The sequence below is a fragment of the Botrytis sinoallii genome (assembly GCF_014898435.1).
Source record: "Botrytis sinoallii strain Bc 23 chromosome Unknown BSIN_036, whole genome shotgun sequence".
Taxonomy (NCBI): Eukaryota; Fungi; Ascomycota; class Leotiomycetes; order Helotiales; family Sclerotiniaceae; genus Botrytis; species Botrytis sinoallii.
The window spans coordinates 373363-445451 of NW_024066063.1; the positions used below are offsets into that span (position 1 = coordinate 373363).

General features: G+C 33.2%; 4 protein-coding genes across 4 annotated transcripts; 2 read left to right on the forward strand and 2 right to left on the reverse strand.

The window, feature by feature from the left end:
• Window positions 1-11267: 11267 nt before the first annotated feature.
• EAF02_011847 (uncharacterized protein) lies at window positions 11268-11892 on the forward strand (the record flags this gene model as incomplete). The annotated part of the gene is made up of 2 exons (XM_038907895.1): window positions 11268-11484; window positions 11540-11892. 2 exons carry the CDS (start codon window positions 11268-11270, stop codon window positions 11890-11892), a joined length of 570 nt encoding a protein of 189 aa, XP_038752404.1.
• Window positions 11893-12444: 552 nt separating this feature from the next.
• Window positions 12445-14229, reverse strand: EAF02_011848 (uncharacterized protein; the record flags this gene model as incomplete). Its single annotated transcript, XM_038907896.1, has 4 exons — window positions 12445-12921; window positions 12975-13186; window positions 13239-13960; window positions 14011-14229. The coding sequence occupies 4 exons, from the start codon at window positions 14227-14229 to the stop codon at window positions 12590-12592; spliced, it is 1485 nt and encodes a 494-aa protein (XP_038752405.1). The 3' UTR covers window positions 12445-12589.
• A 581-nt stretch (window positions 14230-14810) lies between these two features.
• Window positions 14811-17073, forward strand: EAF02_011849 (uncharacterized protein; the record flags this gene model as incomplete). The annotated part of the gene is made up of 4 exons (XM_038907897.1): window positions 14811-14869; window positions 14938-14959; window positions 15021-15104; window positions 15163-17073. 4 exons carry the CDS (start codon window positions 14811-14813, stop codon window positions 17071-17073), a joined length of 2076 nt encoding a protein of 691 aa, XP_038752406.1.
• Window positions 17074-17854: 781 nt separating this feature from the next.
• On the reverse strand, window positions 17855-18775 carry EAF02_011850 (uncharacterized protein; the record flags this gene model as incomplete). Its single annotated transcript, XM_038907898.1, has 1 exon — window positions 17855-18775. One exon carries the CDS (start codon window positions 18773-18775, stop codon window positions 17855-17857), a length of 921 nt encoding a protein of 306 aa, XP_038752407.1.
• Between the last annotated feature and the right edge of the window lie 53314 nt (window positions 18776-72089).

Here is a 72089-nt window from a genome sequence, read left to right on the forward strand (position 1 = left end):
AGCTTTACATTTTCTTTCGAAGGAGGTTTCTATTGTAATATTAGGGATTCTCTGATTTTGATAATCCTTTGTATAGACTATTGCTTTGAAAATTAATTAAATATTCTTTTTTTCTAAAAAGTTATTCCAATAATCTTTTTTTGCTGTTTTTATTACTTGAAAATAGATATTTCTAATTCTTTTGAAAACCTCTTTTAAAATATTATTTTCGAAATCGAAATCAGCTTTTTGTTTAGCTTTACTAAATTCTTTTCGAAGAGATTTTAGCTCAAATGATTATTATAATTTAATTCTTTTATTGATTATAACTTTCAGAATTAAGCTTTCTATTATTTTTCTGATAATTCTAATAAGTTTATTAACTGTTTGATCTAACTTCGATTAATATATATTGTTTTCTATTAGGAAATCAAAGGAGGTTTCTTTAGTAATTAAAAATATCTTTAATTCAGCTAAAATGGGAAAGCGATTAGCTTTGAATTATAATATTATCACGCTAAAAGTGATATCACCGATAGCATTAAGCTAATTGGGTTTATATAGGCTAATTCTCTCGTGACAAATATCGATTTGAAGATTTCCCAATTGATAAGTTTTGTATAATATCTGAATATTGATATCTCAAAAGAAGGATTTGAATGACTTTTTCCTTTCAATTCGAAAAGAATCCTTAAGTAATCGAAGCCTATATTGTCGAGTATTTGCTAGTCTTGTATTCTTGAAGCAATATTATCAGAGGCTAATATAAGATCTAATATACTTGGATTTAGGAGATTCGTTCAAAAGAAAGTACTCGTTTCGAGCTCGTTTAGAAGATTGAGATTTTGATCTTTGAACCATTCAGCCAATTAATCAGCATTTCCACTTTTATTAGTATATAAATCCTACCAGGAATGATAGATATTGAAGTCATCTAAAACAATAGTATATTGACTTAAAGAGATATTATATAAAGATCTCTCAATAATAAATCCTTATACTTTTTCTTGATCTGCTTCATTATATATATTGATAATCTAAAAGAATTTACTTTCGTTTTAATAATCTATTATTTGTATATCCAAATCTATTAATAAACTTAAAAAAAGATTGAATATAATACAAAAGTCTTTGATTATATAAAAAAAGATTTGTAGGTAGAGTTTAAAATTGAATTTAAATAGGATTTGAATAAAATTGAAGTGTAAAATGAATTTGCAATAAATGAAATCGATTCCACTCTTTGTAATCCATAGTTTTTGAATAAAGATTATATCGATATTGAGTTTGAAAGTTAATTGAAGAATATTCTTTATAGCTTGAAAGTTTCTATTGAGGTTTATTTGAAGAAATCGTAGATTGATATAACTTATAGATTGATTTTGTATAATTTTTGTTAAATCGATTTGAAAATTTCATAGCTTTTAAAACTAGCAATATAGTTTCCTTAACAATTAGAGTATTTAATGAATAGATGAAAGTAAAGTTTGCCTCTCAGATTGTATATTATACAAAAGTATATTGAAATAATATATTTATCTTCATATAATCTATAAAAAGGATCTTTCTTACAATAAGAATCTTGATATTTAAAGCCTTGACATTTTTGATATTGTATTGTAAATTTAGATTCATAGAATCTTTCTATTCTTATACTATTTTCTGTAATATAAATATACTTTTGTATTACTAGATTAACTTTAGCTTTAAAAAAAAGAGTAATAATTACTACTCCTTCTCTCTGATTTGATCGCTTAGCGAAAAGGATTAGCCAAAAGGGAGTTTCTATTGATTTGAATTCCGAATTGAAGGTTTTAATCTTATTCAAGACTAATTCCATTTCCTTATTCTTTAAGAACTCTTTAATAAGAATATTGTAAAGAATAACTTTATGCCATTCTTGATCTCTTTGGATTCTTTCAGCTTTGATAATTTGATTCCAGATAGTTTTCTTTTCTATAAAAAACTGAATTATATATGGATTGTTGATAATAAGGATTAGATTATTGTTGAAAAAAAGTATTGCTATAGTAATAACTGAACCTTTAATTTTCATTTTCTGAAAAGCTTTATTAATACTATCCCTTATAGTTAATAAGAAAAAGGTTTCCAGATTAAGGATATTGAATTTGATTAGAATTAATCGTTTTTGAGTAATATTGAGTTTCTTTTCTTCGGGAATAGTTTTAGTACTTTTCCCTTTGGAGATTAGATTCCATGCTCCTTTTTTAATGATATTAGTATAGAAGGGTTTAATTATAGGAATAGTATTATTTGGAATAGATTTTTCTAAAGCTTTTGCTTGCATTTCGATTTTTCTAGTAACTGATTCGAGATAGGTTATTTGTGATATAATGATTTTGAAGGCTAAGGTTAAGTTTCCTTTTTCGATATATTCACAGAAGATTTCAAGGAGATCCAATAGTTTGGATTATTCCTTGTGCAATTGGGTTAGGGTTAAGGCTAATAGGATTAGATCTCTGGCTTTCAATATAGCTTCTTTTGGTATAATAGAAGTGCTTTGAGTTCGGAATAGTTTGTTATAATTGGAGAGAGGGTTTGATAGGCCTCTTTTCTTATTAAAAAATAAATAATTGGGGTTGGATTTGGCTTTGAATAATAAAGGGATTATCTGATTGATTGAATCTTCAATTCTGAATATAGAATCGAAGGATTTGAGAGAACTAGATGATATATTGATTAGGTTTTTTGAGGATAAAATGGAATTAGATTGGATTGAAATATTTAAACAGATTATAGGAATAATAGGTAATAATGGATCTACTATAATAATATCCTTTATTATATCCATATCACTGGATTCAATTGAGCTAGCGATATAGCTTATATTGAAGATATGATTGTTATTCTGAAATATTTCGAGCAGAGTTTTTCCTGCGTTTTTTCGCATGCATTTCGTATTTCGAAGTGCTAACAATAATATCATAACAATTACTGGTCAGAGTTATTTGGGGGTAATTGTAATTAAATTTTATTGATAACTATGATCTAAAGCGATCGTGAAAAGGTCGTATTTCGAAGAAAAAGTTTCCTTCGAAATTTGTTGTGTGGTCAAAAGGGGGTTTTTATAGGCTTGAAGTCTGAATTGAAGGTTTTGATTTTGTTGAGTATAAAATCCATTCCTTTTGTATCTGAGAATTCTTTAATTGGGATTTTGTGAATAATGACTTTGTGCTATTTTTGATCCTTTTGGATTTTTTCGAATTTGATAATATTATTCCAAATCGTTTTCTTTTTTAATAAGAATTGTGATGTAAAGGGATTATTTGTTGTAATAATGATATTATTATTGAAGGATATAATAGTCGGCTCTTCTAAGCGGCCTCCTAGTTCCTAGTCGGGGAAAGCGGTTGTCCCCGGAAAGCGCTTGTCCCCGAAAAACTTCGAAAATACCATAATAATTGAATTATATTAACCACAACCTTTATAAATTATATAATTATTGATAAAATATTGATTATTATCATTTATTCATTATGCCTACAATGACAGATAAAGTTAAAACTAAATATGATGAAGCTATTCAATATTGTTTGAATTATCCATAAGAACCTCTTCATATTGCTGTACGAATTTGGAAGCTCGATGATCACTACGAACGATTGAAAAAGGCTGTACAATGTGGGCGCAATAGGCTAGCTAAAGGGATTCCTAGTCCTGCTAATGGAGGTCAAAATAGAGTATTGACTGAAGTTCAAGGAGTGTATATCAAGACTTTGATTCACAATCTATTGAACTACGATATTGTGTCTACTCACGAACTTATTTTCAATACAATCGTATATCTCAAACGCGCTGAGAATCCAAAGGCAAAAGGTTCTACAAAACAATGGTTTAGAAACTATTGGAAGAAAATGAAACTATATACTATTATTACAAATTCTTTTGCAAAACAATATACTCAAATACAAAAGGAAGAAGATGTTTTAGAATGATTTAAAAACTATCAAGAATACCTCAAATTGCTCAATATTATAAAGAAAACCCAGATCATAAACTTCGACGAAACGGGATTTAGAGCTGGATATATGCGCGGGCAGAAAATATTAGTTCCAAATGATGTTCTTGAGGTAAGTGTGTTTTGAATGTATATTTATATGAATAAATACTAATTATATAGTTCTATTCTATTAGTCCTAAAGATCGATACTTTATTACTGTATTCGAAGTTATCGATACTGCTGGCAGCCCTCCTTTACCTCCCCTAATTACAATAGAAGGAAAGGATTTAATACAGAATTGGTTTCAAGCTACTCTACCAAAAGGAATACGAATCATCCCCTCTGCGTCAGGATTTACTACGAATAAAATAGCTATTACCTTCCTAGAGTATTATATTGAAAATTCCGATTCTGGATCTGAAGCGAAATGGAAAATCCTTATTATGGATAATTATGGTTCACATCTGTAACCAGAATTTATATGACTAGCAAATGAAAACCATATTCGATCATTCTGCCTTTTCCTGTATCTCATGTATTGTATACAACCTCTTGATATAGGCATATTCAGGGTATATAAATACTATCATCAACTAGCTATTCAGGAGGTATTAATAGAGTTCATTATTGAATATAATGCAATCTGTTTCTTACAAGATCTAGCAAGTATTCGATATAAAATATTTATTCTAAGCAATATAAAATCGGTATGGAAAAACTCAGGATTATGTTTTATTAAATCAGAACTCTGTATTGCTAATATTAGAAAATTCAACCGCCCTCGTGGATTTCTACCAATCATCGAAGATAAGCCTGAACTCCCTCCTCATATTACACCAGCTCGATTAATAGAAGTAGCTCATGATTTAGATTACTAATATCAAAAGATTTATAAAGCCAATCCAATATGAAGTGATTTTATTCGAGCAGACGAATTTGATACTTTTATTAGTAATACACAAAATATATAAGTCGATGCTATATTGGTTGAGGTAGAGGTAGCCTCTCATTGCAAAAGAAGGCAACAGGACTTCGAAACTAGTTTGATATTCAAGCGACGGTTTGTAGTCCCTGCTACTGAGACTTCAAAGAGATTGATCTTAGAGGATACAGATAGAATTCAAAAGCAATGAGATAATAAATTAGATGATACTACTAAGAGAAAGGATCGTACTGTTTTCCTAATCATATAGAGAATTGAATGCGATAAAGTATTAGTAAGGGGTAAATAAGCTAGAAAGGAGGAACGATTAAGAGTAAAGGAGCTAAAAGACTATTAAAAACAGAATACCCCAATACCTTTTCATCTGGTTATTCCAATAGTAGATCCAGAAGTTGAGTAGAAATATACAAATACTATATAGATAGAATTAGAAGAGGAAAAGAAATGAATAAAGGATTTGAAGGAATTAGAGAGATTGAGAGCTTCTGGGATGATAGGGAATATTAATAGCGATGATGATAATAATAACGATGAGATTGCTTTTATAATTGATACCCAGAGTGATATGGAATTAGAACTATAACAGGATTATATTCTTTTTATGTTTATAGAGGACTTTCAGGAAAGAGAGGGTGAAAATAATGAATTTATGTATTTAGTGATAATAATGATAATGGAGTCGATCTTCACTCTTTATAATAAAATATTATTGAAAAGATATATGCATTATCTATTATAATCCTCAAATGATATTAATAATGATATTTAACTAGAGTTGTATTAATAAACTAATTTCTAAAAAGCATATATATCAGATTTTCGAAGTTTTTCAGGGACAAGCGCTTTCCGGGGACAACCGCTTTCCCCGACTAGGAACTAGGAGGCCGCTTAGAAGAGCCGACTATTAGTTGCTGTTATAATAACTGGTCCTTTGATTCTGATCTTTTGAAAGGCTTTATTTATTTTGTTTCGGATAATTAGAGGGGAAAAGGAGGTAGGGTTTGGAAAAATCTGGCTTGATTAAGATAATTCGTTTTTGGATAAGGTTAGATGTCACGGGATCACCTCTGGGAGTATTCAGAAGCTTTACCGCTGAGCTAAACGCCCAAAAGACTAGGAGGTAGAACTGGAAGTTCTACCTTACTCTCACATATATAGCAGGACAGGACAGGACAGGACAGAAGGGCTTAGTGTCACCCCGTGACATTAGATTTCTTTTCTATATTAATAGATATAATGTTTTTCCCTTTGGGGACTAAATTCTATTCTCCTTTTTTTGAAATATTAGTGTATGTTGGTTTTAATATAGTGGTAGTAGTAGTAGTGGGCGAAAGAGATTTAGCTAATGCTTTTGCTTGTGATTCGATTTTGCGTGTAGCGGTTTCCAAATGGGTGATTTGAGAGGTAATGATATTAGAAGCTGTAGTAAGCTTCCTCTTTTTAGTATATTCTCTAAAGATCTTTAGGAGATCTAAAAGCTTGGATTGTTTTTTGCGTGATTGGGAGAGAGAGGAAGCTAGCACTATAAGGTCTCTAGCTTTCAAAATAGCTTCCTTGGGTGTATTTGGATTGTTTTGGATTCTAGATTATTTATTCTGATTGCTAAAAGGTATTATAAAGCCCCGTTTCTTATTCTGATTAAAAAAATAAATAATATTGATTATATCTTGAATAATAAAGGGGTCACTAAGTAGATTGAACTCTTCAAATCTTTTTTCAGAACTGGCTGGCTGATTGGTTGATAGAATAGAGCTAGAGATTTCGAATTGAGGGTTTTCAAAAGGCAGGGGAGGGCTTGAAGATATTGGGATATCTAGAACAATAGTAGGATAAGTATTTGGTATAATAGAGGCTTCAGAAAAAATCTTCATTATAGCCATATCCCTAAATATTAATAAATTATTAAGAAAGCTTATATTGAGGATCTTATTTTTATTCTAATAATTCAGAGTGAAAAAATTTTATGCGAATTTTTATATATGTTTTGTGTTTGGAGCGTTGATGATAGTAGTACAATAATTACTAATCAGAATCACTGGGGAGCAATTGTAATCAATTTGGTTTAATAATTATGATCTAAATCGATCGCGAACGGGTTGTATTTCGAAGAAAAAGTTTCCTTCGAAATTTGTTGTGTGTTTGAAACCTTTCACTCAGCGTTGGATTCGATACGAATGACAATCTTACACTCGATTTACCGATTCGTTTCTGTGTTTGATCGCTTGTGGCTTGCATACAAGGGTACCTAGACGTCACTCGAAAATAAGCATCAGCCGCATCGACGATCACACACTTTGAACCTACGAGGTGGGCTTTCTGGGTCTAAAATTCAAACTGTAACTAGCGTATTAATTGGCAAAATTTATTGAACGCTAGCAAGTATTGATTATCTAAGCTCATCTTGGAATAGGGTTGTGGTAAACGAATGTCTGGGATTTCTGTTAGATACTTCTACTCTCAAGCTTTTAACTTCATTTAGAGGGAAGCCAATTGGCTCTAAAATTATTCATCCTAATTAGCGTTCAGCCAATTTTGCGAATGAGTACGGTACTATTCATATCGATCGCAAAACACTCGAAGTCCTACCTCGATGTAAGATGGGAAAATACACAAAGATATCTTAAATGAGGAACAGATTGATTTTACTCATGCAAGAAGATGTGCTGCAATGACTGCCTTACCCTAACGAGACCACGAAAGAAGCGAATGAGCAGACAGAATTTCTCAGAGTTTTCCAGAATCTAACTCAAATGATTGGAAATCCGAGTTTGTTTGGAGTCAATCCATTGCCACTTGGTCCGCATTGTGTTTGATTGATTCTCACTTCTAGCATATCTTGTGGGTGAAACCGCAAACAAGCAAGCCACGGCGGCCAATTAATTAAGCTTACTTCCACTGTAACTTTCTGAATCTTTAAGTTTCAACATGCATGAAACCAAAATTGTCAGTTGACTAACATATGCGCAGGACCCAAATGCCAAAGGTGCATGCGCTGGCTTGTATCAACAAACATCAAATTCCATAGTCTCTGGATAATGTAGTGTTCGGATCTGCATTGCCAACCGCAACGTTAAATTCAATGCCAACATCAATTTCAATTGGACCAGGTACTGGTTGGGGAAGTGGTCCCAGCTCCACACTTTAACGATGCTACAACTGCTGGATTGACAGTTGGCAGTGTACTTCTGGTTTCAAGTTTTCTTTCTTCTATCATTGTCTTTTGGCATAAGTTCCACAAGCAACGAAGTTCGAAGCTTTCAGGTGTAAAGGGTTTTATACAATCTTTTCTAGGAGTGCTTACTTGTTGTGCCTCTAATTCCCCCGTCTGCTCTTCGAGCTGGGATTATCACCCGATACGAAATGCAGAAGACCGTTATTGATTGTGCACTAGGGTCTTTACTTTGTGTTTCATGTATATAAAGTACGAATGCCTTTGATTGGCGTTTGTCTTATACCCCGTTACAATATTGTCAGTATGCGGATAGATACATCAACATAGGTGAACCGAAGAGTAATAAGTTGAGTGAGAATGAACTGGATGGGGGTAGACTGAGTGAAAGAATCGAGTAATCCGATGTGATCGTTTTGCCTCGTATATCAAGAGTAAGCCAAAAAACAGCGGAAGGTATCGAATTCTTGGTGTTCTTTTACGTATCGAACTTTCATAATAGGGAGCAATGTATGAGATACTCAAAGTTGTCACCTAAGATTTCCACCGCAAAACCATGAAGTTGAGAGCGAAGCTTGACCGGTCAGTCAGATCATTCAAAACCACGGCATTCAAGCAGGATATAATGTATTTGACACTTGCTAAATTCTGAAAGGCAAAAAATGGAGGTGCAATCACATACAACAGTAGGGATTCGCTGGTGGTCACCCACGCAACTACTAATCCACCGATCTGAGGCTTGTGGCTGGCAGAGCGGACGGGATGCCCAATTCTCCTCAGTCTATGGTCGTATGTGAGGGTTGGGATTTGATATAGAGACCTATACAATAATCTGCTTCAAAGAGGACATGTAATGTCTATTAGAACTATCGAAAATTCTTTAATGATGCTTCGTTGTGAGTTTTTGAGCGGTATCGCAACCAATTAGTTGTCTCCTGCCGCATTGAAAATATCACCCTTCACTGCCCCTTAAAAGTTCAATTCAAGCTTCAATGCTTAAGAGAATTTCCACTCTTACTTTGACCTGGAAGAGCAGGTCTGCTGCCGCTTCGATGGAAGCATATTGTCATTCGAGCTGTATTGGTTCGTGACGAAATGGTCCGTATCGTTTAACTCTGCTGTTGCTAGTCAGCCTGGCCGTGGAATTTTGTATTAAGGATTCATAAGTTCCCGTCAACGGCGAGTAGCAGCAGTTTCCTATTCGTGGGAGTACTGCTTGTCTATCAGCTTTCGAGAGACAAGATCCATCATCGAAAAACAGGACACATACGAAGAAGTCGGTGTGAGCTGCTATTTAGAATCTTTTTGGAAAACTGGGTAGGTACTAGATGTAGACAATGTTGACGTGTCAAGCACAAGGAATATTGGGTGAAATTTCGGCAGAAGTAGCGAAAATAATTGAGCACGGGAGCTTTGGACAAGAGATGAATCGCCGATAATGAGTTATTGAAGTCGCTGGTTCAATGAAGATCACAATCTTTTGGAGAAAAAGCTGCTGGCATGATCAAAATTTATTTCCATGCCGAAATGATACCGTAAGATAACAGGAGTGAAGCCTTTCAAGATTCACGATCAACGAAAGCCCAATCTTTGAAGACTGTATGACCGCTGTTGCTCTTGTTTTAACTTCCTATGGCTATCTTCTCGACCCATCGTACAATATCGCGGCTTCTTCGTTTGCGTATCAGTCAAAGTGTTGTCCTCCAGATCCAATGGTTAACCCCCTTCCCCCCCTCCCTGGTGCCCGAGAGAAGTGAATACGGGATTTAGCCAACACAATCGTTCATTCTCAGTGGAAACGTCAGACTGTAGCTCTTTGATACAACTCAGAAGACGGATACGGGGAAAACTTCGTGTTACGATCCCAGATACAATTATCAAGTTCCCTCGATCACGAACAGTTTGTTATTTGAAATTCTGATCTCCTTACACCTGCGTCAGTGACTTTGCAGTTACACACACCGAGTCACCGACATAGATGATATCGAATTAGTACTAAAAACACAACACGAGAGACATTCTTTGTCAAATATTGGTTAGAATTGAGAATACGAGAATCTCCTGATTCTTCGCTGTCAAAATCCAAGTCGCAGTTCTGTTGTCTCATCCAATGTCCAAAGCGCTTGTTGAGCTCGCCTCTAACAAACATGAGAATGCGGCCATGATCGACAAACAAGCCACCTTGTCAGCTTTTCGGGAGTCGGGACCGTCGAAAAGTCAAAAAATTATGGACCCTCTGAATTGATTCTTCTAAAGTTCTATTAGTGCTTGCTGACACTTTCCCTTATTATCACCAGTACTCGTGCGTACCCTTGCACCCTTTGTGCATAGCTAGATCACGAATTACAAGTCATCAATTGAATTATGATTTTATGATGGAATAATACAACCCGAGATCTATTTTCGGAATACGAACAAATAGTGACGATCGTCGTCACTGATCGGCAGTCAATTAATGCTTTGGTCCCCCCGAAGCGCTGAGCACAAGCCATACTCAGGCTTTCGGCATCTGATAATTTGTGCTTGGCATTTGTCAACTTTCTTCAGCAGAGCTCGGAGCTTTAACCTTGTTCATGTAGAAGTGGCTGTGTGAAAAGAGTATGGGAATTATCATATCATCTTTTCTGGAGCTTATCCATTTTATATCTACCATATTTCTGGAAACATACTAACGATCAAACTTTATTAATAGGCCATGAAAATGCCGTCGGACCGAGATTGAAGGGTAAAGTTTAAACCTCTTTTTCGTCCATTCATTGCCTGCAATTTTATGGAGAAATCCACTTTAAACCAGGGTCGCAACTTAGTTTCTGATTTCGATGATGGATATCAACAGCCATGCCAAGTCTTCAATACGAACAATTTATGGAGTCATGTTGAAGTTGTTCAAGCCTCATTGCGGAATCGTGAGGCAAGGAGAAAGGAGAATTGTTGATGCAATCTTCCGCAGCAATCAAATTGGAGAAAGTGCAAGAAAGTATCCATACTTTCTCCAGATTTAATGGGCTGCGGGCAATCTTAGTGTGTGTTGGCGATTAAGGATGAAGTCATGGCTGAACGATGGATTCTCATGGAATGAAAGGAGAGAATCGGGAAAGATCTGAATATATAAATGTCGAAGAAGTTCTCGATAGGAATCCATCATCAACACATCACATCTTTACATCCAAACATCACTTTACAGTAATCCATACCAACTTAAACAATAATCAACATGTTCTCCAAGACTTTCATCGCTACCCTCCTCGCCAGCTCTGCTGCAGCAACCCCCATCGTTTCGGCACGTGCTGCAAGCGATGCTTTCGGCCTCATCGCCATCAGATCCGGTACTGATCTCCAAAACCAAGCCATCACCGCTAATGGAGGTCGTCTCTATATCGGAAAGGAAACTTCCTCATACTGCCCTGAATCCGTCGGCTCAGGCTGCCCTGGTAAGTTTGATTCCACGACATGATTTATGAATGGCCATGATTAACCATTTAACAGAAGGTACTTCTACAACCTTCGTCTCTGGTGGCAACACTCTCGGTTTGAACACTGAAGTTCCAGGAGGTCAACAAGTTTACATCGCAACTGATCATTCCGTATCCTACACCCCACCACACTCCGCCGACACCCACGGTGGAGTCGTCTCTGGATGGACTTACACCGCCGGAGAGAACGGTTCCCTCGGATCTTTGTCTTTCCCTGACTACGGATTTATTGCTTGCAGCGAGGGTGACGGTGTTTATGCTGTCCTCCTTACTCTTGGTGGATCTGGTACTGAAAACTGCACCGGCATCTCTGTTGCTACTGTCCCATACACCGGTGAAGGCCCCTCCGCTTGGGAGTACGCTTAGATCAAGAGTGGAGTGGAGGATTAAGGGGGAGAAAGGTGGAGGACGTGGAGCATGAAGATGTGAATATTTTGTTTTCTGATCAGTTCCTTGGCGACATTGCAACCTTATTGTATTTAAATATGTATATATCTGCTGATCATTCCTTACGGCATTGATATATCCAATTGAAAATTAGTTTTCGAAAAATTTCCATTTGCATTCATACCCGAATCCAAAATCGTATCAAGATTAATGATTCATTAGAGAAAGCATTTACTTACAATTATTTTGAGCCTAATTTCCAAAAACTCATCTCCTTTTGTCCAAAAACGTATGATGACAAGGTTTGGCGAGGTGTCGCTTATTTCAGCCCAACACCCATTCAACGGACCGCCAAGTAGATAGAACTTGTGCATGGTGTTCAAATCTATTGCGCCGGTTAAGAAGCCCTTTATCATTGATTTGCAACTCGGCCCATCTATCATTTTTGGTTTCCCGTCGAGTGATGAATGGGTGGGTAGGTAGTCTATCAGGTGAAACTTTACATACTCACTCTTGACATGCTTAGAGCTCTCGTCGTATATGCTAAACTCACATCACACACCGTTCCATTTTTAAGTACTCTCGATGTATACGGTTTTGACTCTTTAAGAGATTAATCTCAATTTATCCTCATCATCTATTGCTAAAACAATCACTTTCTCGATTGCTCTCGACTCTACAGAATGTACATGGAATCGAGGCTCATGTCACCTTCCAAGCCATTTGTTGTGGCACCCTCAGCGATAAGCTTCTCCTTCTTTGCATTTCTGCGTCGAAGCAAGAACCAACACGCACCATAAAGGAAGCCAGCGACAACTGTGAGACCAGCTGAAACTGAATTACCAACGATATATCGTGGACCTTGTTGAGTTGGGTATAGCTGAGACGACACTAGCGAAGATACATTTGCAATGGAATATGCTATGGGCATTCCAATCGAACGTTTATCATCTGGTGACAAATTTGTGGAAATCCAAGTTACAGCCAGCGTAGATATAGGATAAAGTCCTGTAAATCTGTTATTAGCTTCAATATGCAAAGAAAATATGATCATTGCTCACCTAGCACGAGAATGAACATTCCAGCGTAGCCAGCTCCATTACTGGGCGTCCCTACGCATATGAGATATCCAGCTGCAACTGGAACACAACATGCAATGATAAAAACTCCTCGCTTCTTGTATTTATCCGAAAAGTAGACCTGGATGATTAGGGAAATAAGACCAACAACATAAATTGGGATGGTCATATAGTTTGCCGCGAGCGAGTTGTATCTAAATTGTATTAGCTAAATTCTGGAAGGTTCTATTCATTATGAATACTCACCCAAGACCAGAAAGAATAGTAGGTAAGAAGACACCGAATCCATTGATAGCCACGGATGAAGTGAAAAAAGCTATACCAAGCAGATAGACAAAAGGGTCTGTGAGAGCAATTTTGATCCATTTGCGGTCGAACTTTTCTTCACCTCTGATTGCAAAGTCTCGAATCTTCTTCAATCGCATGGTTTCTTTCTCCTCTTCATTCAAGAACCAAGCTGTTTCAACCGAATTTGGAAGAAATATCCAACCGATGCCGCAAATAAGTATTGTGATACAAAACTCGACAATGAATAGCCACCTCCATGCTGCGAGGCCCCTCCGCGTCCCCATAGTCTGAACAGCATATGCAAATAGTCCCCCAAAAGCACCGGATATGCATTGCGCAACATTTGTCGTCATTATACGCTTTCCTGCCAATTCTCTGGGGTAGATAGTAGAGAATAAGAAAGCAAACCCTTGGGCAAGACCAGCTTCGGCAGCATTCAAAATCATACGAACTACGATGGCTTGAGCGTAGGTATGAATGAACGCAGTTCCAAGTGTACAAGCACTCCAGAGGACGAATGCAGTGCCGATTGCTTTATTAGCACCAAACCTCCTCACGGCCAAAACCCAAGGAAGTTCAAAGATTATGGTGCAGACACTCGACAGTGTAGTTATGTTACCAAATTGACCGCCCTTGAGTCCGACGTCCTCGTCAAACCCAAAAGTTCTAGCATTTCCAAGCTATTGAAATTTAGGAAGGATTGGTTTTGAGGATCAACAATACAACTCACATTGTTTCGATCTAGAGTGGACAAGACGAGAAATATCACTGAAACCGGGAGAACATATTTGTCGAATTTTCTGAGTGCGGCTGCTTCTTTTCTTGGGTCGATTTCTAGGATTGTGCCTGTCATCTCAGAGACACAGGTACCGTCGACTTCATGTTTGACGTCAGTGTCGATGTTTGCCTTGAGAGAATCTGTCTTCGCCATTGTTGGGCTGGACTCCATTGAAAAGGTTGTGTGAATACTCGGATAATTATTTCACAATCCAATTAAAAACTGCTGCAATGTTACGAGACGAGGAATGAACTTCGTCAACTTAGTCGTCTTTATATACATATATATTTCATGAAGTCCCATGAAGATCTTCCATCTCTCACATTTTGAAGTTTGATATCTCATTCATCGAACATCAACATTCAAATCAATCTCAAAATTCCATGATAACATTGATAAGAGGTTACTTATCGAGTATCTTATGATAAACCGATAAGGATGATGGTTTTATCCGGCCAATGAATGGTATTGCGGAGTAACCCAATCACTGCACTCCAGATAATACCATTTGCACTAGAACTGCTAGATTCGTTGTGCATTTTCAACAATGGGGGTTATTGGTCTCGATCAAGAACAGATCGGATTGCTCCGAAAATTTATCGCGACTTTAGTTTATCTACACAACCTCCGCACCGAATGTCTTTACATCCAACTTCTACATGACCCCCCTCAACTATCAAGATACAAATCATCGATCATCAAAATCTCCACCTTTGTCTCGAATCAAATCCCGAAAATAGGGTAGATACTCAATGCAAGCATCATCGCGCCCCACTCAGAGGCTCGCCAAAGGAGTGACCGCATGTCAGAGGTGAGTCGGAATGGTTACAAGTACAAAGATAGCATAGCAAAGCGAGAATTCAGTGCTGACCTGCATAGATGCCGTCGGAGAAAGCAGAAAGTAATTATCAAATTCGTTCCAGTCCGATCTTCTTCTCGCTGATATCGGATTAAATGTACAGTGTGATTTGAAGAGTCCGAATTGCTCCAATTGCGAAAGTGCACGCAGCCCATGCTTAACCTATCACTCAGGCAAACAAGCTGAGGTGAGCTAATAATGTCAATTCAAAATTCCTTCGTCGTTAATCTCCAAACTTTATCAAGATACCACGCAACTATGTGGCCAATTTAGAGGCGCAGTTGGAGAGCACAACTCGAGAAAATCGAGAGCTACGAAAGCAAAACGAAGAATTGCGCATGCAAATTGGAAACAGTGCTTCAGTTAATACCGAAAATCCCACTCCTGTCGAGCCATGTTCCCCGACAAGAATTGATCTTGGTATCCTTCCTACAGCAAGTTCAGTAACGTCGAACGCAAGCACAAATCATTTTCAGAATTTAGTCAAAAGTGTGAGAAGTGTCGTTGTTGAACCCTCAAGACAACCGCGGTTTCTAGGACAAAGCAGTGGGATAACGCTAGCCAGAATGGTGATGGCGGCAATTCGAATCGACTCCCTCCCTTCTTCTCTGTCCTCCAAGCAAAATTCTTATGATCCATTCTCATCTGTACCAACAGCCGAGGCTTCTCTTCCCCCACGCCACGCTGCCGATCATTTGGTCGGAGTCTATTTCCAATATCGTACTCCTCATCTGCCTATCGTAAATCGGGCACAAGTTGAGAAAGCTGTTGAGGGTGCATATCGCTCCAGGAATGATCCACAATCTTCCGGTCAAATAACTGAGAATGATACCTTTACGGCCTACATGATCTTCGCCATTGCCCTTTGTGATGTTCCCAATCCGTCCGGAGGTCGCCCATCTCAAAGCGAGGGTTGCTTCCGGTCAGCAATTGGGTCAATCGAAAAGATCATTGCTTATTCGAAGAATGATCTTGAGACACTTCGCGCCATATTATTGCTAGCTCAATTTGTTTCTCTTTGCCCTTCTCATGGAAGCTTATGGCATCTAACAGGTTTTGCACTACGATTATGTGTCGATATAGGCTTACATTGGGAGACCGAGGAACAGTCCTCAACAATGGATCCGGATTTGTTACACGAACGCCGGCGCCTTTGGTATTCTACTTACCAATTTGATCGCGTCCTATGTATAACGCTCGGTCGGCCCTTGGGCATCATTGATGAAAGTACGAATGTGCCCCTTCCGAATCCATGGAATGTTTCACGGGGCTCACTTACCCGTGAGCTCTACGATTTCGACATTCACACTCAACGAGCCCATAACCACATGTTCAATATGTCAAAACTTGAGTCCGAGATCAAGCATGTGCTTCACACCCAAGCCTGGACTCCTAAAATATCTTCTCCCAGAATTGACTATTCAACTTGGGTCCAGGACATTCAACCTCGGCTACAGCAATGGTATACTTCTATTCCACGACTTAGTCAAGCTCACCCAGCGTCCATATTCGCTCATCAGGCATACTGGGATGTGATTTATAATAATGCAATCCTTCTGTTGTATAGGCCTGCATCCATAGTTATACAGGTTTCAAGTGAAGAACTGGTAATGTCATTTGAAGCCTCCTGTAAACTGATCGCAAGTATCAAAATCTTGCAGCGAGATGGGAAAATTGATGTACTATGGAAATCAGTACATCATCTCTTCATGGCTGGTCTCGGAGTTATATATGGACTCTGGCACTCGAAAGAAATACGCAATCGAAATTCTGTAAGCAAGAACATTTCAACACTTCAGTCCTGTGCCTCTACACTCTCTGCCATGTCGGAAAACTTTCCTGGTGCAGCAGGCTGTCGTGATGTGTTTGATACCCTCTCTTCAACAACGGTCGACTTCTTAGTGGCCAACAACGCCGAAGATGTGTATCAAAATCGCATTGAATTTGAAAAACAAATGAGAAATTTGGTGCAACAACTACAACCGTCTTCTCGTGGTATCGCTACTACGAATGAAATCAGCGGTGACAATACATCCACGCTGTTATCGGCGGACAACTTTGCCTTTAGTGAGATGCTCAGCTTTGCTGCGCAGTGGCCTGATCTACAGGATATGGATTTTGGAGACATAGGACTTGACCCTATGATGGGGACGTGAATTAATATTGTAATTTCTTCTATTAATTTGGTACCAAGACCCAGGTCAAACAACGAATGAAAACTTTATATTCAAATAATTTTTTTTGCTAATAAGCTATTTATTTCGTGCCTTCTCGGCTTATTACTCTCAGCAAAATAATTGGTTACAAGTCAGTTTTGTTCACATCAACTCGACAGTAGTGTGATTTCCTTATGTTATGTATGTGGTCATATTGGTTGTTTATGTCCATCCTGAATTTAGAGCAACAAACGCTAAATGCGATACGTGTGCGCTAGTTTGAAATCGTGTGTGTACTCATTCGTGAAACAACCTATTTTGATTCGTGGTCATTGATCATTCCAATGTCATTATTGAGATCCAATTTCTTTGACGATATCTACTTCGAAGAGACATAGTGAATCAGTTTTGCGGTGTGATCATTGAGATGGATCAATTTAGTTGATACAAAAATAACATGATCTAGAGTATCGGGCTGAAGTACGAAGTTAGTGGTTGATTGAACCGAAACCAGAGATTTTCTCTTGTAATCCACACTACACTAAGGTACTTCACTGAACTTAGACGTTTGAACTTCTACAAGGAATCGGCGTGGTATATTAGATATGAACAATCAGAATACACCAATGACTGCTATAATCCCCCATTGCTCTCAGTCGCTCGGAAGCAAAGTTTAACAACTCAAATTCTTGTTTTGAAATATTTACAGTGAACAATGATCGGAGATCCAGCGCTTTTTACAGGCGAACATCCAAATTGTGATAATCACAAGAAAAAAACTCTATTTTTCAACCCGTAATTTTTGCGCCGCAGATGCTGGTCCATTGTCAACAACGACTTCATAAGGAAACGGTTCCTTAATCAGACGGTGACCAGCAAGTCCAATCTGCCACCTCTTATATCCTTCACGGGGTATCTCGGTGGAAGTCCACATTCCATTTTTCCGGAAAGAGTTCGTCACACTAACAACAGAATTGATAGGTGTCGAAGGAAAGAGCTCAGAGAGCTCATCTTTGAACGTCTCTGCATCATGCTCGAGTACCCAATCAATACCTTTAGCTAGACCAACACAAAAACGCTTTTGTGCATCCAGAACCTCCGGCGTGATTCCTTCAGTCTCCCGATAATACACGCTCCAAGGAACATCTTTCTGAGATACCATTTCCATCGCGATGGAGATATTTTTGTTTTGTTCAACCATAACCCGCGCCGAAAGATTGTCTGTTATGAAATAATCACCCATACCACCCTGAAATAAATTGCCCAGCATTATACCATCAAGATCTTGAATATAGTCAAGAGAATTATGATCGATATTGTTTTCGCGCAATAACATCTTGAAGAAAAGGCCAACGCTAGCTCCACCGCCGGATTTCATCAGAACCGTGCTCCCAACCATATCAGATAGTTTAAATCCTTCGTTATGGCCACGCCTGAGTATGGCTAAAGGACATCGATTTGCAATCTGTGCGAATACAGTGTAGTCCTTAACTCTGTCACGGTACATTGATGGTACCCAGATGCCACCAAGAGCCATGTCGGCTGTGCCATCAGCGAGAGCGTCAAGGACACCATCCCAAGGCGTAGGTATGTTTACAGTGACGTCAAGTCCTTGCTCTTTAAAGAAACCATGCCGTAAGGCGATATACTCAGGGAGATAATTGAGATTATAACCAGTGGCAGTAAGATGAAAAGGTTGCATGATTTGTTGCGTTGAGGTTCAAGGGAATTTTCGAATTTTTCGAAGTATTTTTATCCAGGAATGGAATTTGAAATTTTCGGCGTCGATAAGAAGTTGGAATGAAATGTAATCTTATAGAATCTTTATTCAAACTTTTAAATATCTTCATTTCATAGGCGACTTTATCAATTTCGTGAAATTGAATACATCTCCCTTTGCTAGCTTCCAGCATCGGAAGAATGCGATCTTAGGAGAGGCTATTCTTATCGCTTATCGAAGGATCGACGTCGGAGAATCGCGTTCGGAGAATCCCTACAACACCATTGTCACCCAAACGACTTGCTGAGCCTAGGAGCCGAAAACCTTCAAATTTGTATCTGATAATCCCGAAAAACTAATATCCATCATGTTATCGAGAAGATAAGCGAAAATTAAGGGGATTGAACTATCATGACCGAACGCCAAGATCAAGATCACACAACAAATTTCGAAGGAAACTTTTTCTTCGAAATACGATCTGTTCGCGATCGATTTAGATTATAATTATTAAACCAAATTGATTGTAATTGCTCCCCAATGATTCTGATTAATAGTTATTGTACTATTGTTGTTGGCATTTCGAATACGAAATATATACGAAAATTCGTGTAAAATTTCTTATTTTGAATTACCAGAATAAGAATAAGATTCTTAATATGAATTCTCTTAATAATCTATTAACACTTAAGAATACAGTTATAATAAAGACTCCTTCTAAAGCCTTCATTATACCAAACACTTATCCTATTGTTATTCTAAATACCCCAATACCTTCAAACCCTCCCTCGCCTTCTGAAAACTCTTAATTCAAAATCTCTAGCCCTATTCTATCAACCAATCAGCCAATTAATTCTGAAAGAAAAGTTAAAGAGTTTAATCTACTTAGTAACCCCTTTATTACTCAAAATACAACCAATACTACCTATATATTTAATCAGAATAAGAAACGATGCCCCACAATACCCCTTAGTAATTAGAATAAACAATCTAGAATACAAAATAAGATAATTATATTAAAGAAAGCGATTCTAAAAGTAAAAGATCTTATAATATTAGTTTCAATTCTTTTTTAATTATATAATAAGCAATTAAAGCTATTAGATCTTTTAAAGATCTTTAAAAAATATACCAAAAAAGGAAAGCTTATTATAGTCTCTAATATTATTATATCCCAAATCACTTATCTCGAATTAGCTATATAGAAAATCGAATTTCAAGTTAAAATACTAGTTAAAAATCCAATTCTAATTACTACAATATCAATTAAATCAACTTTTATAATTATAGCAAAAAAAGGAGAATGAAATCTAATTAATAAAGGAAAAGCTATTAAGCTTATTCCAATAAACAAAAAGATTGAAATTACTTAAAAACATTTAATCCTAATCAAACCAGAAATTCCAAACTCTACTTCCTTTTTCTTTTTAATTATTCGAAACAAAATAAATGAAGTCTTTTAAAAGAATAGAATTAAAGGATTAGTTATTATAATAATTATTTTATTCTTTAATAATAATATTATTATTATAGTAAACAATCCCTTTATATTATAATTCCTTTTAGAAAAAAAAACTATTTAGAATAATATTATTAAATTCGAGAGAATTCAAAAGGATTAAGAATGATATAAAGTTATTATTCACAAAATCCTAATAAAAGAATTCTCAGAATCAAAAAGAATAGATCTTATTTTAAAGGAAATCAAAACCTTTAATTCAGATTTCAAACCAATCGAAATTCTTTTTTGATTTATATCAATTTCTAAAAGAGTTTATCAATAAGAAAAAGCTATAATTATTGTTTTTACTACAAAATCAAAAGCAGAATTAGCTATTCGAAAGTGATTATATATTACTAGAAATAGTATAAAAATAGAAAACTTTTATAAATCAAAATCAACTATATAATATCAAAAGTATTAAGGATTTGGATATCAAGATATTTATTATAAAAAAACCCTTTTTGTGATTTATATGGAGGCAAGTATATTACATTAGTATATTTGTATATAATATATAATATCAAAGAAAAGTTCTATTAATACTTAATAGCAAAATACTTAAACTATTAAAGGAATTATATAGCAAATTCAAAAATATGCAAAACCTATTAGATTATTCAATAAAAATCGAATAATATTTATTAATGAATTATATTAATATTCGAATCATTCAAATAAATCTTAATTGAAGTTATAAGCTATAAAGAATGTTTTATAGCTTATAATAAAACTTAATATCGATTTTATTATTATTTAAGAATTTTGGATTATTAAAATGGAAATAATTATTTAAATATAAAATCAATTATATACTTTAATTTCATACAAACATTTTCGAGATTCGATTTCAAATACCAATTACGAATATTATTATACATTTCAAAAAACTCTTCAATTTATAATCAATCTTTCTTTCAATTCTTCAAAAGATTTTGATATTCAGATCTTTGATTATCGAAATGGAAATAAACCTTTCAAATAGTTAATATTTATAATAAAGTTGATTAAACTAAAGAAAAGAATTTATAATTAAAAAATGTTTATATAATTTAATGATTATACAAAAAACTATTCTTTTAAACAATTTCAATTCTTATTATTTATAATAGAATCCTTTTTTAAAGAAAAATAGAAATACTAATCAATTAATTGAATAATTTGAAAATCAGAATTTTATTCTTTTAATGAATCTGATTTCAATATCTTTTATTATATCAATCTTCTCAATTCAAATATTATTGATCTTATATTAACCTCAAAAGAAATCGCCTTTCAAATCCAAAACTGATAAACACTTTTAAATACAAAATCTGATTATATAGAAATATTATTTGAGTTAAAGAGAAAAAAAATAAGTCCCCTTAATACAATATTATTAGTTAGATATAATACAAAGTTAGTTAATTGGGATAAATTCGAATCAATATTGAAATCAGAATTATTATATTCTTTTATTTTCTTTACTTTAATATCAATAATTTTATTTGAAAAAGATTTATTAAACAATTTAAAAAAAGAAATAATTATTCTAATCTAGATCAAACAACAAGCAAACTTATAAGAATTATTCAAAAAGCTATTGAAAATTCTATATTTAAAATTTCATTAACTAGAAAAGCGAAGTTATGATGAATCCCCGAATTAATAGATTTTCGAAAAGAGTTAGAAAAAGTAAAACAATCAATTGAATTGGATCTAGAGAATTCAAGCCTCAAAGAAGAATATCGAATTACTAGAAACAAGTATTTTCAGGTTATTGATTGATTGATTGATTGATTGATTGAATTTACGTCCACCTTCAGTCTAAGACTATATAGGACGGCTGGGCCCAATGGGCCCAACAGGTAACTTTTTGATTTACAATATTAGTTATAATCTTATTAGGAAAATGAAAACAAATACTGGGGAACAATGCCTGCTCATTATACACATTACATATAATAAGAAAATTCTGACGATCAAGAAATTGTGAAGAGGTCAAGCCCCCCTCTTATTTCCTCAATTGCTTCTTCTTCATTCTCTTCTCCTTTCTCCTCTTCCACTACTACTCCTTTCTCTATTACTTCTTGTTCAAGAGTCCTTACTAGATGTTTATGCCCTTGTAGCGATTTGGTGATATTAATAAATTTAATAGCTAATTCGATATCTATTTTGATATATAATAGAAATTGTATAGTGATTTTCGATAATGATATATTCTGGAATATCTCTTTTCTTTCTATTTTATATATAGAACAGCTAATCAGGAGATATTGTAGTGTTTTAATATTATTGTATATATATTTATTATTAGAATAATTGAATTGATATAGATATGATTTGATATATCCGTAATCTAATTTCAATTGGAAGAGTGTATTAGTAGTATTTCGATTGGTTCTAATTGGTAGCTTAATTTTCGATCCGATTTTCTATGGAAATAGCTTTGAATAGGTTAATGCTGATTGATTGAATCTGAGTTTATATTGATTGAGAGTTGAATTCCATTGATCGAGAGAGGATTCTTTGATTATTATTCCTAGCAATCCAAAACTGGTTTCATTCGAGGTGGATTGTATTATAGTAGTCTTTTTTGCTAGCTTATTTGCTAGCTCGTTTTTTTAACTGATATATGCCCTGATATCCAATTCAAGAATATTTTAGATTCTTTAGCTATAATGACTTCGGCTGTCTTGATTGCTTGAATTTGGTATGCTTGTTTTGAGTAGTCTGAGAGTGTTTTCAATCGAAGAAGGTCTACTTGATTATCTAAATAGACCTTGAACTTCTTTTTATTATTAGTGATTGAGCTAGTATATTCGATGGTTTGGGTGACTTTATATAGCTCTTTATTATAGACTAGTTGATTGCTTTCAATATTGATTTGTTCTTAATATGAAATCTGATTATTCGATTATATTGATATTATCCTTATACCAATACCTATTCCCTTTTTAGTAGAAAAGATATTTATATAAATATAAATAGTATTTTGATCTCTGTATTTAAGAATAATATTGTAAAGTATTACTGCATTTCCTTTTAAAGCCTGACTAATATTAACTTTAAAAGGGATTTCCTTTTTCCATAAAGAGAAGTGAAAATGAATAATCTTTTCAAAAGAGAATGAATTAAATTTTTTATTAATTGATTCTCTAATTCTATTAAATTGAATTGACTTATATAGTTTTCTTTAAAAAGTATTGATTGTTTTTCGATTAATATATTAATATACTAAAATAGCTTTTTGATATTAATTGAATATTTGAATAAGAGTTTTTATTAATCAAAAAGTATATTACTTGATATTTAAATCTAATCGAATATTTGCTAGTTTTAATTCCGATTCGATTTCTATTGAAAGAATTGAAATAGTTTTGAAAACTCCTAATATCTTTCGAAAAACTAGATTTTGAAGAACTTGCATTTTATCCTTAAAAATAGACTTGTTTTTTTTATCAAATTACTAATCTATAATTAATTATACTAATCACACAAGCTATATATAATTGTTGAAAAGCTTTAGGACTTAAGCCTTTTCAATATTTGCTAACCAAATCATTCAATAAAGGTCATCATCTCATCACACAACAAATTTCGAAGGAAACTTTTTCTTCGAAATACGACCTTCTCACGATCGCTTTAGATCATAGTTATCAATACAATTCCATTGCAATTATCTCTAAGTGATTCTGGTCAGTAGTTGTTGTGATACTGCCGTCAACGCTTCGAAATACAAAACATATAAAAAAAACGCATGAAAAACTTTGTTCTAAGATTTTAGAATAGATAATCTAATTTTAATATCAATATGGAACACTCTGATTGTATAGTTGTAGAGGTTCTAAATATTAATCTGAATATTCTTTTAGATATAGATATGAGAGAAGCTATTCCAGATCAATTTATAATATCAAATATTTATCCAACAATCACTTTCAGTCTTTTATAATCCCAAATTTACCTACTTATTCCAAAAGAATCCTAATCGAATTATTAAGCCTTATTTTATCAATCAATCAAAAAACCAGTTCTGAAATTAGAATACAAGATTTCAGTATATCTAATAATCCTTTTATTATTCAAAAGCCAAATAATATTATTTAAATCTTTAATCAAAACAAAAGCGAAATTTTATTACATTATTCATTAATTCAAATAAGCAATTCAAAATCCAAAACGATTTAATTACTTTTAAAGAAATTATTCTAAAAGCTAGAGATCTTATAGTTTTAGCTTCCATTTTCTTTTAATTATATAATAAACAATTTAAGTTATTAGATCTTTTAGAAATCTTTAGAAAATATATTAAAAAAGGAAATCTCATTATAGTTTTCAAAATCATCATATCCTAAATCAATCATTTGGAAACAGCTATACAGAAAATCGAATCTCAAATCAAAGCTTTAATCAAATCGGCTCCCATTAGTATTACAATATCAATATCAAAACCTTTTTATGCTAATATTATAAAAGAAAAGAAATGAAATCTAGTTATTAAAGGAAAAAGTAACAAATCTATTCCAATAAAGAAAAAGACTAGTATTATTCAAAAACAATTACTTTTAATCAAACCAGAAATCCCTAATTCCAAAACCTTTTTGCTTTTAATAATTCGAAATAAGATTAATAAAGCCTTTTAGGAAATTGAAATCAAAGGATCAATAGTTACTATAGTAATACTCTTTCTCAATAATAATATTATTATTACTATTAATAATCTCTTTACAATACAATTCCTAATTGAAAAGAAAGCTATCTGAAAAAATATTATCAAATTCAAAAGGATTCAAAAAGATTAAGAATGGTATAGAATTATTATTCACAATATCCCTATAAAAGAGTTCTCTAGGCTTAAAGGAATAAATTTGATTATAACTGAAATCAAAATCTTCAATATAGATTTCAAGCTAATAGAAACTCCCTTTTGGCTTATTCTAATAGCCAAAAGAGCTCACCAAAAAGACAACGCTATCGTTATAGCTTTTATCTCAAAATCAGAAGCCGAACTAACTATTCGAAAGCAATTGTATATTGCAAGCACTAATATTAGAATAGAATAATTCTACAAATCCAAATCTACTATACAATACCAAAAATACTAGGGCTTTAGACATTAAAGCTCATATTGCAAAAAAAACCCTTCTTGCGGATTATATAAAGACAAACACATTACAGTAATACATCTCTATATAATCTACAACTTAAAAGGAAAACTCTACTCTTATATTATCACCAAATACTCTAATTGTCAAGAAAATTATATAGCTAGTTCTAAAAGTTATGAAATCTTCAAAGTTATTTAATAAAAAAGCTAATAGCATTAATTAATGTATTATAATAATATCAGATTTCTTCAAATAAATCTTAACAAAAGTCTTTAAACTATAGAAAACGTTTTACAGCTTACTTTTAAGCTCAATATTGATCTGATTTTAATTCAGGAATCTTGGATTTAAAAAAATAAAATCAATTTCTCTAATTGCAGATTGACTATATATTCCAATTTTATATAAATTCTTCTCAACTTCAATTCTAATCTCAAATCTCAAACTCTTCTATATATTTCCAAAGATCTTTGAGCTATAATTAATTTAATCCTTTATTCGCCAATAGACCCGGATATATAAATAATAAACTATTAAAATAAAAGCGAAACCTTTCAAATTATCAATATATATAATGAAGTAGATCAAGTATAGGAAAAAGGATATATAATTGATCAGTTTCTTTATAATCTATCGATTAATCAATAAACAATAGTATTAGATGATTTTAATTCCTATTATTTATTATGGAATTCCTTTCAAATAAAAGTATTAATACCGATCAACTAGTAGAATAGATTGAAGATCAAAATCTAAATCTATTGAATAAGCCTAATACTATTACTTTCTTTCAAACTAATCTGATAAATCCAAGTATATTTGATTTTATATTAGCTTTCAAAATATCTCTTTAAGAATACAAGATTGGTAAATACTTTTTAATATTGGATTCAATTATTCAGGGATTTTATTTAAATTAAAAGAAAAAGAGAATCTAAATATCCCTTATCAAAAGCTAATAATCAAATATTATACAAAACTAACTAATTGGGAGCTATTTGAATTTATTCTACAATTCAAAGTCAAATACTTATCTACTCTAATTGAACTAATATATTTACAACAACTATACAAGATTCGATTAATTTCCTTTAAGAAAACAATATATATCATTCCAAATTGGATTATGCTGCTAACAAACTTATAAGGATTATCCAAAAGGCAATGGAAAACTATATTCCGAAGGTTATAACAAACAAAAGAGCTAAGCTATAGTGATCTTCTGAATTGAAAGTCTTTTGAAAAGAATTAGGAAAAGTAAAACAATAAGTTGAATCCAATCTCGAAAATATTAATTCAAAAGAAGCTTATTGAATTATTAGAAACAAATACTTTCAAGCTATTAAAACAGTAAAGAAGAATTATTGGAACGATTTTCTAAAAAAAGAGAATACTCAAACTATTTTCAAAGTAATAGTTTATATAAAGGATTATCAAAATCAAAGAATCCCTGATATTGCTTCAGAAACCTCTTTTGAAGGAAAATACTCTACTTTTTGAATTATTCTATTCTCTTAATTTTCTATTATAGTCAAATCTGAATGGGAAGGATATCAACAATCCAATAAATGGAAATGGTTTGATTTCTTTAAAAACGAACTAAAAAATACCTGTTCGGCTAAAATTCAAGGGAAAACTCCTGGTTCAAATAGTATTACTCAAGAAATTATTATAAAAGTATATAAAGCTATTCTATAAACCTTCTTTATTTTATATATTGATTGATTGATTTAATTAACGTCCACCTTCAGTCTATGACTATATAGGACGGCTAGGCCAAATGGTCTAGCGGATAACTTTTAAAGTACAAAATTAGGAATTTTAACAATAGGGTAAGTGAAAACTAATACTGGGGACTCGTTCCCGCTTACTATACGAAGTGCGTATAGTAAGATATAGAGTAGAGAGGGTTAAACCCTTTCTTTTCTATCTTTTCTCTCATCCTCCTCCTTCTCTTTCCATTTCCAAAATGGCTCTCTCTCCTTCTCTTATTGTCTCTTCTTCTTCCACAATTTCGTTTTGTATCTCGGCTCTTGATAGGTGCCAAGTTCGAGTAGCGATTTTGGTAGTATTGATGAATTTGATTGCTAGTTCGATACCTATTTTCGTATGTAGCAGAAATTGTAGGTTGATTTTCGAGATTGGTATTTCTTTGAAGATTTCCTTTCTTTCTTTTCTATATATTGGGCAACCAATAAGGAGGTGTGCAGCTGTTTCGATATTGTTGCAGATACACTTATTGTTTGAAAGTTTGAATCGATGTAAATAAGACTTAATATAACCGTGGCCGATTTTGAGTTGAAAGAAGGCGCTAGCAGTATTTCGCTTAGTACCTTCTGGTAGCTTGATTTTGGAGCTGATTTCCATGGGAAGAGTTTCGAATAGGTTGTATCTGATTGATTTGATCTGGATTCGTATTGATTGAGAGTCTCTAGCCATTGATCGGAGTCGTGTTTCTTTACTATCATACCAAGTAGCCCTATACTGGTTTCGCTTGAAGTGGCCCGTATTGAAGTTGCTTCTTTCGCTAATTTATCAGCCATTTCATTTCCTTGTATCGAAGTGTGACCTGGAACCCAATTTAAAGAGACTTCAGCTCCTTTTGCTCTAATATCCTCTGCTGCCTTGATTGCTCGTATTTGGTAGGCTTGCCCGGGGTGATCGGAGGGGGTTTTTAGACGATAGAGTCCAGCTTGGTTGTCCGAATAGATCTTGAATTTCTGTCCTTCATATGCTACAGTGCTAGCATATTCGATAGCTTTTGTAACTCCAATAATTCTCCATTGTATACTAATTGATTGATACCAATATTCGAACGTTTTCGATAAGAGATTGATCCATTTGATTGTATTGCAACTATCCCTACTCCTATTCCAATTCCTTTTTTGGTAGAAGATGCATCAGTATATATATAAACTGTATTTTGATCTCTGTGTTTAAATATAATATTGTGAAGAGTAGCTGTATCTTCTTTCGAGGCTTTACTAATATTGACTTTGTAAGGTGTATCTCTTTTCCAGGGAGGGAAGTTGAAATGGGTAATCTTTTCGAGAGTAGATGGATTGAAATCTTGTTCTATGGATTCTCTTATTTTATCTAATTGAAGTGGCTTGTAACGTTTCCTTCGAGGGGTAGCCATTGCTTCTAGGTCCGATTTGTGTTGAGATAGCACTTCTTTTTCGATATTGATTGGGTGATTTGGTGATAGTTTCACTAATCGAAAGGCATATCGTTTTATGTTTGAGTCTAAACGGATTTTTGCTGGCTTTAGTCCTGCTTCGATTTCCATTGGAAGGATTGGGGCGGTTTTGAAGACTCCAAGTATCTTTCGAAGAGCTAGATTTTGAAGTGATTGAAGCGTGTCCTTGAATTTGATCTGGCCTTTCCACCAAACTTCCGATCCGTAGTCAGCAATACTAGTTATACAAGCTATGTATAGCTGTCTCATAGCCTTAGGACTAAGGCCTTTTTCTGTATTAGCTAAGCGAGCCATTCGTTGAAAGGCTCTTTTCGCTTGTGCTGCTCTGATATTGACGTGTTGATCGAATTTGAGATTCGGATCGAACCAGATACCAAGCCATCTAATTAGAGATTGGGGTATTACTGTTTCCGAATTGGGTAAAGTAATAGGATATTGAGCTGTTAATTTGGAAGAGGAAAAATGCATTAGCTCTGTTTTAGCTAAATCGAATTGGATTGCATTCTTTGAGCTGAGTTCGTATAATTGTTTTGTAGCTCTTTCTAACGAATTAACATTCTTTCTCCAAGTAGATGACTTAGTGATAAGAGCGATATCGTCAATATATGAAAGGAATTTGATTGAATTGTTTTGGAAAAGATCTCTAATATAAATCAAGAAGAGGATTGGCGAGATAGGGCTGCCTTGTGGTATTCCGGTCGAAATTGGCTTGAAAGATTCGATTTGATTATTAAAAGATAGTTTTAGTTGTCTTTGTTGAAGAAATGAAGCTATCCAGGAGATAAGATTGGTTGGTAGTCTCAGCTTCTTGCAGATATCCAATAATCGATTTTTTGAAACATGATCGAATGCTCCTTTTATATCCATAAATAAAACCGAAGTCTTACTATTAGCTCGCTTGTTGCTTTCAATCTCTGTATTCAAAAGGAGAGCTGTATCGATTGCCGATTTCTTTTGTCGTCCTCCCATTTGGCTATAATGTAAGAGATGGGTAGTTTCCGCTAGATATCCTAATCGTTGAGCTAGAATCCTTTCGCTTACTTTTCCTAAGCAATTGAGAAGTGCAATAACCCTATACGCTTTTGGTATCGAATAATCTGGTTTCGAAGCTTTTTTTAGGATTGCTCCAGTGGCTTGTTTCCAGCATTGTGGGTGGTATCCAATATTGAGAAGCTTGCTATATAAAATAAGAAGGTTTGTGGAATAGCTTTATACGCTCTTGTAATGATTTCTTGAGTAATACCATCTGGACCAGGAGTTTTCCCTTGAATTTTAGCCGAACAGGCGTTCTTTAGTTCATTTTAGAGAGATCAGGCCATTCCCATTCGTTGGATTGTTGATATCCTTCCCATTCAGGTTCGGCTGTGATAGGAGGTTGAGGGAACAGAGTAGTTCGAAAAGCAGAGCATTTTCCTTCAAAAGAGGTTTCTGAAGTAATATCAGGGATCCTTTGATTTTGATAATCCTTTGTATAGGCCATTGCTTTGAAAATAGTTTGAGTGTTCTCTTTTTCTAGGAAATCGTTCCAATGATTCTTCTTTGCTGTTTTAATAGCTTGAAAGTATTTGTTTCTGATAATTCGATAAGCTTCTTTTGAACTAATATTTTCGAGATTGGATTCAACTTGTTGTTTTGCTTTTCCTAGTTCTTTTCGAAGGGCTTTCAATTCAGGAGACCACCATGGCTTAGCTCTTTTGTTTGTTATAACCTTCGGAGTACAGCTTTCCATTGCCTTTTGGATAATCCTTGTAAGTTCGCTAGCAGCTTGATCCAATTTGGAACGATATATATCGTTTTCTTGAAGGAAATCAATCGAATCTTGTGTAGTTGTTGTAACTTTATTTTATATAGTAAGTTTTTCAATATTGAATACTACTTATAATATTGAAAACAAGCTATTGGAGTAATCCTTAAAAAAACTTCGAAATCAGATTATTCGATATCAAAAGTGTATAGGATTATTGTATTTCTTAATTACTTAGAAAAAATAAACAAAAGGATTTTAGTTTAACAATTAGAATATCTAGCGGAAACTATCTATCTTTTATATTATAGCCAAATAGGAGGATAATAAAAGAAATTGGCAATCGATATAGCTTTTTTTTTTGAATATAAAGATTGAAAGCAATAAGCAAGCTAATAATAAGATTTCGATTTTATTTATAAATATAAAAAAAGTATTCAATTATATTTCAAAAAATTGATTATTAGATATCTATAAGAAATTGAGATTACTAATTAATCTTATTTCCTAAATAATTTTATTTCTTTAATAATTTATTATTTATTTATTTATATTAATTAACATCTGTTTTGGATCTCCCTAAGGGTATTTAGACGTGCTAAAATAAGGAACTATTTGAGCAGCGTGATTGTCGCGACTGAATTTAGCAATTTAATTTCAATGCTAGAGGCTATTCACTCCTTTGCAAATACGATCCGCTTCTGTTTCCAGAAAGGAATGTTTGATTTGGGTTGTTGTTGAGGCAGAGTTTGATTTCCGGGTGGATAGGCTTGTTGTGGGCTTCGATTTTTATAGTAAAGGAGAAGAAGCGAAAGTGGGTTGTTATTTGTTTAGCCGAGCAACAGGGCTTTTGTGTTATATATTGGGTTTGCGGTTTTTAGAGTATAGTGTATTCGAGTGATCAGTTAAGTGATGAGTTTATAAGGGATGGGTAGCAAGCTTTGTTGAAAAGATTGTTGCTTTCTAAGGGTCTTTTAGTAGTTAGGACAGATCTGAGTGTAGAACTCTGAGTCGGTAATCAGCTGAGTGAGCTTGCTAGGTGTGTATAAGAGTTTCTTGATATATATGATCGCCTGCTTGTTAGATTGCATTTCTACAGGGGCAAGGGGCCAGTATTTCTTTAATAAAAATAACTAAAATTATCTTTTAATAATCAAATCAAATCTTTCAAATCAATTTCGATCAGAATACTATAAGGTAATCCTATCTCGCCAATCCTCTTCTTGATTTATATTAGAAATCTTTTTCAAAACAATTCAATCAAATTCCTTTTATATATTGACAATATCACTTTTATTACTAATTCATTTATTTAAAAAAAGAATATTAATTCGTTAAAAAAAGCTACAAAACAATTATACGAACTCAGCTCAAAGAATACAATCCAATTCGATTTAGCTAAAACAAAGCTAATGCATTTTTCCTCTTTCAAATTAACAGTTCAATATCCTATTACTTTATCCAATTCGGAAACAATAATATTCCAATCTCTAATTAGATAGCTTGGTATCTGATTCGATCTAAATCTCAAATTCGATCAATATATCAATATCAGAACAGTATAAGCAAAAAAAAATCTTTTAATGAATGGCTCGTTTAGTTAATATAGAAAAAGACTTTAGTTCTAAGATTATGAGATAGTTATATATAGCTTATATAACTAGTATTACTGACTACAGATCGGAAGTTTAATGAAAAGACTAGATCAAATTCAAGAACACACTTCAATCACTTTAAAATCTAACTCTTCGAAAGATATTTGAAATCTTCAAAACCGCCCCAATCCTTTTAATAAAAATTGAAGCAAAACTAAAACCAACAAAAATCCATTTAGACTTAAATATAAAATAATATATCTTTCGATTAATAAAACTATTATCAAATTATTCAATCAATATCGAAAAAGAAGTACTATCTCAATACAAATCGGATTTAAAAGCAATAATTATCTCTCGAAAGAAACAATACAAATTACTTCAATTAGATAAAATAAGAGAATCTATAAAACAAGATTTCGATTTATCTACTCTCAAAAAGATTATTTATTTCAATTTTCCTTCCTAAAAAAGAAATATATTTTATAAAATCAATATTAATAAAACCTCGAAAGAAGATATAGCTATTCTTTATAATATTATATTTAAATATAGAGATTAAAATACAGTTTATATATATATTAATATATCTTCTATCAAAAAAGAAATTGGAATAGGAGTAGAGATAATTGTAATATAATTAAATAAATTAATCTTTTATTAAAAACGTTTGAATATTAATATTAATTAATTAATATATAATAGAGAATTATTAAGAATTACAAAAACTATTGAATATGTTAGTATTGTAGTATATAAAGAATAGAAAGTCCGTCAGAAGCGCCTACACGCAGAATCTACCTGGTGGGAAGAGATGAACTCCTCTCTCTCCGCTGGCTACAAGGAATGGTCTCCTAGATACAGTACAAAGGAGCCAAAGGAACTAACTCTACCAAGAGCAGTCTTACATCGATTGATAGCTATGAAAACAGGCTACGGCGACTACGCCGCTTACCATCAGCGATTTGGTCATCAAAACAACAAGCTGGACTGCTCATACGGCAGCGCTAAGGAACCATATCACTTCTTTAAATGCACTATAAACAACCTAAAGCGTTCAGACTGGCCCCTTGCCCCTGTAGAAATACAATCTAACAAGCAGGCAATTATATATATCAAGAAATTCTTATATATATCTAACAAGTTTACTTAGCTGATTACCGACTCAGAGTTCTATACTTAGATCTGTTCTAATTACTAAAGGATCTTTAGAAAGCAATAATCTTTTTAATAAAGCTTACTGTCCATTCCTTATAAACTTATTACTCAACTAATCACTCGAATACACTATACCCTAAAAACCGCAAATCCAATATATAATACAAAAGCCCTGCTGTTTGGCTAAACAAATAGTAACCCACTCTCACTTCTTCTCCTTTACCATAAGGATCGAAGCCCACAACGAGCCTATCCACCCGAGAACCAAGCTCTGCCTCAACAACAACCCGAATCAGATATTCCCTTCTGGAAACAGAAGCGGATCGCACCCGCAGAAGAGCGAATAGCCCCTGGCATTGAAGTTAAATTGCTAAATTCGGTCGCGACGATCACGCCGCTCAAATAGTTCCTTATCTTAGCACGTCTAAATACCCTTAGGGAGGTCCAAAACAGACGTTAATTAATATAAATAAATAAATAAATAAATAAAGAATAGAAATTCAAAATCTATTTGGATAATCAAGCTGGACTCTATTGTTTAAAAACCCCTTCCAATTATTCTGAACAAGCTTATCAAATACGAGTAATCAAGGCAGTAGAGAATATTAGAATAAAAGAAGCTGAAGTTTTTTTAAATTGGGTTCCAGATTATATTTCGATATAAGGAAATGAAATAGCTAATAAATTAGTGAAAAAAACAACTTCAATATGGGTTACTTCAAGTGAAATTAGTATAAGGCTATTTGATATAATAGTAAAGAAACATGATTCCGATTAATGGCTAGAGACTTTCAATTAATACGAATTCAGATTAAATTAATCAGATACAATTTATTTGAAATTCTTTCCATAGAAAATCAGTTCCAAAATCAAGCTATCAAAAGGTATTAAGCGAAATACTGTTAGTGCCTTTTTTCAATTCAAAATCGGCCACAATTATATTAAGTTTTATTTATATTGATTCAAATTTTCAAATAATAAGTATATCTATAATAATATCGAAACAGCTATATATCTCCTTATTGATTGCCTAATATATAGAAAAGAAAGAAAGGAAATCTTTAAAGAAATATTAATCTCTAAAATCAATCTACAATTCCTGCTATATATGAAAATAAATATTGAATTAGTAATCAAATTCATTAATATTATCAAAATCGCTATTCAAACTTGGTATCTATTAAAAGTCAAAATACAAAACGAAATTGTAGAAGAAGAAGAGATAATAAAAGAAGGAGAGAGAGCTATTTTAGAAATAAAAAGAAAAAGAAAAAGAGAAAAGAAAAGATAGAGAAAAAAGGATTTAATTCTTTTTATTCTATATTTTATTATATACACTTTGTATAATAAACAGAAACAAGTCCCTAGTATTAGTTTTTACTTACCCTATTGTTAAAATTCCTAATTTTGTACTTTAAAAGTTATTTACTAGATTATTTGCAATATCATATTATACAAAAATCAAAACGAGCTCATAACAACCATATCTACAGATATCCCGAAATCATATTATACAATACATACCAGTACGATCGCTGTAGCGCTCCGAGCTGCTTGGCTCGAGAATGCTGTCGCAGTAGAATCAGAGAGGACCGGCGAGCCAGTCGTCACTTATAGGGATAGCGGGCTTCCCAATCGATTTCGATAATCGCTTTTCAATTACCGCTTCAAAGAGAGCGCGGATTAGCAACAAAAGCGCTGGTCCCCTCTCAAGCTCATTCAAAAGTGGTCAGAACATTATTAAAACAGCTGTGAAGATAGCTATTCAGAAGAAGATTGATATACAATGGAAGTATACTACAAACGAGGCTCTAGTATTTACCAGCTTCGAGATAATCCTTGTACAGTTTGTAATACAATTTGCAGAACAGGATTTGAGCTGATTAATAGAAAAACTGGTATGCAAAGTATTAATAGTCATTACAGATAGTATAAAAGGGACCTTCAACTCGAAGTTAGTAATAGAAAGCGTAAAGCCAATTATGCAAATATATACGGGGATACTTCAAACCCTCAAAACTGCAACCGCTATTCCCTTCAGCTTAATAATAAAAGTAAGGGTTGCAAACGGGTTCAAGTGGGTAATCAGTGGAGTATTGAGATTAGAATATACAGACGAAAGACTTTTCCTCCGATTTGATAAACGAATTAAAATGGAGTTGTTCTTATAGGGGATTAGATAAGTGTTAGTAAAAGCGGTTCCAGAGATTGCTATTCTAGGGGTTAGAGCTATTGCGGCAGTAATATCCACCCGAACTGGGTGGGCAGTTACAGCTTCCTTAGAAGCCTGTATAGTTCTTCTTGTGAACAAGTAATAGATTATAGCAACTACTAAAGTTATAGATTTTGTGATCAGTGAGCTATAGTATATATATATAGTATCAGGGATCTTGATAATTATTATCAATCTCCTGAAAATGTTTACAGAGATTAGGGAAAAACAAATGAGAAAAGAAATCTGGTATCAGATGGGACTACATCTAATACAAGTAGCGAGATCCAAGTTTAAAACAAATGAACAGAATCGGATTACTTGGATATTATCTTTTCAGAAGCAGTTATCTTGTTATAATCTATTTAACAAGATCCGAATGTTCCTAGTAAATAAAAAACAAACCTTGGGAAGATATAACCCAGGGTGTTAGTAATACTATAAAAGCTGGAAATGTAAAAGAAAAGTGGTATATAGAAAGTGCATATACCTGTTATCTATTTATGAGCCAATTGGGGATTGTAATCATTTAATATAATGTACAGGATGCTACAGGCCCTTCCCAGTGGATCATGATAATTGCTTTATCAAGTCTTAGCGGGTGAATGGCAAGACAGTGTGTCTGGATCAAAAGCAGATCTAGATTATTTGATGAATAGGGAAAATCAGTACTACTATTGTCTTAGTATTAGTAGTAACAATTCAAATACCAATAATAGTATAAGGAAGAAAAAGGAAATCTAGAATAGATGCAATCTCCTGATATAAAGATGGCAGTAACTTGGAAAGCGATACTGGAAGAGAGCAAGTGAACGATATCTTGGGGAGTTCAACGGATGAAGAGCGGGATGCACAAGGTCAACGTATTATCTGTAGTAGGGCAGCAAAGATTAATAAAAATCTCAACCTTGAAGCTTTGAGTAATCAGGCTATAACTGGGGGATATAATATAACAATAAAAGATCTATATGAATAAATCGAAGCTGCTATCTATTGTTTGAATAAATACACGGAAAAGCCTTGTACCGTATGCAGCAGTATTATAGCGAGCGTTTAAGGAAAAGATCAATGTAATATGTATATAAGAGCCCTGGGTATCCAATACACATATTCAAATATATAATGAATACTAATGCCTATTCCCAGTAACCTCCTGAAGGGGGAGCGGGATGTGTGAGGAAGGGTAGGGATGCCCACGAGTAATAACATATATCAAAACTAAAACTAGATTACAAGTGCTATAATTAGTAGGAGAGGAGTATAGAGATTATATGTGGCTTTCTATAAACAGAATTAAACTATTAAACCTATATAGGGAATCGAATACCTCAGGAGTTCTGGAGATGATTCTTGATCTAATATCAACTGGGGATATGATCATTGGGGGAGACTTTAATGCTTATTACACACTATTCGAGCCAGATGTGAATATAGTGTATGGTGGTAATCGGCTTACAGAATGGTTTAGTAACAAAGGCCTCAAGTTCACGAACATCCTGGGGCAAGCGACACACAGAGTAGGACACGTGATCGATCTAGTCTTTTCCAATATTCTAGGAATATATACAGAAATCAGGGCTGATATGCATTGCGGATTCGATTACAATACCCTCCTCACTATTATATAAAGAGCGAGCTTAGCATTGAGATCCCAATACACATATCACATCAAAAAGAAAGACCTATTTCTGTTTCAAAGAATGATATCAGTTAACATAACGGGAATCAAACGGGAGGCACAAACAGTAGTCACAAGTATAGTCCTGGATCGAGCTGTTGAAAATATGTAGAAGATATTATAATAAACAATCAGAACGACAGGAAGATTGGATCGAAAGATAGGAAAATCGGCCCCCTAATGGACACCCGATTGCACGATTGCTCGAAATGTATATTTCCGGAGCCGCACAACCAATAGCGATTACTCTACAGAATACAGAGCATTCCTATCGTGCATACAACAGGCCAAAAGAGGGTACTGAAGGAAATTCCTTAATAAGATGAAATCAGATCGAGATCTGTATAGAGTGATCGGATGGCACGACCTGAGCCCCACATACTGCTCTCCACCGATCATAGTAGGCGAATGCACTGCTACGTTGGATAAAGAAAAGGCCGAGCTGCTACGCTTGGAGATTCTACAGCGCTTCAAAGCTATTAACGATCTCCTGGATTCTGGACACAATCAAAGTGGGAAAAAACTATTCTGGGGGGAGCTTATCTTTATAGAGGAAGTGGAATATAATATTATAGGGGTTTCGAATATATTCTTGGGGATAGATTGGATTATAGTGAGATTATTAAAGGCTATCTGAACGGAAATAGGCTTAGTTCTATATATCATTTTCAACAAGTGTTTATAGCTCAATCATTTTCCTACAGTATAGAAGCAAGTAAAGATAGTTATATTATCAAAAGTGGGGAAGACAGATCGAACATCTCTATGATCATAGTAGCCTATCACCCTCCTCTTTTGTATTGAGAAGGGCTTTGAAAGGATTATAGCAAGATGTCTAATGTGGATAGCTTTAATACAAAAAATACTCAGTCCATAATACTACAGTACCCTTCCAAAACGATCGGCTATGAACTTAGTAGCATTGTTTGTTCACAATATAGAAGTAGCATTCAATAAAGGCCACAAGATTACAATGGTTATGCTGGATGTACAAAAAGCGTTCGATGCTCTATTTAAAAACAGACTCCTAAGATGAATAAGGGGACAGGGGTTCCTATAAAACCTGATTGCTCTAATCGACTCTTTCTTAACCCAAAGGCAACTCAGGGTTAGATTTAATGAAGCAATAATTGGCTATAGTATAGTGGAATGCGGTACCTTATAAGGCTTACCCCTTTCGTTAGTCCTGTATATGCTTTATCTCGCAAAGCTACTCTAGTAAGATTCTAAATTCCGATTTGGGTATACAGACGATATCTATCTATACTGATTATCAGCAAGTATTTAACAAAACGTTGCAATGCTAGTAAGAGATGTAAAAAGTATATTCTGCTGGAGAGCTAGGAACAAAATAATCTTCACACTCAAAAAAATGAAGATGATCCATATAACTCAACACAAGCATTCTATCAACCCGGCATGCGAAATAAACCGCGATTGCACTATCTCTCCGATCATACCAGGATCGGCTCTACAATAGCTAGGCGTGTGGTTTGATCGCAAGCTCATATTCAAACAGTATATTGAAACGCAAGCAGCTAAAGGCCGGAAATTGGCTCATTATATTTAAGGGCTAGTCCGGATCACAAACGGATTCTTAGTAGTATTCTTATGGAAAGTAATAATTACTTACTTATACCTAGTCTTATTTTATAGGGTAGAGATATAATATACAAAACAAATAAAAACCACTAGATAGTATCGAGATGGGATACTAGTAGTAATAAGCATCCAATTAGAAGGAATGATTTTAATTATCAATAAGGTTCTATAAATAATAATCAGAGGAGTTCTTCCAGTCTAGCGAATAATCCCGAATATAGTGATAATAAGGGATAGCGCTTTCCTACCAGCAAAAGTAGTATTAGAATAAATAAAATGAAAAGTAGCTTTCCGTGCCCAAATTATTAATTCAAAACATTTGCTTTATTACTGAGGGATAAGAGCTATCTACTTCTTTGGTAGTAGGGAAGGCTAATTACAATTAGTCAGAATAAAGATCTAGATGATTAACCAATGCCTTTTTTGAATTAAGAAAATGATTTTAGTAGGGCCTTATTATATATTAGGGTGTCAAACGGATTCTATTAGAGATTTTACGAAAGAGGTAGTAGTAGAGTAGTTTCAGGAATGGTGAAATAAGCATATATATGATCAGATTATTATATTCTTTGATGGATCGGAATAGATCGATAAGGATGGTAGGCGAATAGGATATGGATATATTGTATATAGAGGATAGATGGTAGTATGCAAAGGAAACGGTGGATTGTATTACAACTCTTATGTATTCGATATAGAAGCAATTAGAGTATATCAAGACCTTCAAGTAGCAATCAGAAATATCATTGGTATAAAATAAATGGAAATCTGTATGTGTATTGATAGCATATTGATGATATAGGAAATAAAAGGTATAGCCTCTATTATATTGCAGTGGGCTTTTTTTAAATGCTATAAACTGATGTAAACACACTTGATCCAGATTAAATGATCACTAGGCCATACAGGGATCAAAGGGAATAAACGTATGAATGCATTTGCTAATAAAGGGATAAGAAAATCAGCCTTAGGGCATACGAATCGACCTATAACAAGTGGTATCCGCTTTATAGCAAAAACTGCTATGGAATCAATAGCACAGACATAGTGGATCAAATAGATACCAATACTCTTTAAACAATACCAGAAATAGAATCCAAAGAATACAAACAAATACTTTAAGAAACTAGAATTCTTACAAACAACTCTTTATTATATATTAGTGATCCACTCAATATATAGCGACTTCGAAAGCTATTATCAACAATTTAAATACAAAAAAGCAATAATCCACTATTTATATAAAACATTCAAATCCCTTAAGTATATTATATATTATTACAAAATCCTTGTGACCTATAAAACCTAGCTCTCAGATATCAAGTTCAAATACTTACTCTGCAATCAAGTAGTTCAAGAACGATTATTGAAACAGTTAATATATATATCAACCAAATTCGCTAAATTCATTATTATAATAGATTTCTATAAAAGTATATACTCTAAAATATTATTAGAAGAATAGAAAGAAAGAAGGAAAGGGATCGATTGATCTAGGCGAATATAAGTAGGAAGTAAAAGGGGATAGATTTAGAAAAGCTATGTGGAAGAAAATTGAAGTATATAGTATATCATATTGTAATAGAATGTATATAAAAGCTATCCTTATAGGATAAAGCAACTTTCAAATAAATATTATATAGGAGATCGGAAAGCGTGCACAAAGGTGTTCAGAGGATTGGAGACAAAGGTGTAAGTGCGCTAGTTATTGCTTGGGAGGCTATTGAGGGTATTGAGACCCCATCCCTAGGAAAGGGGGATCATGTAAATTAGAAGATCATCCCGCAGTTAGTCCAATTGTAATGCCCCCTGGGAGGCTCGCCTATACGGCCCGGTTGAAAATTACTAATAATAATAATAATAATACTAGATTATTTGGCCTAGCCGTCCTATATAGTCATAGACTGAAGGTGGATGTTAATTAAATCAATCAATCAATTCAATAAAAGGTTCCTTTTACTTATATAATTCGGATATTAATATATTAATTGAATTTGAGATTTAGATTAAATTATATACCTAATTATCTAATTAAAGATTGAGATTTAATAATATCCGAATTGAATAATATAATTGGGAAGTTTTTGATTAGCTTGAATACTGAAAAATATATTAATTCTGTTTTTACTAAATCGAATTGAATTGCACTTTTCGAGTTGAATTTGTAGATTTACTTTATAGTTTTTTCAAAAAATCTAATATTCTTTTTCTATAAGGATGAGTTTGTGATTAAAGTAATATTGTTAATATAGGAAAGAAATTTAATCGATTTTGAAAAGAATAATTCTCTAATATATATTAGAAAAGGATTAAAGAAATTGAACTGCCTTATAGTATTCTAGTCGAAATAGACTTAAAGAATTCGATTTGATTATTGAAAGAAAATTTTAGTTATCTTTATTATAGAAAAGAGGCTATCCAGGAAATGAGATTTGTTAATAGTTTCAATTTCTTATAAATATCTAATAATCGATTTCTTGAAATATAATCAAAGGCTCCCTTTATATCTATAAATAGAATTGAGATCTTTTTGTGGATTTACTTGTTTCTTTCAATTTCAATAATTAAAAAAAGGACTACATTAATTACTGATTTCTTTTATCAGCCTTTCAATTTAACTTTTATATAATAGATTAATAGTTTCTACTAAATAGCCTAATCTTTAAACTAAAATCCTTTCACTAATCTTTTCAAAGCAATTTAGAAATACAATAATTCTATATACTTTTGGGGCTGAGTAATCAGGTTTTGAAGATTTCTTTAGAATCACTCCAATAGTTTATTTCCAGCATTATAAATGATATCCTAAATTGATTAGATTATTGAATAAATTGAAAAAGATCTATAAAATTGCTTTGTATACTTTCATAATGATCTCCTAAATAATTTTATCTAGGCCAGAGATTTTTCCTTAGATTTTAGCTGAGCAAGCATTACTTAATTCGATTTGTGACAAACTAGACCATTCCCATTTCTTGGATTGCTTATATCCTTCCCATTGTGATTTTAGAATAATAAGAAAGATAGAAATAAAGTTGATCTAAAAGCAGAGCATTTTCCTTCAAAAGAGCTTTCTGTTGAAATGTCCGTATCCTTTGATCTTGATAATCCTTTCGTATAAGCCATTGCTTTGAATATTGTCTGTGTATCCTCTTTTTCTAGGAATCATTTCAATGATTCTTTTTAGCTGTTTTAATAGCCTGAAAATACTTGTTTCTAGCAATTCGATATTCTTCTTTGAGGCTTGAGTTCTCCAGATCCAATTCAATTGATTATTTTACTCTTCCTAGCTCTTTTCGAAAATCTATTAATTCGGGGGTCCATTATAGCTTCGCTCTTCTAATCGATAAAGTTTTTAGGTATAGAATTTTCAATAGCTTTTGAATAATCCTTATAAATTCACTTGCTGTTTAATCCAGATTAAAATAATTATTTCTTTTTTTCAAATCATTTAACAAATTCTTTTCAAATGAGATTATTGATATTAGAATAAAGAGAATAGAGGAATATAATGATTCTGATTTTCAATATCGATTCGAATTTATTTCAATTAGCTAGTTTTGTATTGTATCTAACTAGTGATGTTGTATTAAAAAACTTGCTTTTTTTTTTTTTAGTTCAAATAATATTTCTGTATAATTGGATTCTGTATCTGAAATTATTTGTTAGTTTTGGATTTGAAAGGCGATTCCTTTTAAAGCTAATATAAGGTTAATGATATTTGAATTAAGGAGATTAATATAATAAAAAGTATTAAAACCAGATTTGTTAAGAAGAGTAAGATTTTAATCTTTAAATTATTTAATTAATTAATTAATATTTCTATTTTTCTTCAAAAAAGGATTCTATTATAAGTAATAAGAATTGAAGTTATTTAAAAGAATAGTTTTTTATATAATTATGAATTATATAAGTTGTTGAAAGGTGTGGTTCACGTGATCATGGAGCAGGGGGAGCTAGCCCCAATTAGTACTAGTAAGAGCTCTGTCCTATACAGAGCTCTTCCTCTCGGAAGTGGAAGAATATACTTAGTACACTAGTCCTCCTAATGCTATCACTTTCTACCTATACTTCCATTTTATTCTCTGTAGAGAGTTATATTTAAAACAGGTTATGAGCCCGGGTTCGTATCTGGATTAGAAACTATTGGCAGAAAGGAATGCGTAGAGGTGCAAGAGAAAAAGCCAGAGGTTTTATATAACCAAAAAAGAAATAAAGGTCTATACAATAAAAGAATAAGTCACAAAGGCACAAAAGAAAGGCAAAGGCCCTAAATCAAATCGAAAGAGTTATAACAAAGGCTCCTTACCAATACAAAATCAAAATCCCCAGAAAGATATATTCATTCTATATGAAACCTCAAATTATGTTAAAGGAGAAGTAATAAATATCCCTATAATCGTGAATATCAAACTAAGACTGATAATAATACCTGCAATTATGGGAGATGATTTGATAATAGATAGTTAAAAATCCCAATATTGAATAAAACAAAACTGGCGCTATTGATTCAAAACAACAACATTATATTTTGTAAAGAAAAAATAGGGTTATACTATTATAAACAATATAACTACATACAAAGTACTCCATACAGATTCTACCAAATTGATGAATACAATATACAAAATAGAGAAGGCCCAAGCTAGTACAGAGCTTTTCATTGTTCAATATATTAATAATATAGATAACAAATTTATTGAAGATATTAACAAGTTTAGTAATAAATAAACTAAATTAAAGGTAAAGTATAAATACATCACCCCTCAAGAATTACAAAATAAGTTTACACAATTAATAACATAGAAGCTAAAGGAAAATACTATAATCGAAAAAGACTAGAACGAGATATACTCCATCCGAAAAAAAATAGTTGAAACAGAAATAGTACAAAAGGATTTGTTGACTAAGGATATCGTTCTAGAATTCTTTATTCAAAAATTACCAAAATATTTCAATATTACTATTAAAGCAATTGATACTCAAAACCTTAACTTCACAATCAAGTTTGAAAAGATCCGAGCTATAAATAAAATAGTCGTTTTTAGAAATATTATTTCAACGAATAAAAACAAAGATACAAGTATAACAATGATTACACAAAACTGCCAAGATTATAAATGATATAATGAAGACTGTTATTAAAGTTTTGAAAAAAGATCCTATAATTCAAATAAAGAAAAAAAATATTTCTATTATAACAAACCGGATTACATTGTATGAGATTATTTATATAAAGAAAATATCCAAATCTATATCAAAAACAATTTAATTAAAAAGTTATCATCCTTATCGAGATATCAAGCAAACTCAAATTGAAAAAGCCATAAATCTTCCCCCAACAATTTAATCTTTTATTTTATATACAATCACAATTACATTACAATTGAGATCTCGAATAAGAAAGAGCCTTACCACTATCCAAATAAATCCGTACATATATCCTTCCATAACAATACTAGAAAATGAATTACAGATACCAACTATTCATTACATATAACTAACCAATCCCACCTTCTATCTAGCTTAAAGCCACTTTCCAAACCAAAAACAGATAAAAGGTTGAAAAGGGAGAATTAATTACAAGAGAGTATAGAATGATAAAATAAAGTGGAATAGCAAAAGCATATAAATTGAAAGCATTATATATTCCAGAACTAGGAGTAAGCTTATTATTTATAAGATCGTTTTATAAGGAATTTAATACTAAGGAAACCTTCAATAATAAGAAGATATACTTTTATAGAAACGAAAAAGTCCTACTATCTACAAACAATTTTTATGGAATTTATATAATTGCCAATACCGTTATTAGTGACTTTGATACTGCATTTCTAGCTATAAAAAAGAACAAGAAAATTTCATTAAAAATTAAGAATATTATTTATAATGAAATAAAACAGATAAAGCAGATACCCAATAACGAAACCGCCTGAATCGGTATTGATTATAGCATTATCGCTTCGGATATATAGGATATAGAGTTTTAAATAAATTATATCTCGTTATAATTTTGAAGAAAGAATATTAAGTTATCTATAGATCTAAAGCTTTATAAGATATATATAATAATAAAGATAAAAAAAGCATTATAGTATAATTCTTTTAGAGTACAAAAAGCAACCATTAGTTTTTATATTATTAAATATATTGGACCATTCTAATATTATTCTGAAAGAAACAATATTTTACAAAGATAATCTATAGCTAAACAAAAAAGGTTTGAATAATATATTTGAAAAAGAAAAGTGATATCATTGAAGAATTCAAGAAATAAAAAATTGATATAAAACGAAAAAGTGGATTTTTGATTGAAATAACACACACCAATAATATTTTAAAGATTGAAAAGTATTACAAGAATAGTAAGATAAGCTAGGTACACAATAACAATCGATATGTATGTATACTTCAAATCAAAATAATATAATTAAATAGTAATTCAAACTACCCAATCGAATATTGGTGTAATGCTTAAAGACTCAAAAATGCCAATTGAATTCTGGGATTATACAGTGAAGGTAGATATATATTACTATTTATTTATTTATTTATTTATTTTAATTTACATTTAGGGGGCAAGCTGCAGGGGCTTGCCATAACCTCCCAGGGGGTACTAGGGATGAACTATGCTAGCGGGGGTGGCCGGTATAGCCACGCGTTCCGTTCTTTTACAGTTGTGATACAGGCCGGAGGAGAAGCGGCCAGGGGTGCTGTGCGTGCTCCTGCTGCTTGTCTCCTGCTTACAATGTCGATACTGTTCAATCCACTTCATACTGAGTAGTTCAGATTTGTGGCTAGCTAGAGGGCCCTATATTGTCAGTTTTTGTTTGATGCAGTTTGTATATAGCGATAGAGAAAGGAAAGCAGTTTTAGAGGGGGGTGTAGCTCCGATTGATAATATGAAAGTAGAAGATCAGAGAATCTCTGGAGAGGACTGAGCGTAATTGCTCGAAATAATTGGTAATCGTTAGAAAGATTGCGAAGTTTGTTGGGGTCTCAGAAGAAGAGAGAAAATAGTCGATTGCACTCTTTGTATTTTACAGAATTGAATTGGGTTTGTTCAGTCAATTGTTGAATTGAGTGTGAGAGTGTTGGTAGAGCACCAGGTGCTTAGACTCTTTACTGTATCCGTAGAAGCATTTTGAGGTGGCATTGTCGTGCTGAAAGTATCAATGGTAGAACACAAAGTCCCTGTATCCGGTTCTGAGCATCACTAGTTACTGAAGAATAAAACAGAGAAGAGCAAGTTCCTTAGGTTCCTTGACTTGATAGCTGAAGTACCAGCAAACATATCAACTAGCAAAAATAACCTCATTTCGCTTCCACCATCTCTATTCAGCTCCTCATCTAAGGGTTCTGGCTATTGAGCTTATCCCACTAATAATAGAGAGCAATGAATTATCGTTTTCAATACAACCACTACGAGCGCCCAGATCGACAAGCCGATCGGCCTTCTCGTTTCCAAGGATTCCAGTATATCCAAGCAACCATCAGATCGCCACTTGCCTGTTCCTCATAATCTCATGACAGCACAGAAACACCCATTAGAATGAATCGGAAATATTGCTCCTGATATACCAAATGACTAAAGTACTATCAATACATATAGTGATCTGCCCAGCCGACTCCAATCAGACAATACACTCCAAACCTTTTAAAGCACCTACTACCTCGACATCAAAGACATACGAAAACAGGTTGATCGCCCTATAGCCGGATGCTACTGGAAATTATCCCCGGTAGATCGTATAGCTATAGCCGACTATCTTTTGCCCTCAATAATACTGTTTAATGCCGTCCGAGAAGATTATAATATAACTATTAGATAGATAGTTCTATTATTGTATGAATTCAAGTGCAGCTGCTTCTTTCTTTATGTCTTCTATAGGGTCGTTACAGTTTCTTGTGGAGAAGTGTGGTAGGGAGAGTATTAATCTTAATACTTTCGGGATCAATTCAGTTAATCTGTAGAGGTTGATATTGTTCATTTTACATTGAGATACTTGTACTAAACAAATCACTAGTGAATGATTTTCATTCACCTTACAGAATCAAAGCGCGAATCTTATTCGTACCTATTCAAATATTAGCTTGTTGGATAGTAATCTAGAATCTCTCAGGATTATAATAATTGAAGTTGTACATCAAGCGAATAGAACTTCTTTTGCTATTAGAATAATCACTCGATCGATCTTGGTAATATAACCGTTCATCCTTATACTTATTATTATACTATAAGCAGCTCCCCCTGTTTGGTTTGGCTTCGTTCGGCCTATATACCATACCTCGGATCCATAAAGGGTAAAGAGGAGAATACAGGTGATCATCCTTTTGTACAACGCCACAGCTGGCGGGCTGTGGCGTATCTATACAAGCCCTTTGATATACCTCGCAACCTTACAGACTTTTGTTTCTCATTCTGTTATATATCTTTTGAAGAAAAGCTTCCAATCAAACCAGACTCCCAGTCAGTGTAAAGCTGATTGAATAGTTTCGTTATCCATCTTACTGATTAAGCAAATCATTATCTCATCATTCACCTCCAAATACAGAGTGTATACCTCTCTCCTCCAGAAGAGGTATATCATCTCTAGCTTTTCCAATACAAACACTATACAGTTTCGTTCACCCCACTAGAAAATCTGACAAAAATTGCATTTGAGGAGATCAACATTCTTACAAATATTTTTGGATATGTGATAGATATAGATATTATCAGTATACCTGAAGTGCAGTTTAGTATCTTGATTCAAAAGCTCAGCAAGGTATAGAATGTATAATACAGATGAGAATGGGGAATCCTGCAGGGTGCTGCACTTGACATAACTGTATTCTGTAATTACATTTTCCAGTCGAACTCTTATTAAACGGTTATTTAAAAAGGCTTGAACTAATTGTAAGAAGGAGCAGGACTACCCTTGCTAGCGTATGTATTCCAGTAGCCTATTCGGCAAGAATACATCGAACACGCTTTATACATCCAGTATAAACTATTATAACTTCTTGTTTGCAGGCAAAGGCCTTTTCAATATTGTATGTAAACGAAATGATTAGGTTTATTGCTACTCGCTTAAGGAGCGCTTTATTATATTGAGGGCTGAGTATACCTGCTATCATCGCAGTCCATAAGATACATCGAGCGATTATGTGTTCCAGACCCTTCGAGATATATAAGAGTAGAGCTATCGATCGCCAGGATTGTACTAACGATTTGTTTTTCTTTCTGATTTTAGAGATTATTACCACCTCTGCCCATCTCTATTTATTTGGGAAGTAGCTAAGTTGCAGGTATTTATTGAAGATCCCAGTAATCATTAGTTCAATAAAGTTCTAGCAAGCCTTCAGAAAGTGAACAGTAATCTAATTGGGTTCTGGTAAGGTGCTCGAAACTCCTATAACACTCTTTTCCACTTTTTTGAGGGATACTTCCATATTCCATAAAATTTGTTAGGTATATGGTTTAATTAGAATGGGTTCATTATGAGATTGTTACTATTATTGAAGCACTCAAGGACCTCCTTTTGTAGAACCCAGGCTTTTTTCACAATATCTTCAATCACCACACCATCGATGATCAGAGGCAGTATTCTAAGATTGATAGCAAGCTTATATTAATCGATTACTTTATATAGATTTTTGTTATAGCTTATTTTGTTAATGATTTTATGTTAGTATTAGCATTTTGCTTTTTTGATTATAGTTATCAATCCCTATTGTTATTGTTCCACCTGGTCAATGCCCTCAGCTCTAACTGTTCTATAGTTTTGATGTACCATTCTGTATTCGCTCGTTCACTAGGGGGTAGAGTATCCGGAGGCACCTTTCTCCTTTCCTGCTAAGTGAATTACTGATTCAAACAAAGAATCCAGCATTCTTATTAATTTATTGACCTACCCAACAAATATATTTGCTAAACTTGGAAAGTAGGGAACTCTGTTCTTTATAATCCTCTGAAAAACTAAAAGGCCTTTCTCACTGATTATACAACCAAAGGGCTTGGTAATGAATAAGATGAGGTTTGAGATTGTAGTTACCTGTGTTTCGTGGTCGGAACTGCTTTTCAGATTAGTATTAACAATAATACTAGCAAAAGAGATATTAGAGAAAGTCAGATCAATTGTATAACCTGCTTTGTGAATAAAGACTCCTAGAATCCCGATAAAGTTCATCTCACTCGAAATGGATCATTCTGTGAGGAGAGCTCCTTGGCTAACTAAAGCTATACCAGGTTCGAATAGATTATATTTGATATTAAAGTTGTTGTCTATTACTATACAATTGAGGAATACTATAAAGACTACTAGATCCATTATCTTCTTAGTGCTTGGCTATCAATATATATTAATAATCTGCACATTGTTCATTTTTATCCAGAAAAGATCCCGATATAATTAAACACATCTTTATTAAGTGTATAATTATTTGTTTTTGTATACATATATCATTATTCTTGATCTCTCCTTTTCTCTTTCGGAACTGTTCAGATTATCCCAGTTATCTATTGGTGTAAAGAGATTATACCCCGAATGGTTCTAGATCCGAGTTCCAGAATATATGGAGGGTTCCTATATACATAAAACCTTCAAGTCTTATTTATATGCCATTTGTAGTATTACAATATACACTCCTATCTTCTTCTACATATTTGCCCAACCGATCTATATAGATCGGGCTACAACTATCTGATAGCTAATGCCACAATGCCGAAAGGAATAGCTACTCATTCAGATCGATATCGATATCCATACCGATATATTATAATAGCACAATATTGAAAAGCATTTTCTTATTCAGACTGTTCTTATTTGGATATTTTTTTTTAGGGTAATAGAAGTCCTCAAACAAGCTGCTAGTCGGGGAGGTATTCTGAGGGGCATATTAGAAGCTATTCAGATTTTCATATACAATAATATATTCCCTACAAATCGGGGAGGGGATCTCTATTACAATACTCCGAGGGATTATTGTAATCGAAGCAAGTATTTTGTTGACTAATACTTCAGCAATCAAATAAGTTTTTTGATTGTATTTCTTAATCTCATGGACTTTGGATTTCATAAGACACACAACTTTCCCATTGACTCAATACAATATCGTAGGACAGTTATTGTATCTAATCTAAAATAATTTTGCACAATTTGCACATTCAGTCTTGGCCTTACACTCAGACCCAAACGGATCATCATAATTCGTTTGTAAAACGCCGTAGTTATTACATCTTGAGGCATTCTTATATATCATTGAATTACAGAAACCCTAGCACCCTGAATTATAATAAGTAATATACTACTTTAGCTTAATATACCGAGCTCATTTGGAACTATCAAAAAGCCTAAAGGAAAAGACTTTTCTCAATAGGCTAACAATCCAGGTCTGTTCATAGAAGTTAGCTATTCGGATAATAGTTCGACAATTGATTGGGGGAGTGCCTATTTGTATTGATATTTCCTTACTTACTATTTCCTTAATAACAAGTATTCTATTTTTATTTAGATTATTAAGGAAAGTTGGGATCTCCTTTAATATATAGCAATATCAGGTTATAGATCGTTCTAGACTATTATAGTTCAGAATCTTTTTGATCTTTTTTGTATTCTTAGCTTTGAGGAGTTTATTATATATAGTATTGTTAATAGTATATATTATCCAATCAATAGCTATAAAGGTAATAGTCATTATATCGATTACTTTTAAACTAGAAATAGTTTTATCGATTGCCTTTCTTAATATATAGATGCTCGGATAGCTTACTATCGGTATAGCAATTCCTATTGCTAATAGACGGGTATCCACTCTGATTTTCTGGGGTTTAACTGATCTCCACTTATTGGCCTGCTCTTGCATATACATATTTGTGTTCGTAAACGCGCTCGAGTTTTTCGGGATCTTTGTAATGTCCGTGTAGATGCAGCTTGGATTGTTGCTGTTTCTGTTTCCAGCTATAGATTATATCATACTTTGTGATAACCTAGCTTTGATATTGTTTATTACTATATTGCATACTTCTTTACTGAAGACCACATACAACAAATTTCGAAGGAAACTTTTTCTTCGAAATACGATCCGTTCGCGATCGATTTAGATTATAGTTATTAAACCAAATTGATTGCAATTGCTTCCCAGTGATTCTGACCAGTAGTTATTGTGCTATTGTTGTTGGCGCTCCGAACACGAAACATATACGAAAATTCGCGTAAAATTTTCTCATTTCGAATTATCAGAATAAGAATAAGATCCTCATGAAGATCAGATATAGGATTAAGGTTAGATTAAGATTGGAAAAAATATTTTGCTTTTTTTTGATATCATTCGATTCGCTTTAATTTGACAAATCGAATGATAATAATTATTTTTTTATTAAAGGATTATAGCAAAAGTTATAGTTGATTAAAGGTAGGAATTGATATTATAAGCTTGATTGGGATATTGCCGATTGCTTCACTGCCTTTCCCAATTAGGATTATTTCTGACAACACTATTCCCGATTAGGATTATTTCTGATATAACTTAAAATCTGTGAGGATTCATAATAAGTCCACTAAATCACTTATTAATATCTTACTAAATAAGGGATATCTTGATGACTAATACACATATAATATGATCTTATATTATAAAATCATATTATCATATAGTTGTATAATAGTATCTCTTATCAAATTGATTTATAATGGAATAGAATGAAATGGAACTAGATGGAAGTATACAGGAAATATCGCTAAATTGATTGGTTGTACTTTCTTTTTATTATCTAAAATGATTCTATAAGATACGATTTAAATCGATCTTATTTATAAGCATAGAATATACTGGAATTTCATTATAAACTATATAAACCTAGAATATTCTTTAAAGAAAATCTAGGAAAAAGCAAGCAATTCATCTCAACTCAGCCTAGCTCTTCTAAATTGACTTCAATTCAATTCTTATTCTATATATTCGATTTATCCCTCAAGCTTAAACTGACTAGATCTTCCACTATCATTATAATAATACTATTCCTTATTATTATAAAAGCTAACCTCCAAGAAAATCTAATTTTGATTCGATATAAAAAGATTTTTGATATATTGTATATATCATTTAGAATCATTTTGAATTAAGATTTCGAATATTAAATCAGAATTGAATTATCTTTTAAATTGATTGATTTGTATTGATATTATTAATTCAAGATTTTAATGAGATATAGGGATTAAAACTCCCTATATAACTTTTAATATTATTCTCTAAATCTAATTCAGATTTTAATACTAGAAAGAATATTAATAAAAAGAAAAATATTAATAAAAAGAATATTAATAAAAATATATAGATTTTAAATCAAAAAAAGAATTTATATAACAGTTTAATATATAGAAGATAAATGAAGATCAGATATAGGATTAAGGTTAGGTTAAGATTGGAAAAAATATTTTGCTTTTTTTTGATATTATTCGATTCGCTTTAATTTGATAAATCGAATAATAATAATCATTTTTTTATTAAAGGATTATAGCAAAAGTTATTGTGAGCGAAACTTGGTACTGGTCACGTGACCTCTTTCTGTAGCTAGTATTTATAGATCTTCTTTGTATAGTTTAGAGAAAGCAATCAGTTCCCACCCATCTTCTTGTACGTTTTGTAACGTGCTATGTAGAGCCATCTCCTCCTCTTCTCTGCCGGAGGCGCTATGTCTCAGTGACTTATTTGTGGTATTTGCGAAGGACTACTTTACGACCCTACCACCTTCTACTTTTTTATATTGGTGATCTATGCAGGGAGAAGAATGTTAAAAGATCAGGAAGTTGTATACGAATCTGAGCTCTTGAATTGCTTCAAAAAGCAGAAAGTCACTGGTTTGGAAAAGTCGATAGGAAATGGGGGAACGAGGAGTTACCCAGTATTGTGGAAGAGTCGAATGACGTTAGTCCGATAACGGATGGAGAGGGGGAAAAACAATCCCTTTCCCAAAATCGATCTGTAGCTTTGTATAAGCCTGAAACAGGATAGTGTTGTTTTTGAATGGATTATATCTTATTATTGTGGAAGAGTTATAAGAATAATTCGTAGGAATCTTTTCGATAGTACTCGCGGGAATCTGGATAAACAATCTGATTTAAAAAGGAAAGTTCTTTTTTACAAAGTGGATCTAAAAAGGGTTGGGCAAGATTTATTTCCTGTATTTAGGTATGGAAAATTTTGAGTTCTTTGAGAAACCTTTTAGTCTTCTGGTATTGCTTATATCTAAATAGAATCTGATTGTTTCAAGAAACTCAAAATAATCCACAGTAAGATTGAAGGAGAATTGTTATTTAATCTAAATAAAAGATTACTTATAAAAAAAATCTATTTAGCTTAAGATTAGAATATCTAAAAGTATTTCTGAGAGAAATCTGTGGTTGAAGTTTTTTATAATAAGATACCAAACCATATTTTTTTTAATTTTTTTTCTTTTATAAAGTTTAAGGGAATAAAAGTTATGGAGAATATAACTTTGCTGAATTTTAATAAAGTTATTAGGAGAGGGGATAAGAGAATTTGTATTTATATTGTATACAGAAGTACTATTTATTCAACTACTTAATCACTCCTTATATCATATCAATATAATCCTATATAGAATAACAATTAATCAACAATATGTTTACTTCCAATTTTGAAACTAAGTTTTGGGATAATAATCTATTTATTGCAAAATCTGAATCCTCAAACTTATCATTCGGTATCAACACTATCAATATTGATAATCAAGAAAAGGACTCTTCGGAACCAAATGCAGCTTCAGTTAATCGAAAGACAAGTGATGATAAGAAACCTAATAAAAGTTTCGATTCAAAACAGATGGAAGGAAACCTCAATGCTGAATAGTTTATAGCCTACTTGAACTATTTTTTTAAAGCTTTTGTATTTCCAATTCCTTTTCCTGAAACAATTAGAATGTTATAGTTCAAAGGTTCCAATATTACTGAATAGTGTAAGGGGATAGAACACCTTCTTCGAAATTATTGAATGTAAACCGAAGACTTCTGAATATATATATCTCTCTAAATAGAATGCTTATTTCGAAAAAAGGTTAAAGTTATAAAGAAATAACAAATAGAAGGATAGAATTAAAAAAAGCATTTCAAATCTATCTTTTTTAAAGAATATCTTAACAACAATTTTATTCAAAAGATGTACTTCTATAACTATTTACAAAAGCTTGCCAAAAAGTATAAAAAAAAGGGAGGTATAAAAGTTGAGAACCTTAATTACTATATTCAACAATTTAATCAGATTGTATAATAGTTTATCAAGAATAAAGCCTCAATAAAGAACAAAGTCACCAAATTCTTCCTTAAGAATATACAGCCCAAAGTCTTTCGAAGGTATATCACTACAGTCAAATGTGATATAAAGCAATTCAGTATAATGGATTGGAATAAAGTATATAATTGGATAGTACAGTATACAGAATCTGAATTTCAATATGTTCTCCTCAATACTAGTAATAGCAAAGATTTTAATTTCAATAAATTACTGAAATCTGTTATTCCAGTCAAGAAGACATGAAAAAGAAAAAAGTTCTAGTGATTCAAAGGGTAAATGAGATAAAGAAAATAACTGAAGCCCTAAAAGATCTTATATTTTTCTTAAAGAAACAAGCTATAGTAGGATTTAGGACTGGAGAAAAGATTAAGACAAAAAGGATTCTTTTTGATTTTAATATTATAGAAATATTTTAGATTACAATCTGTAAGCCAATTCAGGTTTCTCCTCCTATTATTGTCAATACAATTATTGATAATATTATTATCAATCTCGAAATATTGGAAGCTGTATACTCAGTCTACAAAAAGATATATTATAATTGCAATAATGAATAATCTGAAGATAAGGAATACAATCTTAAGAAAGATTATCCAATCTTTCAAGAATATATCGAAAAAGGATTTGTATATTATAACAAGATAGGTTAATTGAATTAAGAATCTAGAGATAAGTCAGATAATCCTATTTCAGTTATATATAACAATAGGAACAGTCTGAGTTTAATTAAGAAAATCAGAATGCAAGCTCTTCAAAATAACTGGATGAAGTTTGAGAAAGATAAGGAGATTACACAATTTGTGAATATAAAGGGTAAACCAATCAATACCCTAATGAATAATAAGATGTATACAATCCAAGAGTATATTAATGTTATGGAAGATATATAAAAAAAGCAAGGCAAATCATTATATAATAATTCAAACAGAATAACAAAAGTATACCTAAGTATCTCTTCAAAATCTTTTATTTCATTTATAGATAAAATCCTTAAATTTAGTTATCAACAATTTATTATTGATATATTATCACAGGGTACTGTACAAAAAAGTTCTATGAATATTTAACCTTATAATATAGAAAACCTTATTATGGAGGTTATGGTTGAAAAGGTATTAGATAAGATCAAGAAATCAAGGCAAAGAATAATCTTTTATATAATAAACAATAGTTATAACATAATGGAAGCTATTGATCGAGAAATACTTTTAATCAAGATCCTAGTTATTATAGGTTTTATTATTAAGGAATACCCCAATATATGGAAGAAATGAACTATGAAGATAAACAATTCAACAAGACCTTCAGCACTTAATAGTTTCATAATAAAGATAATCAATAAACTTCTTATTCCTTTCAAATCGATAGAATACATTGGAGTTCTAGAGACAATTTATCCGAAAGCTATTTACAATACGATAAATATATTCTTTCAGAATAATAGGGAAAACCTTCCTCATATTAGAGTATCTCTTAATAATTATAGATCTATCAAAATAATCTTAGATTTTAGATCGATAATCAACTTAATCAATACTAGTCTAGTAATAAAGCTGAATCTCCTAATAAGCTTAGTACAAGTTACAGTTATTGGTATTAGCCTTACAAAAACAAACATCAAAGAACTTTACAAGGATATACAAATATCTCTCGATAGTATATCAAATATTATCAATCTATTCGTAATAAAAAATATATATAATGATTTGCTTTTAGGAATGCTATAAATCATTATAAATAAAGTTATCTTTATATACAAAAATAGAAGCTAATATATTATGATTGTAAATAATAATAGAAAGAATCAAGCAAGTGTATAATATACTAAACAAAAGATTTCCATTCCTTTTCGCTTTACAGAAAACTAGAATCTAATATTTTCAAAGAGCAATATATCAGAACGGATATGAGTTCCTTATCAAAATATAACTTTACCAAAATCTGGCAAAGTTATATTAGATTATATATCAACATCCTATACAAGAATAAGGCGATCAAGGTACTTTCTTTAAATCAACCTGGAAATCTGATAAATGAAGAACCGGAAGGAAGAAATGATTGGCTAGAAAAGTATAGAGAACGGAATCCTTATTTATATCCATCAGGGAAATGGAAAGATTATCTTATCCCTCGATTCAACAAAGAATCGGAAGGCTATCGATTAATTTCAGAAAAACAGAAAGAGATCGATTTTAAAGAAATACTTTCTATCCAGAAACAAGAATTACTATTCGCATATTTGCTAAACCGAAAAGGAGCTCTTACTTTTGATTGGATTCATATAGAACATGTACAGGAAGAAGTAGTTTTTTTATAAAAAATCCGGACTATCCCTCACAAAACATAGTAGACGCCTGATTTTCCAATTTCAAAAGCTCTGATTGAAATTGTTTCGAAAATACTTTATAAAAGAATGGATCAAGGAGTTCTCGAATATACAAATAGCCTTTACAGAAATCCATAATTTTTGGTTAAGAAAAAGACTTCTGATATTTATCGATTGATAAATACAATAATAAAACTCAATAAACATTCAATCAGAAATATTAACTTATCTCTGGACACTGATACCTTCATGGAAAATTTTATAGGATATCGAATTGCATCTTTAATCGATTTCTTTTCAGATTACAATCAGATTCTATTGATTATAGAAAGTTGCGATATGACTACATTTCAAATACCTTTTGGATTATTGCGCTATACCATACTATCTCAAGATACTACAAACTCTATTACCTAATTCTGCAGAATTATTATGAAAATTTTGGGCGATCTAATATCCGAAACAATAATATTATTTCTGGATAATATAAGAATAAAGGAATCTAAAATTAACTTCAATAACAAGGAAGTAATTCTTGGAATACAAAAATTTATCCTCAAATATATTTAAGGGATCAATAAAAACTCTAGAGCATATAGAAAGGGCAGGATGTTCAATTAATACAAAATCAAAATGGTGTTATAATAATATAGAAATTATTGAATATATAGTTAGTTCTGAAGAGCGGATTCTACAATAATCAAAGATCGCCTAAATCATAGATTAACCTAAACCTAAGAATACTATCGAAATACAAATGTTTCTAGGAGTATATATGTACTATCGCATATGGATTGAGAAATTCGCTCAGAAAACTGAATTGTTATATTACTTATTAAAAAAAGATTGAGAGTTTGTCTGGACAAAAGAATAAGCGAAAGTTATAGAGTTACTGAAAACTGAATTGACCAAACCCCCCGTTCTAATACTATTAAATTACAGAGATGCCTTGATCATCAGAATAATTATCTTAGATATAGATGCTAGCCTTGACGATTGGGGTGCAATTTTAGGTCAAGAATTTAATAGTAAATATATAATAGCTAGATTTGAGAGTAGTTTGTGAAATAATATGGAAAAGAATTATAATGCTATAAAAAAAGAATATAAAGGGGTGCTCAAGGCTCTTCGAAAGTATAAATACGATTTGTACAGAGTTCATTTCATTCTCGAAATCGACGCTAAAGTCCTTGTTGCTCAATTGAACAGGGTTGCAACAGACCTCCCAGGGGCACTAGTGATAAGATGGATTGTATGGATTAGGCTCTTTGACTTTGAAGTTCGACATGTAAAAGGGATAACCTACACTGTAGTAGATGGACTTTCCCATAGACCGAGTATTCTGTCCGAATTTCAACAAGAAAAAGCTCAAGATGACGATATTAATAAATAGATTATTGATGAGTTAAACAATATTCAAAATATCCTTGTTTCTTATAACTTTATCAAAACCGATAAAGTTATATATTGGAATTGATCTATAATAAGGATAGTTAAGAAATAGCCAAATACCTAATAATACTACAAAAGCCTGAAGGTATAACAAAAGAGACTTTCAGAAACTTCAAGAAGAGAACTCTCGGTTTCTGCGTCCGTGATAATTGCCTCTTCAAAATCGATATAAAACAGTTACCTCTAAGAAAGATGATTGATAATTAGAAAGAACAAAATAAGCTTATTGGAAATCTATATGAAATATATAAACACAAAGATATGGAAAGCACTTTTGATAAAGTATTCTGTTTGTACTACTAGATAGGGATATACAAAACTATCAAGAAATTTGTCAATTCCTATCCAAACTATCAATTTCGATGATTGAACCTTCAAGAAAAGCCCTTACATCCTATATGGATAAGTATATATTAGCAAAAATGTAGTTTAGATATTATATATATACCTCCTGATAACGATTACAAATATCTTATGCTTTTGAAAAAATGATTTGTTAGGATAAATAAAAGGAAAGGCATTTCGGAATACAACCTCACAAACTGTAACTACTTTCATTTGGAGTGTTGTTTATCAATATTCCGTTTTTGATAAGGTTTCGGTTGATGGAGGATCAAAGAACAAAGTGCATATAGCATATTTCCTAAAAAAATATGGTATATAATGAGTGTAAATTTCCGTATACAATTCTAAAGCAAACAGCCAAATTGAAAGAGAACACCGACCCATTATTGATGGATTATCCAAAGTGATGAATGGGAAAGAAGGTTGGCTTAGATATCTCAATGCAATATTGTTTGCCGACAGGGTTACAACACACTAACCGACTAATCTCACCCTATTCTATATGATCTATAGCCGCCACCCAGTGCTGCCTATCGAAACAAGGTTCTGTATCTAGAGAATCCTTAATTGGGAATCTGTGACAATCTAAACAGAACTATTAGCATTACACCTTTGATAACTGGAAACACAGGATATTGATATGAAAGAAGCTGCACTCCGGAAAAAGCATTACTATTTGAATGGGAAAGTGTGCTTTGATAAAGACAACAATACAATAAACAAAAATATTATGGTAGGGGATATTGTATTTCAATATGACTTATAATCAAAAATTGATATATCGCGAGAAAGGAAGTTTGTATATCAATAGCTTAGGCTATATCGAATAGTAATTATTAATCCGAACAAAAGTGTTTATACTTTGGAAAAGATGGATGGTATTCTAATTGATAGAATCTATGCAGATTCTTGTTTTAAGAAATTTATCAAAAGAGAAGGGGAATATCTGCCTATTTCCGAAGAAAGAAATGAGGAGAAAAACGATCAATCGGAATATAAGAACCTATTAGAAGCCTTGTTGGAACTACATCAATCGGATCGAATAGGTCAACGCTTTGATAATATAGAAATAATAATGGATTATATACAAACAAACAAAACTCCTGAAGCCTCAACAACTACCTCAAAAGATTTTAATCGCATATTTGTAGAAATTCCAGTTATCAGTCTATCAACAAAAGCAGCGTTTTTCCCTGCACAACGAAAAGAGTAAGTGCTTATCAAAAATTTAGGTGGGGAAGGGTATTTGTCCTTATCCTTATTTGAAAATTTCAAAATCTTTTTCTTCTTCTAGAACTCATCTTTGAGTATACCTTCTCTTTTATTCTATAAAAGAATAAGGAGAATTAGAAAAGCTAGATAAAGATGCCTTTTACAAAGAGATAAATACTTCTCCTTTTTCCCCAAGATCGATTATCTATATTCGCTTCATTCTTCTCATATCATATTAGTCCTTTCTTCTTCACAATTTCTTCTCTCCTCAATTATAACCCTCTATCTCACTTAAGGGAAAATGCTTGCTGCTTATTTCAAAGCGACTCCCTTTTTTAATTATTTCAAGAGTCTCTATAACTTTGCCACTTTTTAGCAAAATTACCTTTTACACGAAAATCCTTCACAATAGCAGATCAACCCAAAAACAACAATGCCTCAGAACAGTCTAAAGATATGGATCTAATTATTCAATATTCAAATGTCCAACTACAATACATACAACGCAATATAATGATAACGATTGATAATACCCAACTGACTAACATATTGAACGCTTTCAAGGCTATCCAAAGACTTCCCGAGGAACTTCAGTACACAAAGTTCATGGAATTCAATGCCTGGGCGGAAATGCAAAAGGCAAAAGCTGATACCCTGATGGAAATGGCCATAATACTAATCCTACAAAACAATCTACATATCAAGGTGTATATAACAACAAAGCAGATAAAAATCAACAATAAGAATATCCTTATACAAATAGAAAAATCCTGTGAGCTGAGGTAAAAGGCTATTAGCAAGATTAGCGTATATTGGGGTTACTCTCAAAAAGATATTACATTTACCACAATCCTTATTATAACTTATAGAACTAAGTTTTAGAATAAACTCTTCAAGCTAGCCAGAATAGTTGATTTTAAGATAGTACTGGAATTAGTCAATGAAGAACTCATACATAGGCTGATAGCAAAACCAAAAGCAGGTATCCGGATCAATAGATATCTAATGCTCTTTGAATTCAAAAATACCTTTAGGATTCTTGATAAAGATCTTTTCGATATTGCTTTTGAATAGAATAATAAGTAATAATATAAACTCAACCTTCAATACAACATAGTTAGTATATTAGGAGAGGCTAGTATAGACTATTCCAAGGATACCCCGCTCGTTAGAAATTCTGTTATTGAATTTCAAGATGTCCCATCTCCTTTACTCTCCGAAGATATTATCACCAACCTGGAAAGGTGGAAGAGATTTGGTGTACTAGTAGTTGATGAAGACACCAAGCCTCTCTAGGAATGCCTAATGAATAAGATTGTATCTCAACAAGGTAATCTTCCAGAAAAGGAAAATGATACATCAGAGAATGAGGAAGAGATAGATATCGCCTAACCCAAAGTCTGTAAGTGTAGTTAGAAGGTACTAAACTCCCAGAACTGGTTTTATGTATTCAAAGAGAAGTATATCACAAAGCAAATCGATTAGTAAGTAATAATAATATTAGTTGGTTAAATGTCTCCTAATCTTTGTGGGTATCATATCTATTAACTCACTGGTGTTCTTGGTCTCAAGGTAGTCTATATTAACTGAAAGGTGTTGTTCAAACGCCTTTGATATATGTATAAGAACCGGAATCGAATCGATAATATCCGTATTTACGAAAAGCATTTTTGCTGGTTCAAGGAAAGTCTTATAGCTAGCAAAGAGCGGAGAGATAAACTTCTCGGCATCCTCAAATTCAAACCTATCAATTGAAATACTGCTGTACCAGTATTGGTACAAGCTCTTTCGACTGGGTTGACTGATATCTACAAGATTGACGCTTATATATCAAAGGAATGATATCTCTATTTCCACGGGGAGACTTTTGTATTATTGATTTAAGAATCCATGAAAATGTATTGCCACCATAACCGCTACAAAAAGATGAGCCTCGGCTTCGCCCATTATTATTATTATTCCCTTTGGCAACAAGCCTTCTGATGAGATTTAAAAATTTAACGAAATATTGCGCTACAGCACATAGATCGAGAGTTCCGTTTGATCTCTATTCCTTTTCCTATAGTTATTATACAAACTGGCAAAGCTTTTGATCATACCTTTATGTATGGCAATATAAGAGAATTATATGCAAAAGACAATATAATGTATACTAATGATCTCACTGTATACATTATCTATTTAATAAATAAAGGTGTTAATGAGTCGATATATAGAGTTTGTTATAGCAAGGTAAAAGTGGAAGTTGAGTAAGATATGATATAGCGTAAACTTGCTAAGAAAACTTTTGGGAAGTTTAATGGGCTTTTCGAAAAGGGGTACTTTCAAGATATAACCTTGAAAAAAAGTATGCAGGTTATATTAAGCTAGTCAAATCTGGATAATTCAATGAAATAAGTAATGCATCTTGGGCTCTCATTATTGATAATAATCCAATAAGCTTTAGGCGGAGTATGAATAGCTAAGGAAACAGATTGCTTGCTATATCCATTATTCCATATATCACAGTAAAACTGGTTCCTGGTGGTGGCTTAAATCCTATTTTCAGGAATGGAATGAAGTACAAAGATATTATAGAAGCCCACTGCAATTTGAAACCTATCTTTGATAATCACATTACTGGTAATGGGTAATACGAAATTTCCGGATTCCCGATTGAATATTACTTAACTTTGTAAAACCCTGTTAAGCAAGCTTTTGTTAATAAATTCTCTTAAAATAATATATCTGTTCTTAATGAGGCGATGAGACTTCTCATTATGAATAACCAGGATTTCGATTAGTGATATAAAAAGTATACAAGAATTATCAAAGTTTCTCTTATACGGGCATTTGACAATATCAAGCTTGTTGAGAGAAGCTATAAGAACAAGTTTTACTTTGAAATCGTTGAGAATCTTTTGGAGGGTGAGTATGAAAATATATACATTGAATCGAATAGTAAAGGAGAAATCGGATCCATTCCGTTTAGTGATAATAAGAACTCTGATTCTGATCTAGGTTAAGATTCAGATGAAGATCCGAATAAGAATCCAGATCTAAGCTTAGGCCAAAGCAAAACTGAACCCTCAAGCACTTTAAAACACAGAAAGCCTAAGTGTAACAGGACCCCAAAAACAGAGAAGGAACCAGAATCTGAAACACAAAAAAGAACTCCTAAACGATGCAAATAGGATAAAAGCATTGAAACTCTAAGTCGATGGAGCAATCGGGTTCAACAAAGGGTCCCGGAGACGACTTTAAGCTATTGAACTACTAGTTCATTATAACTTTGCCAAAATTCAGCAAAGTTATATCGATTGACATCAAGAGCTAATCAACAAGTCACTGCTCCTGGGAGTATCAATGCCTATATCTTTCCTCATCTTGTTCTTCTTACTTCTTTTCCCTTTAGGATATGTTTTTTTTTCCTTTTGATTTGATCGGAATGATTAACCTTTCTATATAGGGAGGAATATAAGCGAAACTTGGTACTGGTTACATGACCTCTTTCTGTAGCTAGTATTTATAGATTTTCTTTGTATAGTTTAGAGAAAGCAATCAGTTCCCATCCATCTTCTCGTACGTTTTGTAACACGCTATATAAAGCCATCTCCTCCTCTCCTCCGCCGGAGACGCTATGTCTCAGTGACTTATCTGTAGTATTTGCAAAGGACTACTTTACGACCCTACTACCTTCTACTCTTTTACATTATAGTTGATTAAAGATAGGAATTAATATTATAAGCTTGATTGGGATATTGCCGATTGCTTCACCGCCTTTCCCAATTAGGATTATTTCTGACAACACTATTCCCGATTAGGATTATTTCTGACACAACTTAAAATCTAATTTTGATTCGATATAAAAAGATTTTTGATATATTGTATATATCATTTAGAATCATTTTGAATTAAGATTTCGAATATTAAATCAAAATTGAATTATCTTTTAAATTGATTGATTTGTACTGATATTATTAATTCAAGATTTTAATGAGATATAGGGATTAAAACTCCTGTGAAGGACTGTCATAAAAGGATTCAATTCTACCTTAGAATCTAAAACTAAAGAAGGAAGAAAAGAATAAGAAGAGAACTGTAAGGGCTCCGGACTATATACACCAATGAGTCACGTGCTAGGCTAAGGTCCTAGAAGCTAAGTGACTGAGAAAGGAACCTGAAAGGGACTGAATCGTCACATTACCCCCCCGTCTGAAAAAAGCTCGCCCTCGAGCGCTTATCCATCTCCTTATCTCCAACAACATCATCATACTCATCATCACCATCTTCGTAGTGTTTCAGCCATTGAGGTAGTGCCTTAGGCGGGCCGGGAAGGTCTTGATTGGCCAGGTGATACTCTTTGAGTTTGTGAGGAGAGTATTTGAAGTTATCAGCAGCGTACCAGGTAAGGTCAATATCGTAATTACGCCATTGTACTCGGTAGTAAATACTATTACGAGTGCTCTTCGAAGCTATGATTTGTTCGATTTCCCATTCTTCTTCACCAGTAATGTTGATTGGAGGGTCAGGATCGTTCACTTGACCAGGAAGAGGGTCATTCGCAGCTTTTCGTAGCTTTTCAGCTGGGAATGTATCGAAAATTTTCATTGTATCTGGTAGCGCTAGCTTGAAGGAATGCCCTACCTTTTCGACAATAAGGAACTTGCCGTTTATTGGAAAATCTAGCTTTCTTGAAGGGCGCTCGGTTCGGTAGTATCGCATATCAAGCCACACAAAATCGCCTACTTTGAAATCGACAGGTCGTCGATGCGCGTTAGTCTTGAGCTGGGCTCTTTCTTGAGCGTCTGTAAGGTGTTTTGTGGCGAGTTTCCACGCGTCGTGGTGTCGTTGAGCTACAATGCGGGCTTCGTCTACACTGAGCTTGTCCTTGGTTTCGGTGTTATGGAACTTCCAATCCCAAGAGGTTCGTGGGGGATAGCCGTGTACGACTTCAAATGGAGAAATACCACCAAGAGAATCGTGAGGTAAGATGAGCTGTGCGTAATCCATCATCGGTAAGAGCTCTGACCAATTATCTTGATAATAGGAAACGAAGGGTCGGAGTCTCTTTTGAAGGTACTGATTATAGATCTCAGTTTGTCCATCAGTTTGAGGGTGATCCGTAGTTGAATAGCTAGTATTAGTACCTAGAATCTTTTGAAATTCTTTCCAAAAACTTGATATGAATTGGGATCCACGATCGGATATTATGGAAAGAGGAGGACCGAAATAGCGATAAATATGATAAATATATAATTTGGCTGCTGTAATTGACTCGATCGTCTTTTTGCAAGGGATGGAGATAGCTTGTTTGCTAAATCGATCGATAATAACAAATACATTGTCATATCCATATTTGTCTTTGTTGAAGCTACAATAGTCCATAGTAATATGTTCCCAGGGTCGGCTTGGTATTGGCAATGGGTGTAGCAAGCCAGGGGTTTTGTCTCGGGGGACATTTATTCTGCGACAAGTATTGCAATTTCGACAGTATTGAGCTATTGTTTGAGAGATTCCTCGCCAGTAATAGCGATCGGTTAATAACTTCAGGGTTTTTCGGATGCCTGGATGTGCGGTAGAGATATTATCGTGGGCTTCTCGGATTAAGAGGGTGCGAAGGTTATCTGTATCAGGAACCACTAGTTTGTCTTTATATAATAGCAGTCCATCTTCGAGGCTAAAGTGATTATCGTCTTTCTGCGCTTGTTTCCGCAAGGCTTCCAAAGAAGGAGTATAGCGATTAGCGAGTAGAATACGATCGATAATCCGTAGAGCTGGGAAAATCGGAGCTAGGTCTAGGGTTCGGATAAGAGCTTCTTCGGCAGGATCTGGTCGAAGCTCGCGAGCCAGGATAAGAGGATCGATTTGATCGTCTTTCAGGAGTTGCTGGCGGCGTTGCAACTTTTTCTTTTGATTTTGGTCATCGAGTTCGTCGGTGCGGCGGGTAAGAGCGTCGGCTAATGGATTGTCTTTTCCTGGACGATAGCATATTACAAAATTGTAGTCGGCCAGGAGTTCGGCCCATCGTGCTTGCCGGGAGTTTAAGGCTTTCGTAGTCATAAAATAGACTAGTGCTTTGTGGTCGGTATAGACACGAATCTGGTGTGGTGTACTAGTGAGTTCAGCACGCCAATATCCAAAGGACTTCACAATAGAGAGCATCTCTTTATCGTGGACTTCGTAATTAAGTTCAGCAGGAGCCATAGTTTTCGAATAGAATCCTACGGGTAGCCAGTCTTCGCCATGCTTTTGCGAGAGAACACTCGCCACTACTCCATCTGAGGCATCTGTTTCCAGCATACATTCAAGGTCTTGTCGATAGTGCTGTAGAACAGGAGAGGAGGTAAGAGAGTCCTTAAGAGCATCAAAAGCGCGTATACAGTCGTCATCGAATCGGAAGGGGACGTTATTTTTGGTCAGATTGATCAAAGGTTTGGCTAATATACCAAAGTTGCGTATGAATCGGCGGTAGAAATTACAAAATCCTAAAAAGGACTGGATTCCTTTAACTGTAGTCGGATACGCCCAATTGCGTATAACAGCAACTTTCTCAGGATCTACTTCAACTCCTTCTGTGGAGATTATAAAGCCAAGGTATTTAGTACGAGTGATACTAAATTCGCTCTTCTTTAGATCGGCTTGAAGACCAGCGTCTCTTAAGCGTTGTAAGACCTTTTTCACATGGATCTGATGTTCCAAAGGATCTGAAGAGTAAATCAAGATATCGTCCAAATAGGCTGTACAGAAGTCATCGAGGTAATCGAAGAGAACGTCATTCATATAACGTTGATAGGTAGCAGGACCATTGGTTAGGCCAAAAGGAAGAACACGGCACTTGTAGGCTCCATAGCGCGTACGGAAAGTCGTATATTCTTCGGATTGAGGGTCCATTCTAATTCGATGGAATGCTTGACGGATATCGAGTTTGGTGAAAATCTTAGCGTCAGTAAGGCGGCCAAGGATTTCGTCAATCAAAGGGAGAGGGTATCGATCCTTTCGGGTAAGAGCGTTCAGTACGCGAAAATCGATACAGAGTCGAAGACTTCCATCTGCTTTTCTCACAAAGAGGATAGGGGCTGCAAACGGAGCTTGACTAGGTTCAATAAAGCCTTTATGAAGGTTATCAGTGATATACTTCTTGACTGTTTCGAGCTCTTCAAGAGACATCTTATAAAGAGGGCTGTATTTGAGAGCTTTTTCACCATCACCTTCAAGGGTAATCTTATGGTCGTATAATCGATGTGGTGGTAGTATATCCGATTCGGCTTTCGAGAACACGTCGGCATAGTCTTCATATTCTGGTGGAATGGAAGGTTCTGCGTCCAGCGCAGATAATGAGGCTAGTAACGAGTGTGCAGCTGTACGGCGTTGCAATAGGCTAGAACGAAGGTCTTGCAATGCAGTATCAACTAATTTGGTTGATCTTTCCTCTTCAGAGCGTTGATCGATTAATTCGCTAATTTCGTGGAAAGAGCTAATGAATAATTCATCGTTTTGTCGGCGTATACAGGTCAAATGGAATGCAGGGCCTGTAATGAGAGCAATTCGATTAGGCGCTTTGGAGCTATCTGAGGAATGCGGGGTAGAAAAGCGCCTTTTACGAGGTGTAGGTATAGGTGAATTATCCTTTAAGACTTCGTATGATAGATCCTTCAGAATTTCGTTCATTCGCTTGATGCTTCTGGTTATTGATTTCTTGAAAGTGTTGCCAGTAGTAGTCAGAATCGAGGATATCTCCTTTGAGGTCTTTTCGAAGTTCTCTTTTAAAGGTTTCAAGACTTTGGAGCTTTCTTGAGGAGGAACTTCTAATGCTTGGATATCAGGGGATATATTGGATTCTGTTGAATTGTCCGAAAGGGTGATTTCATAATCAGAATTAACTTGTGAAATTAGGTTCGAAGAATAATGTATATTATTAAGAATAGGGGATTTTCGTCTTCTCCAATATTGATCTAACTTTCGATCTCTTCGCTCAGCGTCTAATTGCATCGCTGAATCTAGAGGCTTAGGTTTGAGGTCTTCCCAAGAGAGAATACGATTGGAAGCGAAAGAAAGAGTTGGAGGATAAGAACGGGGCCAAAGCAGTTTCTGCTTCTTGCAATCAAGAAGGAGGGAATGCTCAGCTAGCCATTGTCGTCCTAGAATAACACCATTGTTCTGAAGAGTAGTAATCAGAAAAGGAGTGTATGATTGAATACGTTTATCAATCGTAAGTGTAAAACGAGTGTAATGAGTAATTTGTTTACCTGCAGTGCCATTATACCCTTTGACAGGTATTGGAGCGGGTAGTTTAGCAACAAAGATAGTGAATACCGAGGAGATTTGTCGTAGAAGGGCTTCGTCAATAAATGCATAGCCATTAGCTCCGGAGTCAATAAGGGCTTGAACTTGAAAAGCAGTTCCTTGCTTCGAAATCGTGCAAGGAATAGTCATATGAGGACCTCCCATTAGCTTTCGTAGATCAAGGTATCTCATATCTCTCAGATGCTCTAGAAGGGAGACTTTTCCTAGAGTTCGTCTTTTGGGGGCTTTGTATTTATTACTTCTTCTTCCTGGGCGAAATCCACTAACTGTTGGGTATCGGAAGGGTCACCGGTAGGTTCGCCAAAAAGTTCATCAGCGCCGATAATCTCTTGAATTCGGGAATCGGATTGAGCTGGAATCGAATTTCTCGCTGGACCATTAGATTTCCAAGATTGGGAATTATGATAAGGATTATTCGAGATGGAAACTGTATTGGATCGGTGATTCGATGGTAAGCGGGGTGGAACGGTATTCGCGGAATGTTGTGGGATCTCTTGACTAGTCTTAGGCGTAGAGCGTGACTGTTGTGAAGCAGTCGTACGGTTGCTAGCAGGGTTCGATCGGGTGGCCGACGCGGTTGCATATTCCCTAGCTTTAATAGATCGGTAATTCACATCATGAATTTGAAGGAGAGCTGCATAATCATTAACACTTCGAAAACTAGCGAACTCCGTAACGCAAGTATATGCTAATCTGGTATTAATTCGGTTTCGAAGGCCATTGAGAAGAGTAGAGCTATCTTGAATTCCGGCAGTATTAGCTAATTGTCGAAATTTTTGATAGAATTCCCAAAATGGCTGATTTGCGCCTTGTCTCAATGTTTCATATTGATCTAATGCCACTCGTTGCTCGGCCGGATCAGTAGTAACTTGTACAGCGGCTTCAATTAATCCTTGTGCGTCATATTCGGGAGATGGATCAAGGAGCAGGGGCTGCAAGTGATCACGAGCTATGCCTTCGGTATTAGCGACAATGTAAATCCTGCGTTGCCTTTCGCTAGTAAAAGCATATGCATATTGTTCCAGGTTACATTCAATCAGATATTTCCATAGTTTGGGCTTCAAGGCTTTGCCATCCGAAAGCTTTTCCGTAAGGTGGGGGATCTTCTCTATTCTATAGGGAGTGGAGAAAGTTGTGCCTTGCTTATCAAATGTGGGTTGTCGAGGAGAGATCGAATCAGGAACAAGATGAGTATCCTTTTTGTGCGAAGGGTGTATAGTGGCTTCCGTAGGATCCACAGGTTCAATTGTATCAAGGACTGACTGATATGGGGCTTCCCGGGGAGCAGGGGATCGATTCCGAGGGTTATTCTTAGAAGGGTGAGAGGTACGAATATCGTTGATTTCCAATCTCAATTCAGCAATAGTAGCATTTTGCTGAGTGATAAGATTGAGAAGATTATTAGCCCAGGCAGGAGGCTCTTCTTTATCTGGTTCTTTGCCTTTTTGTGGCATGATCGTTCCAGGAGTGGGGGAATCCGAATCTTCTTCGTTATCGTCGAGGGCAGCAAACTGATTTGAGGTTGAAATGGAAGGGCCAGCTTCCGCTTGAGGAGGAGGAGTACGCGGTAGTCCTTTGCTTTGAAAGACTGTGATCGTACTGGATTCTTCGGAATCGTGAGGAGAAGCTTGGGTACGCTTCTTTGCGACTCTTTTCGATCTTCTTGAAGAATTGGTATGAGGATTAGGGGATTGTTGTTGGTTAACCATCCTTCAGAGACGTTTCCTTGTCTTCTGGTATAGGTTCTTCTAGTCCACGCAATGTCGATGCTTGGGTGGCCTAGGAAAAGGTGAGATATTATTTGGTATGCCGTCACCGGCAGAGGCTTGTATAGGTGAGTTTTAGATAATGTGAAGGACTGTCATAAAAGGATTCAATTCTACCTTAGAATCTAAAACTAAAGAAGGAAGAAAAGAATAAGAAGAGAACTGTAAGGGCTCCGGACTATATACACCAATGAGTCACGTGCTAGGCTAAGGTCCTAGAAGCTAAGTGACTGAGAAAGGAACCTGAAAGGGACTGAATCGTCACAACTCCCTATATAACTTTTAATATTATCCTCTAAATCTAATTCAGATTTTAATACTAGAAAGAATACTAATAAAAAGAAAAATACTAATAAAAAGAATATTAATAAAAATATATAGATTTTAAATCAAAAAAAGAATTTATATAACAGTTTAGTATGTGGAAAATAACCCTATCCTTTATACAAACAATATTTTATACTATAATATACAAGCTTGAATATTTCTTATATAAGAAAATAACTTTAAGATTCTATATACATTCTGCTTTCCAATATAAAATATATAATGTAAAATGTATTTCTTTTTTAATTATTATTCAATTTCCCAATATTCCTTTACAATCAAAATCAATTATAAACTTCCTTATTATAATAAGTAAGCTTATTTATAATATTGTATATCAGATATTAATCTATATATAATACTAAATATATATCATATCTAATACTATAAGTATTATATAATATCTTTAAAATCTATTCTATTATTTGATAAATACTATATTAAAAACCGAATTGGTCTATACTCATATTCTCCCTTTCAAGAATATATAGAAACTATAAGAATAAAAGCTTATTAATAGAATAATTCAATTAAAATATCTGAAAATCTTTTATAACTTTTGATATTTGTTATATAATAATAATCCCTAATACCATATATCGTTATAAACATTGTTTATGGGTTTTTTTTTGTATAAGAAAATAATATGTAATCTGTGTATTATAAATGTTGTTTATGGGTTAACCTCAACCTTATCAAATCTATATATATAAAGCTCAAAGTATTATAATAAAATCAAAATAATTCAGGAATTATAATATAATTGATTTTCTAAAAACTGGTTTATTTAATAGAAATGAATATTGAATTTTATATATTGATTTGTTTATAATATTAGTATATACAACGACTTATATATTTATATAGGCATTTGAATAATCAATATAGAATCTTGATTAAATTATAAAAGCAATTAAAGGAGTATATCAAAGGATATCTGTTTCAATATAATTATATCAATATATAGTTATCTAGCAATAGTTCAGCTTCTCAATCTATTATTCCTGTTTTGGATAGATATCAATGTTATAGTTGCTAATTCAAAACCTATAAATGGGATATTGTTAGGCAGTATTGTAATAAAGTCTATAATCAGAAGAGGATGATAGATAAGAAGATGTTTCAATTAGTTAAGTTATAATATTGATTTGGGACAAAGAGAAGGAGATTTTGGATTGTTGATAAAATTAAAGGATAAAAGTAGAAGTGTTAGATAAGTTGAGTTATAATATGTGATGTGGGAAAAGAAATCAATAATTCAGGTGATGGTAATGATAATAATAAGAAGAGCGAAAGTGATTAGGATAATATTGAAGATCAGATTGTTTAAGATATCGAAGAATAGAAGGATAAGGTGTAAGAGCAGCAATTGTGGATATTAAAAGAGGTGTCTATTGTTGAAATCGATTTGTAATTGCGGTATACCAAATGGAATGAGGTGTTAAGTCAATTCAAGTATAATTTGATTGAAATATTCTGTTATATCTGTATATCTGATTCAAAGGAGCTATAATTGGAGTAGTTGTTGTATATATAAAATCGAATTTTGAAGTGTTATTTGAATATATTGAAAGCGATAGATTACAAAGATATATTGAAATAATAGGTATCCCTTAAAATAAAGCTGTGGATTAGTATTTATTTGAAATATTACAAAATACTAAAAGCGTTGATAAGTATAATTGGATTTTTGTATGTTTTATTTGTTATATAATATATATAGTGTTATTAAAGAATTATATAGATGAAATAGATATATTAAAATTGTTTTTAAGGATTTAAATATTATTGTTCAATTACTATATCAGATTTGATTATAATTATAAAAACCGGAATGAAATATATCAATATGTAATAGAAATGTATTTAAAGAATTCGGAACAAATTGGATAAGAATACCCCTATAGATAATAAGATTGAAGATTGATTATTAATTAATATATTAATATGTTTATATATATTAATAATGATATAGGATATTAATCGAATTGGATTATATTATTTATTTATAATGTATTACTTAGTAATTTGAGAAGTTAATGAATAGAGCTAGTTACTATAATCTGTATTTTGTTATATATCTATTTTAGTCGGTATATTATAAATCAATTGATTGATTATATTAGAAATAGCTGTTCTATGCGAATTATAGTCGGAATTATAGCTATACAACAAAACTAATATTAATTCCGTATTTAATCGAATCTATTAATTATAAGCATTATATTTATATAAAGATTCATTTTCACCTATATCCAGTATTTTGATATAATTAATTATAGGAAAGAAATTCAATAAGATATACTAATCGCTATTTAATATTTATTGATCGAATAATGAGTAAACAATCAATTACTTAGACTAACTAGTTATATTAATTAAAATCGAGAGAATGTATTACATATTAATTAGAGAATTATAAATATTAATAAATATCTTAATATTCAGCTTTCTGATATTCCTAATTGATTTGAGTTATATCGTTGATAATATAATATAGAATTAGATATTT